Below are 72,089 nucleotides of genomic sequence, written 5' to 3'. Positions count from 1 at the left end.
TCAGGGTACGACGATACTTCATTAGGAGTCTCAGGGCACAGAACTATTGTTTTAGTATTCAAGATATATTTAATGCCATGTAGATTAATGCTATACTATGCGTTGTGTGGCCGGGAACTGCGTGAAAGATATTTTCCTTCTTATTTTTCCCATATTTGCATAGACTGTAGTGTTGCATAAAACTGATTTGCATATCTGTCGGCTTTATAACCAAAAGTTACCTATGTATGCATGAGAAAGAAATAAAGTATGAGAGAGAGAGAGAGAGAGAGAGAGAGAGAGAGAGAGAGAGAGAGAGAGAGAGAGAGAGAGAGAAATATGATGAATCCTTAAATGGAGGAACCTACACATCTCTTTACGGCAGGTGGTCCTCAGTGGGTGTGGAAGACTCCCAGAGAGAGAGAGTTTCCAGGAACACCTGCGAGTGACTACTGTTATTCGCCGTTTCATCTGCATCTGATTAAGTTTGTCTGTTCCTTGACTTGCGAAAAGAAAAAAAAACCTTAATTTTTTGTGGTTCGTTTCTATATATATATATCTCCAGTGAAAACGCGGGAATATAATAGAAGACGGCAGTTTTTGGAGACGGAACAATAGTTTTCGGAAGCCTGGCAAGCATACTCTCTGAAGACAGGAGAATTTTGCCAGCACTTTCAAAGCACTTGTACCATAAATATTCATTCGCAAGTTTTTTGCATTGCCTTTTCGTTAGGGTTTATCCTCTTCCGGTCTAAGTTAGCAACAGGAAAGCTGCTCTTCAGAATAAATCAATACATCATGAGAAGAAAATTGTTCTCCAATACCCATCATATATTTAGATAAAGACGAAGTATGCAAAACAGACCAAACGGATTGCATTTGATTCAGCAGTTGACAGTTATGAATTAAGGATTTCATTTGGGAAAAGCGGTACTGAGTTTGAAATTAATTTTTTTTACAAATAAAATAATAATAATAATAATAAAATCAATAATAATAATAATAATAATAATAATAATAATAATAAAATCCTTTATTAAAAGTAATGGCTACTTCAGCAGCGTTACACTTGTAGAGATTCATCTCTATTTTGCGAATAGCGGCATTTTCCGTGCTACTTAAACAGGCTAGTAGAGCGCCTATAGAGGTCATGGTCAAATACAGGGTCAAAATAGGTGTATATATTTGAATTTTACAGATAAACTATGATACCATAGTCATCAAAGTCATTAACGATTCTCTCTCTCTCTCTCTCTCTCCTTCTTAAAGCGAGCTTTCGTCTGTAGCTGCCAGACATCCTCGGGCTGGAAAGCTGAGGGTGGACTGATCTTGGTGTGGTGTCTGTTCTCCTTATATCTGTGGTTGACAGCAGGGGGTCTGCCCCATGCTTGTCTCCTATTGGCTGGTGGCGGTGAGTCTTCGTTTTCATTGGTTGCCTGAGCCAGGTCTCAAGCCCCTTTCTTCGAGCCGATGGTTGCGTTGCAGCATATCCTGCAGCCGCCTGGACCTCCTGAGCGGTGCTGTAACGTTGATGGGCGTTGCGCTACGCTGTGGGACGTCATGGCTAATTTGATTTCCATCGGCTGCAGGAGTACCTCGTTCAGGGGCGTTGTCTTCCGTGGAGTTTTCATGATCGGTGGTTTCCTTGTTGGTGGCAGGTCCTCTCATACTCGTAGGGAGGAGAAATTCTTCCTGCATCATATTCAGTGTAGGTTTTATTTGCTGGATGAGGAGCGCATCCAGCAGGCGCAACCGACGGGCATCAGGGGCCTTCCCGATGATTTTCGTGTTCTGTATGATGACATCCCGGGAGATGGCCTCCTGATGTTTGGTGTGGGCGTGATTCTTGATAGCCCCCTCTTGGGCGTGGCACGAGAGTCTCTTCGACAGTCGCATGGTAGTCATACCTACGTAGGCGCCACTGCATTCACGGACTGGGCATGTATACTGGTACACTACATGCGTCTGCTTCAGGGGTTCTTGTACCTGTGGAGAGGGGTTATTTTTCATAATAAGGTCGCTCGTCCTCTGATTCTGGTAATATATGGTTAAGTCGATATTCTTGGTGTCGTCAGTCGGGGATACATTTTCAGAAATAATTTTCTTATTGGAGTCCTCTTCTTCACAGTAATGGGAACTCATGAAGGCTTTGTAGTACAGCTTGATATTATCCTGAGGGCGGGGCTGCAGGCTCTCACTACTGTACCATTTCTCCAGGGCTGTGTGGACTTCCTTGCTGATTAATTTATTTGAGTACCCGTTATTCACAAGTACTTGGGAGGCGCGGTCGAGTTCCTGGTGAGTGTCCTGCCAGGTTGAGCAGTGGGAGAGGGCCCTCCTGACGAAGGCCCTGACGGTGGTGCTTTTGAATCTGGCGGGGAACTCGCTGTCTCTTTTGAGGCAAAGTCCTAAATTGGTCTTCTTTGTGTAGACTGAAGTACGGAGACTGTCTTCCGTCTTGCTTACAAGGACGTCGAGGAAGGGGAGCCAATCGTCGGAGCTGTGTTCAACTGTGTAATTCAGCTTGATGGAGGGCTTCTACCTCATCCTCGGCGTCGACTTGCACAAAGATGTCGTCAATATAACGTCCATATCTGCGGGGTTGCTGCATCCTGGCGAAGACCCGTTCCTCCACGGTGCCCATATAAAAGTTAGCGAAGAGGGACCCCCCAGGGGGTACGGGGACCCATCGCCACGCTGTCCTTTTGGTGGAACATCAGGCCACGGTGGGTGGAGAAAGGGGCCTTTTTCGTGCAGATCTCCAGCAGCGTACGGAGCGAGGCTTCCGGTATGTTGAGGGGCGCTGTCGACTGATTCCTGTAGACACGATCAAGGATTATATCTATGGTTTCGTCGACAGGCACATTCGTAAACAGGGACTCCACGTCCAGCGAGGCGATAATCCCGGTACCAGGGTCGTCCTTGATGGCTTCTAAGAACTCTGCCGAAGAATGCAGGCTGTACTGACTTGGGACTTAAGGGGTCAAAATTTGGTTGAGGCTTTTAGCCAAGGCGTACGTTGGGGCGGGCGTCTGGCTGCTGATCGGCCGGAGGATGTTTCCTTGTTTGTGGGTTTTTACATTACCATATAAATAACCCAGGCTGTAGTCTCCTTGTATGGGCGGGAAGTGCACAGCGTTTGTCGCAGCATTCACTGCGCTGATGACTTCGTTAGCCTCCCTCTTGATGTCGTCTGTCGGGTTCCTCGTCAGGCGCTTGAACTTCCTCTTGTCAGACAAAATAACTTCCAGCTTCTCGTGATATTCGGTAGTATCAATCAAGATGAAGGCTGCTGTCTTGTCCGCGCGTCGCACCGTGATGTTCATTTTCTCCTTCAGTTCCTTCGCTGCTTTCTTCATCTTGGTGAGGATCCCGCTGGAGTGCGAGCCCCTCTCTGTAAGAGCTTCAGCAAGTAGGAGGGGTTGAAGGGCGTCGGTAGTTCTCACGATGCTCCGGGCTTCGAGTTGCTGGATGGAGTCTAGGAGCAACTCGATTTCGAGTCTCTTGTCGTGAGGCCTGGGTCTCGAAATGAAGTGGCAATTAAGACCCAGCTTCAGAAGGGCGTCTTGATCAGAAGTGGGGTCGTAATCGGTAAGGTTAATGTATCCTTGGGTTCGTTCAGAGACGTGGAGTTTGCCGCCGTTCAGGGAGATGAGCTTGTGCTGGGCACCTCTCATCCGCTGCTTCATGTCGTCCTCCTGAAGGCGGACCAGGCATCTCTCGATGTTCTCAGGGTACGTTGGTTCCTCTCCTGCAGGGTAGGAGCCCTCCGTCAAGCATTTCAGGAGTGTTGTGTGCTGATTTACACAGTCGAACACAGCTCCGACGATCAGCTCCCCTTGCTCGACGTCCTTGTAAGCAAGACGGAAGACGGCCTCCGTACTTCAGTCTACATAAAGAAGACCAATTTAGGACTTTGCCTCAACTGAGACATCGAGTGCCCCGCCAGATTCAAAAGCACCACCGTCAGGGCCTTCGTCAGGAGGGCCCTCTCCCACTGCTCGACCTGGCAGAACACTCACCGGGAACTCAACTGCGCCTCCCAAGTACTTGTGAATAACGGGTACTCAAATAAATTAATCAGCAAGGAAGTTCGCACAGCCCTGGAGAAATGGTACGGTAGTGAGAGCCTGCAGCCCCGCCCTCAGGATAATATCAAGCTGTACTACAAAGCCTTCATGAGTTCCCATTACCGTGAAGAAGAGGACTCCATTGAGAAAATTATTTCTTAAAAAATATCCCCGACTGACAACACCAAGAATATCGACTTAATCATATATTACCAGAATCAGAGGACGTGCGACCTTATTATGAAAAATAACCCCTCTCCACAGGTATGAGAACCCCTGAAGCAGACGCATGTAGTGTACCAGTATACATGCCCAGTCCGCGAATGCAGAGGCGCCTACGTAGGTATGAATACCATGCGACTGTTGAAGAGACTCTCATGCCATGCCCAAGAGGGGGCTATCAAGAATCACGCCCGCACCAAACATCATGAGGCCATCTCCCGGGATGTCATCATACAGAACATGAAAATCATTGGGAAGGTCCCTGATGCCCGTTGGTTGCGCCTGCTGGATGCGCTCCTCATCCAGCAAATAAAACTACACTGAATACGACGCAGGAAGAATTTCTCCTCCCTACGAGTATGAGAAGACCTGCCACCAACATGACACCACCGAATCACGACAACTCGGAAGACAACGCCCCTGAACGAGGTATTCCTGCAGCCAATGGAAATCAAATTAGCCGTGACGTCCCACAGCGTAGCGCAACGCCCATCAACGTTACAGCACCGCTCAGGAGATCCAGGCGCCTGCAGGATAGACCTGGCTCAGGCAACCAATGAAAAAGAAGACTCACCGCCACCAGCCAATTGGAGACAAGCATGGGGCAGACCCCCTGCTGTCAACCACAGATATAAGGAGGACGGACACCGCACCAAGATCAGTCCACCCTCAGCTTCCCAGCCCGAGGATGTCTGGCAGCTCCAGACGAAAGCTTGCTTTAATAAAAAGAGAGAGAGAGAGAGAAAATCGTTAATGACCTTGATGACTACGGTATCATAGTTTATCTGTAAAATTCAAATATATACACCTATTTTGACCCTGTATTTGACCATGACCTCTATAGGCGCTCTACTAGCTTGTTTAAGTAGCACAGAAAAAGCCGCTATTCGCAAAATAGAGAAGAATATCTGCAAGTGTAACTGCTGAAGTAGCCATTACTTTTAATAAAGTATGCTTGAGAGAGGGTCTGCATCCTAATACATATAATAATAAAAGTAATAATTGGGAAAAACTCTCTATCGAGAGTATATATAATGTTCTAAAGGATCCACAATAATAAAAAGTGTTGTGAGTCCTTGTATAATTTTTAAAACTTTACAAAAAGCTTTCGAGCCCTTCCCTGGGTTCATCTTCAGTCCAAAAGAACAATTAGTTACACCATGGACTGAAGATGAACCCAGGGAAGGGTTCGAAAACTTTGTAAAGTTTTAAAAATTGTACACGGACTTGCAACACTTTTTATTGTTGTGGATCCTTTAGAACAACAACAATAATAATAATCATGCCTTGTTAAAGGTTATTGCTGCTTCAGCTACATTAATCTTGTAGAGGTTCTTCTCTATTTTTCTTATTGCGGCTTTTTCGTAGCTACTTAGACTGGTGAGTCACGCACCTATGTTGGTCATAATAGTTATAAGGACAAAATATCTATTATGACCAACATAAGTGTGTTACTCACCTGTCTAAGTAGCAAAAAAAAAAGTCGCAATAAGCAAAAAAGAAGAATAATAACAGCTGAAGCAGCAATATCCTTTAACAAGACTTACCTAAAAGAGGGTCTCTTACCCAATTGAATAATAATAATAATAATAATGATAATAATAACTCGGAAGAAGACCCTCTCTCAAACAAACTTCATCAAACAGAATAGCCATCTGGATTCTGTTGAGTTTATATTCCAGTTTCTCAATCCCTCGAATGAGTTTCTTAGTAGCAGTAGATAAATTGTGTAATACTTATCCAAACTTCATTTATTCCTTTATGTTTCAGTAGTACTCTCTACCATTTAATAATAGAAGAATGAAGCCAGGGTTACAATTATACCATTTTTATATTATCAGCAAGCCGGTTTACAGAAATTTTAGGCGATTTTAGTGGGGGCTTGATGACTCGTTGTGGAGAGTCTGGCTGACCAACGAAGGTGTTGACTGGTTGGCACTAAGTCCTGGGGGTTATGATTGTAAAGCATGGTGCCTGAAGTAGCAGACAGCTGAGGGGCTCTCCTAGGGGCATGCCTTGTCATTTTAGTGGCAGGCAGAAGAAGAGTACCAGGGGTTATGTTACAGTATGGTTTCCTTCAGATGATGGTGAGGGCCTCCTTATATCGGAGGCAGCGATGGTCGTTGTCACTGTTCAGGATTTTTGTGCTCCTCATGATCTGGTGACATTGGAAGGCACTGCCATGTTCCCTCATGTAGTGCACTTATGCCAACCGTTCTTGTAGGTGAACGGTGACCCTCATGGAGAAGAGTCATAGTTATCTCAATGTACGAATTTCAGCATCCATTTTTAGGGCACGGTATATGGTAAACCACTCCTCTCCTCTTCATGAGATCATTGCTAGTGACAGAGCCTTCTACATGAAGTATTAGGCAGTCTTCCGATCCTAATAGTAGATTGTAAGATCAACTATTTTGTCTGCGTTGGTGGGTTTTACATGGGCACCGATGATGTTCTTCTGGGCTGCCTCATCTTATTTATACTGTGTGTTCGTGTTCATGTAATCCCTGTAGAACAGTCTGATGGTCCTCTCTCACAGGGAGCGTGGCTCTGATGATACCATCTGTCAGTGGCATTTTTCATTCATGTAATTCCCTAAAAGACAAAAAAGAACAGTAGGCATGACGAACTAAGACATTCATGACCAATGATTTGAATTTTTTAGGCATTCACTACAGCTGTTGAGGTAGAGCCAGATGTCAGTTGACTTATGATGAACCTTTAGACCTACTACAAGGCTTTGAAGACTACCCACTACCTCATGAGGAACAGTTTCGTCGCCAGTGATGAAGTCATGAGGAGGAGAGGAATAGTTTACCAAATATCGTTGCCCTAAGCATGGATGCTGCCATTCGTACATTGGTATGGCCGTGACTGCCAATCACGTACATGAAAGGGCAGAATGCCAGCAGTACATGAGAGAACAAGGCAGTGGCCCCCACCACTAGCAGATTGTAAGAGTGCAAAAATCCTGAATTTCGACAATGTGACCCAGGAGACCCTTCTTCTCTCTACTGTACCACTATCATGAGAATGGCAATGCTTGCTCATGAGATAACCCTTCAGCCACTTGCTACTTCAAGCAGCACACCCTGCAATCAAAGCTCCTGGGGTTTGATACCAGCCAATTAGCACCTTCGTTGGTCAACCAAACCCCTGGATGAGTCATCCTGTTCCCAGTCAATAGAAGGAGAGACCCCCCCCACACCCCCCCCCCCCCACCCCCACCCCCACCCCACCCCTTTCCCTTCCCTCCTCCACTGGCTTTGATAGCCAAACAAAACCGCTTCAAACCTCTGTAAGCCCGCCTGCGGGTATAAATATAGCGGTACTGTGCCCCTGGGTTCTGAAACACTTTATCTCCCACTAAATTATTTCACTTCTGGCCCAGTGGTTAAATTGGAGCTGAATGATATGTTGCAGAGAAGAATCCTTCATCCATCACCAATTACAAGCTGCTGTGAGGCAAGAGCCCGTGCCAGTACTTACAAAGCTGGCTTAATCTGCCTGACCGACCGACCCCTGGCTTCATTTATTTTTTTGTAAATGGTAGAGAGTAGTACTGAAAAGTCAAGTGCTGCTAGAAAGAACCTCATGAAAGAAAGACTGAGAAACTGCAATATAAACTCAGCGGCATCCAGATGGCCATTCTGTTTAATAATAATAATAATAATAATAATAATAATAATAATAATAATAATAATAATAATAATAATAATATGAAGAACTAAGGAACCCATGTAACGAGGCTTTAATATTGAGAATTAAAAGCCACAGTAGTGTTGAAAATATGTCTGTACCAGGGTTACAGATTACAAGGAGAGAATTCCGGATACTGCTCCATATCTCTTTTCAGTTATACAGATGGTAAAACAATTGAGGGAGTGTTACGGCAACGCAAAAAACTAGTCCAAGGCGGATTCCTTTAACAGTGTTGGTCAGGTAACCCTGTTCGATTGTTTCTGTTGGTGAAATGGCTTGAACTCTCCATCGGTGCCATGACTTTCAACTATAGCAACATCATTCCTCTGGTATCACAGTCATCAGAAACATGAATCTTAAAATCGTCGACAAAGAGCTTATGTGATAATAAAACGCTGAAAAACTTGAATTCCAGACTGAAAACAGTTTTTGAATCCTGAAATATGTCACCAGCCAAAACATCCAGCTGTATCGTTCTGCTATGCCAACACCTCTTGCTTGTGCAGTGTGAAACAAGATGGCTCTAAATTATATATTTCCTCTATGGTTTGGATTAAGTAATAGGTTGAGTTGAATACAGAATTTAGGTCAAAGGCCAAGCACTGGGACCTGTGAGGTCAATCAGCGCTGAAATAGAAATTGACAGTAAAAGGTTTGACAGGTGTAACAGGAGGAAAACCTCGCAGTTGCACTATGAATCAAGTATTAGGAGAGGGTGGAAAGTAAGATGAAGAAAGAGAATATGAAAGGAGGTACAGTAAAAGGAACGAAAGTGGTTGCAGCTAGGGGCCAAAGGTACGCTGCAACGAACCTTAAGTAATGCCTACAGTGCACCGCATTAGGTCCACTAGCGGTGCTACCCCCCTACCGGGGATTAAGTAATAGGTAACATGTAGGAGTTATACCTTAACTGTGACACACACACATAGTATATATATGTGTTTATATATATGTATATTAACATAACATATACCTACAATCTCGTTCGCTGAGAACCGAAATATTTAAATGATTATATATATATATATATATATATATATATATATATATATATATATATATATATATATATATTAATGTATGTATTTATGTGTATAATCGAACAATTGAAAAAGGGTACAGATAACAGAGGCAGCATAGAAGTACAAAGGCATGACATCACTTGGTATCCCAGATGGAGGTGTTTGGTAATGCTTTTTACTGAGTAAGTAAGTCAGATGACAAAAGGATTAATGAAGGAAGAATGTGCGGTCTAGACAAGGAAGATGTGTATGCATTGTGTGTATGGTATTCAATTGTGAAAAGTTTGAAAGTGATTTAATACATAGACCTTTAAAATATTAATGATAGAATGCATGCCATAGAGAGTAAGCTGTTGAGGGCTATTAAGATTTCATACAATATGTGAAAAGGATAGTGACTTGGTCATTTAAAGGTGAGTCTCAGATGATGGTGCGAAGCGCCTCAGTGGCATGGTCGATATGGTGTTTGCGTACCACCTCGGTGGCCGCGAGTTCGATTCTCAGGCATTCCATTGAGGTATGAGAGATGTGTATTTCTACTGATAGAATTTCACTCTCGACGTGGTTCGGAAGTCTCGTAAAGCCGTTGGTCCCGTCGCTGAATAACCACTGGTCCTATGCAACGTAAAAAAAAGAACACCATACCATACATACAAGCTACAGATCAGCGAGGGGACAGTGTTCTTTGTGAAAAGATCTTGGGAACAGTAAGTTTAAATATGCCATCGTAATTGTACTCAGTAAACGTTTAATTTGCCGCATGGGAATCACAATGATCTTTTTATCTTAAGTTAGTGAAAACTTTCCGTATCCGAAAACCTAATATCTCCATATTATGATTAAAGAATATTCTTTGAAAATATGTGTGGTCCCGAATCGAAATAATGTAGGTGGTGCGTGTGTGAGTATATATATATATATATATATATATATTATATATATATATATATACTATATATCTATATATATATATATATATCAGAAGGCGTTTGAAGAAGACAACATTAAACATATGTCACTTTATTCACATTGCGACGTTTCGAGACCAATGTTCAACATCATCCAGGCTAAAATAAAAGATAAAAACTGATATACAATACAGCATTAAATTATTTTTGTTGATATTAAAAAAAACAACACATTGAATAAAGTAATACAAGGAAATTCACAACACTGAAATACAAGTTACTCTAAAAAATAAAATAAAATAAAGCAAAATATAAAAAAATAAATAAAAAGGCATTATTAAAATTAGGAATAGTTAAAAAAGACACCTTGTCTCAACGACGTTCGGTTGCTGTATGGGAAACGCATCGAAAGTAAACAAGAAGGGCCTGGTTTAAGCTATGTACAAGGGAACAGATGAAGAGTGGTTGTTCAAGGTTGGAACTAGTTTCTTTATAGCTAGAGATTCTAAAATTGGAAGGTGATGTGCGTATGGACTTGATAACAATATCTTAAAATCCTTATAGTTTATACTATTTTTTACAAAATTTCCCATGATTTCTAATATTAGATAGTTCTGGGTGGGTTGCACAGTTTACACCCTGTACGGAAACTAATGCCCATATGTGCATCACATCTCACCTTAAGCAAGCGGCGCGTGTTTCCAACGTAAGTCTCCCTTTTGCATCGGCAGCAAGTATAAATGTAGACAACGCCGGATTGCATTAAAGGAGGTAATCTCTCTTTATGACGCAACATATTACTGATTGTTCTAGGGTTCATTAAGATAAACTTAACATCAACAGCTGGAAAATGATTGATTAAAATTCTCCTTAAGTGAGGTAAAAAAGATGTGTCATGCATATAAGGAAATCGTATATAAAACTTGAGTTTCTGGGCCAAATGTTTTGCTGCTGGAGGATGAAATGAAATTTCCAGAGTTTTCCTGACATTTAATAAAGAGATCAGGAGGGTAACAATTTGATTTAAAATAATCGTAAAGGATTCCGATTTCTTTGTGGAAAAGACTCCAATCAGAAGTTAATATCATGGCTCTGTGGAGGAGGGTAGGCAACGAATTTAATTTAAAATTGAAAAAACAAAAACTATAAAAGTTAAGACCAAGGCCTGTGAACGTTGCCTTTCGAAATATACCTGTGTGAAAACGGTCGTCGTCACGGATAACAATCGTATCTAAGAAAGGCAGTTGGTTATTGTTTTCCAATTCATACGTAAATTTAATGTTGGGATGTAAAGAATTGGCATGTTGCAAGAACGAGTCACAGTGCAAATGGTCCTTAAAAGAAGAACAAAAGTGTCATCCACACAGGTATATTTCGAAAGGCAACGTTCACAGGCCTTGGTCTTAACTTTTATATGTTTTTGTTTTTTCAATTTTAAATTAAATTCGTTGCCTACCCTCCTCCACAGAGCCATGACATTAACTTCTGATTGGAGTCTTTTCCACAAAGAAATCGGAATCCTTTACGATTATTTTAAATCAAATTGTTACCCTCCTAATCTCTTTATTAAATGTCAGGAAAACTCTGGAAATTTCATTTCATCCTCCAGCAGCAATACATTTGGCCCAGAAACTCAAGTTTTATATACGATTTCCTTATATGCATGACACATCTTTTTTACCTCACTTAAGGAGAATTTTAATCAATCATTTTCCAGCTGTTGATGTTAAGTTTATCTTAATGAACCCTAGAACAATCAGTAATATGTTGCGCCATAAAGAGAGATTACCTCCTTTAATGCAATCCGGCGTTGTCTACATTTACACTTGCTGCCGATGCAAAAGGGAGACTTACATTGGAAACACGCGCCGCTTGCTTAAGGTGAGATGTGATGCACATATGGGCATTAGTTTCCGTACAGGGTGTAAACTGTGCAACCCAGAACTATCTAACATTAGAAATCATGGGAAATTTTGTAAAAATAGTATAAACTATAAGGATTTTAAGATATTGTTATCAAGTCCATACGCACATCACCTTCCAATTTTAGAATCTCTAGCTATAAAGAAACTAGTTCCAACCTTGAACAACCACTCTTCATCTGTTCCCTTGTACATAGCTTAACCAGGCCCCCTTCCTTTGTTTACTTTCGATGCGTTTCCCATACAGCACCGAACGTCGTTGAGACAAGGTGTCTTTTTTAACTATTCCTAATTTTAATAATGCCTTTTTATTTATTTTTTTATATTTTGCTTTATTTTATTTCATTTTTTAGAGTAACTTGTATTTCAGTGTTGTGAATTTCCTTGTATTACTTTATTCAATGTGTTGTTTTTTTTTGTCAACAAAAATAATTTAATGCTGTATTGTATATCAGTTTTTATCTTTTATCTTAGCCTGGATGATGAGACATTGGTCTCGAAACGTCGCAATGTGAATAAAGTGACATAGATTAATGCTGTCTTCTTCAACGCCTTCTGATTTGTACTGCCGAGGAATAGCCTAACCATCATGTTGAATGTTATATATATATATATATATATATATATATATATATATATATATATATATATATATATATATATATACCACACACACACACACACACACACACACACACACACACACACACATTCGGCCTTGGTGAGAGAGAGAACGCCATTCCTGGATTATGATTTGCATATTTTGAGAAAAGAAAAGTAACTCTCTCTCTCTCTCTCTCTGGTTGGAGGAGTACAATGGCCAGGTAGGCGGTAAGTTTCGTATTGACAGCCTTAAGTGGGAGGTATATTGAACAATTAATATACCTCATCCCTCCAACAATACTAATTAAAACCACGCCGGTTTATTAATTGCATCGACTCCCTAACATAAAAGGGAACAAGAGAGGCGTCTGTATTTCTAATCGAGACAAAAACACTTATCATTAAGGTAAAAAATGGATCTCTGTGGGTTCACGTGGAATTCCACGATTGTTAGACTTAATTGTCATTTTCAGTCATATACAACACAGGGTATTATCAAGTAATATTGGTCCGGTTTTCAGGTGCTCAAGAGATTAACCCTCTTTTCATAAATGCAGGCTTTCGCAATATATATATATATAATATATTATATATACCACTTATATATACATATACATACACACACACACACACACACACATATATATATATATGATATATATATATATAATATATATATATATATATATATATATATATTTATATATCAAGAGCCAGCAGGAAAAATGAAAAGCAGCAGTACCTAGCGCTTTCGTGTATTCTTGATACACCTCATCAGGGTACAATATATAAAAGAATGAAAAACAGCTTCGAAATATCTTTATATGTATAATTTTAATCACGCAATTAATTGGAAAAATTGAAAGGAAAATTTATCATGTAGAGATATTAATAAAAGAAGCATTATATAATCTAGTATAATAAAATATAAGTCAAGTAGTGTTTTTAATAATTTTAATATTAGCAACGGACAATATAAACTAGATAACTGGCTTACGAAATGTATTGTGGACAACTCCGTAACTTTGTAATTTACTGCTTGGCAGTTCCAGTTCCGTTAGTAGTTGTCCTTTAAGTGTAATTCTATGCTGTGGACCATTTGCTTCTTGACTAGGCTGTTTGATTGTTCTGTATTTACTTTCTTTTTTTGTTTTGTTTTTATGTTTACCTTTGATATTTCGAAGCTGTTTTTCATTCTTTTACATATTGTACCCTGATGAGGTGTATCAAGAATACACGAAATTGCTAGGTACTGCTGCTTTTCATTTTTCCTGCTGGCTCTTGATATACAATCTTCACGTCTTACTTTTATATATATATTATATATATATATATATATATATATATATATATATATATATATATATATTGTGGTAATCGTCATTCTGACGTGTGTTTTTTTTACTCATCGTTTATCCCTTTTGTTCCCTTATGCCATAACGACGTCTCAGAGATGAAAAACATGAACGTGAATATATATATAGGCTGGTGTGTCTTATCAAATCGCATTTTGCCCTAGCCAGTTATTGCTGCAGTTAGCCCAATGAAGCAGTATCATGCCTGAGCCCCACGATGTAGCAATCCGCTCTAGTATACTGAAGTCTTGGTGAAGATCTATTGCTAGTTCCTACTTCTACTGTACCTTATGGAATATGGACTCTGTCTTGACATCTGATCCCGACATCTCACTCAGAAGCTGTTACCTTTGAAGTACCTGAGCACAGCCTGACATGGAACGCTCTTCCATTTTGTTCCTTGGTGAGAAAATGCTAGTGAGGAAGTCCTTCCGCTGACTGAACTCTACATATGTCTTGTCCACAGACAAAGGTAACCAAGTTGGAAGTTGATTTGTCGGCCTTCACCCACTATACTTGAACTCATTCCCTTGTTCCAGCTGTTCTCCTGTTCCCATGATCCTATTATTCTGTCTCCTTCAGAGACTAGTGTTAATAGACTGTACAATTCTGATTTCTGTGAATTCATTGTGGAAGTGTTTTTAGATCTATGTTGGTCATTCTTACAGTAATTTCAACATATTAGCATTTCATTTGATATTTGATATCGCTCGTATTTTGCATAGTTTCATTTAAGCATTGATCAGTTATTTTTCATTAAATGTTTCATTATATTTTTCTTCATTACCCTTTCATACACTTTTATATGTGATGTTAGACTCATAGGCCTATAATTACTTGCCTCTAGTCTTGATCCACTTTTGAAAGTAGGGGTAATATATGCTAATTTATGTTCATCATAAATATTGCCTGTATCTACACTTTGTCTTAATAATATTGCGAGCGGCTTTGCGATAGAATAAATTACCTTCTTTAACCAAATGGGCTGGACGCCATCTGGTCCAGCTGCTGATACATTTTTAATTTCATTAATAGCCTGCACAATATCGGCTTCATTAATATCTATGTCCGATAAATATTCACTATTTTCATCTCTTATTTCTGTATCATTATCTTCATTATCAATTCTTGGCGTAAATTCTCTCTTATACCTTTCTGCTAATATTTTGCATATTTCCTTTTTTTCATTCTTCAATCGTCCTTCATTTCTTAGAGGGCCTATTTCTACTCTTCTTTTATTCATCTTTTTCACATATGAGTAAAATAGTTTGGGGTTTTGCTTGATATTTTCTCTTTTCTTTTCTTCTAAGTCCTGTTTTTAACTTTCTATTGATTGTATAATCTTTTTCCTGCATTTTCTATCTTAATTTTTAGTTCTATCACTTTCCATGCATTCTTTTGTATTGCAAGACCTTTTTTCCACTTTTTAATTTTCTGGAACAAGGTCCTTCTGTCTCTTGGTATGCCTGACTGATGTTTACTTTTCTTCTTTGGTATATACTTATCCACTATTTTCTCTAATATTTTATATACTATGTCCATATTTACCTGTATATTCTCACTTACGAATATGTTTTCCCAGTCTTCGTTTAATTCTCCATTATTTCTGACCATTTTATATTCTTACTATAGAAATTGTATTTTCCATATCCTTCCCATTTTTTCATCTCTTGCTTATCTCTGTTTTCTCTTACTTTGGAATGGACTGTTAATTCTAGGACATTATGATCTGAAATACTCGTATTACACACCATTATTTCTTCAACATAATTCACCTCGTTCACAAATACTAGGTCTAAAATATTATCCTTTCTTGTTGGCAGGTGATTTATTTGTTGAATGTTGTGTTCTAGTAGCATATCTAACAGCTTTTCAAATTGCCTTTTATCTTTTGTACTACTATTACTCTCTTTTTTATATTTATAAATACTACCACAATCTCCTATTCGTTCTTTCCAATCTACAAAAAAAGAACCCCTTTATCTGATCATCATTACCAGTGTCTTGGGAATACCAGGTTTCACTTATATCCATTATATCTATTTTTTCAGTTTGTGTTAGTTCTTCTAAGAACAATATTTTTTTTTGAGTTACTCGTAAGTAAACCCCGTGCATTCAGCACTATGATGGTTTGTGTGTTATGCCCATCATTTAATATGGGTAATAAGGATTTTCTCCATTTCTCTTTCCTGCTCTGATATGTTGTTCTATTCTTCATTTCCAGAAATTCTGACATTAAAGAAATCCAACTTTTCCAATACATTTGATCTTCCAACTTCATATTTATTCATTATGCGTATGTATCTGCATTTATCTCCGTATCTGCAGCATTCCCTGGCATCGTATATACAGTGCTTATTCCTTGCCTGAAATTTCGATGCTGACATTACATAACGTGGTGATGGCTTGTTCTTTTCCTTCACCTCATGTTCTTTGTTCCTTTCTTGATTTGCTTCATTTTTATTTTTATTATTTATTTGTTTTTGAATGATGGCTACAGGATGCATATATCTACATTTTTGTTGAACTTACATCCTTTTCTTTCTTTTAAGTTTTTGCATAGTTTTGGATGGATATCGCTGCATTCATCCTCATAGCCGTCTAGGTATGCATATTTGCCACAGAGCTCATTATAGTGACACATCTTGGGATACTTGTAGTGACACCTTTCACTGATTCTGCAATTCCCTCTTTTCAAAAGGGTTCAGACTGCATTACTTTTCTTTTTTTTTCTTGCTCTTTCACATTGGTATGAAGATATGGGTACAGCCTCTTTGGGTTTTTATTTTGTGTTTTCATGTTGTAATCTATTTCATTGTATGTAATGGTGCTGTAATGCCTCATATGTAGTATCTGTGAGTATCTCTGCATCCATACTCTTGTTCTGTTCTTTGTTTTCATTATTTGTTCCTATCACTTTAGTTTTATTTTCTTCTTTTCCGTTTTCCTCTTCTTCCTCTTCCTCGTCATCTTCATCCTATACAATTTGCACATTAATTCTTGATTTAATAACATTATCTACCCATGTTAGACATGTTGAGCAAAATACTCTTGTGTCATTATTTTTTATTTTGCTGGACTTCTGCACATTAAGGATGAGTAGGTACGTGGCATGCATACTATTTCCTGCTCACGTTTTATGGATTTACAATGCTATACCACACCTTACATAGATTACATGCTTTAGGCATTCGTTTTTCTATTGCATCAATCAGTATATTCAATATATTCACCTTATTCATTTTCTTTGTTGAAATGTGTTGATTGATGTAAATTTTCTTTATTAGTCTCTTGATGATTTGAATTTTATTTGGTGCTCCTTCAATTATTTTCATAATATTTTATGCAGACTGCTCCAGCTTGATGGATCATACATATCCTTCCAATATGTCAATGAATATTTTTGCATCTTTTTGGTAAGAGTTGTTACTGATCTCATAGATAAGAAATGCCAGTTCCCTTCTTTATCCTATTATTCTGACACTAATCTAATCACCGACAGTTCGCAAACACTTCTAGCTATAGTTCGTTTTCTAGTTGTATATTATACGCATCATATCGGTTGAATATTCACACCGTGAACAGGTACGTCTCACCAAGCGAAATGGCACTGAGAGAGAGAGAGAGAGTCAAAGTCAAAGTCAAAAACCTTTATTCCATTATAAAATGGTTATTCTGCTACATTACAATATAAATTATTTACATAAAATTCACAATAATTCAAGTAAAATTTAAGAAGTATTGCTTAAGTTTCCTTTTGAATAAATCAGAACTAACATCTATACATTTTCTTAATTCCAGAGGTAGTTTATTCCAGCAAGCTGGGCCCCTTATTGCCATCGAGCGTGAACCCAAATCTGTTCGATAGCTGTCTACATATAGATTTTCATTCTGTCTTGTTATTGCATTCCTACAATTACCAACTGTAGGAAATGTGTATAGCCAGTTGGGATATTCTTTTCTCAAACTTTTAAAAACAAAAACACAAACATCGTACATAACATTTTCTTTTAATTTTTATCCACTTTAATTGCTGGAGGGTTGGGGTGATGTGATCGTGTTTTTTTTTACCCCAATAACGGCTACTCTACCTGCAAAGTTTTGGATTTTTTGAGCTTTTTCCATGTGCATATCATTAGTTACCCCTCATATCTTAATACAGTAGTTTATTACACTCAGGACCAGGCTTTCCACAATCAAGGCTCGAGTAGTATCATCAAAGTAATCTTTTACTCTACTTAGATACATTAGAATGCCACTGACTTTTCTACTCAGTTCGTCAATGTGAGTACTGAATGTCATATACCTGTCCATGTGTAGACCTAGATTTTTCACATGTTGACTTATCTTTACTTTATCCCATCGCATTTATTACAATGTCATCTGGAATTTTGCTAATAGACTGTGAGCTACCCACAAACATGCACTGTGTTTTGGTGGCATTTAATAATAGCCCTTTCCTTAGAAAATATTTCTTAATTTTGAGCAATATTAGTTCAGGGCCTCCTTTTAATCAAGGCATCTAGATTTTCTATTTGATCAGCCAAAAGAACTTGGGTGTCATCAGGCAATATTGAATTAGCAGGCAGTTTTCTATGTATTAAATCATATCATTAACGTAGATTAAAAAACAAACTTGGGCCTAGGACAGATCCCTGTGGGACCCCAAATTCAACCTTTTCAATACAAGAATTTACGTCTCCTAATCTAACTACCTGAACTCCTATCTCCCACGTAATCTCGAAACCCAGAAAGTAATCAATGTGATGTTTCCTTAAGAGATTTACACATTTCATCATGTTGACACTATCGAATGCCTTTGATAGGTCGCATAAAATTAATATGGAAACTTTTTTTTCTATCAATATTTTTAAATAATTTCATCTGTTAATTTCATCAAAGCTGTTTCTGTTGATAAACCTTTACGGAATCCATGTTGAGTGTTAGAAATCAACTTATTTTTTTCTAGATGTTCCATTAACTGATTACACACAATCTTTTCCATTACCTTCGATAACACCGGAAGGACAGAAACAGGTCTGTAATTACCAGGGTCGTCCTTGTCCCCTTCCTTGTGAAGAGGGTTTACGAAGGGGTTGTTTCCAAATAGAAGGGTATTTCCCAGTTACAATCGATGTATTTATAATAACCGTGATATAATATGCAATAACTATAAGGGAATCTTTAGAAAGCTGGTAGGAATACCATCCGTCCCGTAAGCATTACTAATTATTCAAGCTCTTAACTGTTAATATCATTGTTTCTACTGTAACTGGTTGAGGTCTAAACAATCTTATATTATTACAAGATTAGTTTTGAGTGGTTCTATCATCTTCATTTTCGTACTTTTGTAGCATTTCCTGCGTTTTACCATAAGTTATTTTTCCTACATTAGCAAAGTATTGGTTAAATTGATCTGCTCTAGCTTTTGGGTTGTCGTATTCAATCTTTTTTATTTGATTTAGTAGATACAATATTATTCATAATTTTCCATGTTTCTTTACGAGATTTACTTTTCTTGATCTTGTCTTTGTTATAATAAGCTTTGGCAGTGACGCATCTAGAATTGGTGAGTTTTTTCATTTCATTATACTCATTGTTTAGATTTTCATCATGTCTAGTTTTGTTTAAGCCTTTCTTGCATTTTTGTCCCTTTCAATCATACTGTTTTTTGAGATCATCGTCTATCCAAGGCGCACTGGGTCTCCTTATTTCCCTCGTGGTTATTGGGCACATTTATCTAAAGCACTATTATATACTTCATTGAAAATTCCTGTTTGAATATCTGTGTCATCAGTATGCGTGATTGTATCTAGAATTAGTTTTTGGTCTAGCAATGTATTGCACAAGAAATCTGCAGGAATATTTTTTAAACACCTAGAGGTTACCGTGACTGGTTTTACGTTTGGCTTCTTAATATCTATGATAAATGAAATGTGTTCATGATCAGCTACATACTTAGGTTTACCTCCATGTTAATAACACTTTCCTGCTTGTTAGTTATTAAAACGTCTAGTAGTGTGGATGAGATGGGGCTAACTCTAGTAGGTTTAATTTTTAATCATTTGATTTAATTTGGTTGACTCTTATGATATTATGCATCTTTGCTGAACCTACCATCAAATCATCATTTAGATCACCTATTACATAAATCGTTTATTCTTTAAAGAAACCTCTCTCAGATATTCCAAAATATAGTTAAAAGTATCATTTGAAGCATGCGGATGTCTATACAAGCAACCAATGATAACAGAAGGTAGCTTACGAGATTGTACAGAGAGCCAAACCTCTTCTACCCCATCTACTCTTTGAACCTTAAGATTACAAATGTTAACAGAAAGATTATTTTTCACATAAATACACAACCTCCACCTCTTCCTTTGTCACATCATAAATATTGTATAATTAGGAAATTCAACGAGTGAATCGACAACATTCGGGGTTAACCAAGTCTCAGTTAAACATAATATATCAGTATTTCTATTTAAGAGCATTAATTCAATTTCACATATCTTACTAAGGAGAGACTGTACATTCAAATACTCTACACACAAAAGATCGTTTTTTGGAGTCACATGATTAGCTATCCCAGTACCAATGTCCGGGACGAGCACTTCTTGTGATAACTGCCTCTTGATGGAAGAGGCGGGAAGTCATATTCACACGCAGACGCTCGTGACCAGTAGTTGTCATGGGAGAGGTCATGGTAGTCATAAGGCTGAGCTGAGTGACCTCTATTTTGCCGACTGCCTATTGGGTGGTCTCCAATGGTATTCCTCAGTTTGGTATTGCGCGGGTGATCCTTGGGGTTGGGGGTACGTCCTATTATCTGGAGTGTAGGAGTGGGTATTTCCATCTAAAACCCCGTCCGAAATGTCCGCTTAGGTCTGCCTAAACTTTGTGTCGACGGCTTCTTGGCGGCTTCCAATTGTCTCTCCTAATGTGGGGCAGGAACGGTCGAGTAATTATACCGTCAGCCCACGGATGACCTCCCATCACTGTATTTTGCTTTTTCTCTGGTATCTCTGCTACAAATGATTGGCCTCGGTTAGAATGTCCAAGATGCCGTACTTTCACTTCTTGTTGTGAAAGCCCTCGGAAAATTAACTCATCAACCACATTCTTAATAGATGCATTGCTGCTGACACCTCCGATGTATATTTCTACTGACCTTTGGGGTTGTACTACGATGTTGTCTTCAGAAATTTGCTCTTGACGCGTTTTTCCATTTTTCTTTTTCTTGACCGGTGGTATGAGAGAGTGAGAAAGTCACTTCATCAATATACACACAGATATATATATATATATATATATTATATATATATATATATATATATATATATATATTACACATACATACATACATACACACATACATGCATACATGCATACATACATACATACATACAAACAAACATACATACAGAGAGAGAGAGACACTTCTTCATCAGTGAGAGGACCATTTTCGTTAATTTCCATATACTCCAGCTTTTCGACTGTTGTGGGTTGCAGTGTCCACGAGCCTCATCCCAAAATGCTTGTGGAAGTTAAAAGGGCAACAATAGAGCACAGGAAATCCACTCCTTTGAACATATATTTGTGTGTAGAATGTAAATATGATGAATAATGTCTATAGTATGTTAATGCAACAGTGTTCTTGATTCTAAATGGTAAGGTATGTACCTTACCATTTCAAGTACTAGAGATATGATTGCATTGTAGAGCATAGTGATGGATTATGAGGGTAGTGATTATGTAGGGACATGTAAGGGAGGTAAAAATGTTTAAGACAGTGACTGCAGGGCCATTATAGCACATAAGATACTCTCTCCTCTTTTGGGGAATACGGGAGGTTTAAAGGAGATATTTGGCTTGGTATTCACTAGTCCGCGCCTTTTCCACTGTATCCTTGAAATATTAGTTTTCTATTTTGCCAGTGATGGGAGAAGAAGACACAAATCTGACTTCATTTTGTCTATAGGAGACCTTATCTTTATCAGTTTTACCATCCTCTTCCGGCTCTGGATATGGTATTCTGACTGCCCGTATCTCATCATTATAATGTGGAATGAAAATTCTCAGTAATCATTGTCCGCCATTCTCTAATATTCTTATCTCTACCAGCATATTTTACCAAGCATTACACAGCTTTACGTCTTCTAAGAGAAAACCTCCGAAGTCATCACCTACCTCTCCTTGTTGCCGATTTCCTTCCTCTGGCCATAGATTTGTCTATGCCCCACTGTATTTGCACTCACCAAATCCGAAACTTTCTTGGCTGCCTTGATGTCTTCTTCAACTTCAGCTGTGAAACCTCTGTAATTGTGATTTGTGTGCATTTGTTTCCCAGTAACCATGGTCATGATATTGTGATTTGTGTGCATTTGTTTCCCAGTAACCATGGTCATGATATTGTGATTTGTGTGCATTTGTTTATTATACTAAGTTCCTAGTTGGACAAGTCGGTTATGTGCTCGACTACCGATCTCAAGGTCAGGGTTCGATTCCCCGCTCCGCCAATGTGAAATCAGAGGAATTTATTTCTGGTGATAGAAATTCATTTCTCGATGTGGTTTGGATCCCACAATAAGCTGTTGGTCCCGATGCTAAGTAACCAATTGCTTCCTAGCAACGTAAAAATATGCAATTCTTCGGGCCAGTCCTAGGAGAGCTGTTAATCAGCTCAATTGTCTAGTTAAACTAATATATAATTAACATGTTGGTGTATCCTAAACCAGGCACACCATCAATAACTGCCTTTAAACCCTGTTTACTCAACCAGTTTACGATTTTTTTATTGTATACTTTAATTCTGACCTGCTTATGGGTAATTCTGCAACATCTGTCAAGAGAAACATTTATATGGGATTCCTCAGACTTTCTCCCAGGCGTATAGCTTTCCCAATTTCCGACAGTGAATTAAGTTGGCAGCTTGATTTTTAATTTGATTATCATTCTTATTTCATTTTGCCTGTCTGCTTCAATGACATGGAATAGTTACCACAGTCTTATATTTGACCATAATACCAAGATTCGCGCTGTTGTTTAGCTGTTTCTGTGTTCATCATTGCTTAAATAAACTCGGTCATAATAGCAACAGTTTAGTTGCAAGTACAATAGAGTCAATTAGTCATAGATAATAATATGTTTAGCTTATATGTTTCATATAGCCTATATTATTACACTTTGAAAAGCAAAAATTTATTGCAGTGAATTAAAACTGAATTATGAAAGCTTGTAAACAGTTATGAAACAGCATAAAAAGCATTTATCAAGAGGTGCAGCATTTGCCTTAAAACTTTTATTCTGACACAAAAATGTGAGAGTAAATTTCACTTTGTAAGGTTCAGTATTAAATGTCACTTACGTTAATAGTTCATTTTTGTGTACTTCACCATAAGTCTATTAATACAAGACAGAATGGTTTGCATTGATGTAGCAGTATCTTTCTCCGGTGCATACCTGTACATCAGTTATTTTGCATTTATTTATGACAGTCCCGGAGTTATTTTACTTCGCTGATTTCCATATTAATATTGCCTTTACCAAATTGTGAATTCTAGTATATAATTATGATAACTTTCTTCTCTTAGGGACATGTGCTAATGCAGAGATTATGAATGAAAATTCCCATATTTTCTCTGTTCGAGTTGTGATTTAAGAGAATTTGCTGCAGGAATATGAAAACTGCATAGATAGTATGGGGATCTATAACAAAGGTCAGTAGATATAGAGGCAACCTGGAGACGGACGGAACGCACCTGGAGGCGAGGACCTCCTTTGTTGCAACCTGCCGCCATTGTCCCCCACCTCATTTTTGCAAATGAGCAGCGAAATAGTACTGAACGTAGATAAACCTTTGTACTTCTGTCCAAACTGCACTCGAAGACATTACCCTGTTCCACTTTCATTGTTTGTCGCTTATTTCTCTCAATAGTTATTGCCTTCGGTTTATTATTTACTAAGTAAGCCAAACTGAGAGTATTAATAATAGTTTTATCGTTACATTCTTAGGCAAATGGGCATAAGACAAGAAGCTCCCCCACGTGTTAAAGGGTCATTTTGCTCTACTAGTTAGAGGTGGGATTTGAGAGATTAAAAGGAACTTTGGTGGAGGCAGATCAAGATACATTAGAAATGTGATAGCAGCAATAAGCCTTTCCAGTGGCTGATTGGTTTTGCTCGTGCACCATTACCAATGTGCAGATTTCTTCACCATTTTTTTAAAGCCTAAAATTCTTTCACAAAATTATTTCTCACCTCATGTTTCGTTTTTGTAATGTTACTCAAGCCATGATCTCTTATTTGTTCTCTCGGGTAATGCTTGGGACAAAAAATATTTTGTACGACGTAGTTCTCTATCTTCTCACCGGATAGAGGCACAATTTGAAGAACTTTTTCCTTTAAACAACCAGTATTATTAGAACTTTTAGTTATATTTCTTCCTCCCAACGTGGCATAGTTTGAGGAACTTGCTGTTTAGGTAAGATTTAGAAGAACCATAAGGAACTCGAGCAAAGAAGTCACCACCTGAAATAATTCGTTAATTCCCAAAAGAATTTTCGATATTCGAGGGTTTCATTTCTCAGTTGAGAGGAATTATTGGGTTCCTTTGAAAAGTTTTCCTCGGTATCTATGATTTTACACTTTCAATCTAGATTAGGACAGTTGGAGAGACTTCAATCCCTTCATTGGGAGAACGTCAGATCTCAAAATTGTGCTCTAAATGAGGCATCTCTTAATATTTCCACCATCATAATAAGTTTGTTTCGAAACTTGTTCAGCTACTATATTACATTGTTATTGTGTTCTGTTTTTATTAAAATTTTTAGCTTTCTCCTATTAAAGTCGATGCCACACGACGAAATACGATGAAATATTGACGATACAATCGTAAGAAAAATTATCTATGACAGTGTTGTCTTCAGATTTAACTAGAGGATTTATGGAATACTTTTGCGTTACATCCATTTTGCTTTGCTCATAACTGTTGTGCTTCCATTTGTTGTTTACCTAAATGAAAAGTCGCAGAAGGTTGACAGATAAACAAATTTCATCATTACTAGATGGTGAAGATAATTTTGAAGATTACAGTGAAAGCAAGTGTATGACCAAAAGAAAATGCATGGCAAAATACCACTGCTATAGTGAATTTTTTTTTTATTTGATCAGAGGCGACACCGGACATGTTCGTTCCGTCCTCTAATAAAAAACCTGCACCGAAATAAAAATCAAAAGACACCGCTCAATGTAAATGTATCGTTTGTTTTAGCCACAGCCGGATTTGGCTCCCACGGGCACTTGCTTCTTTCTTATCCAGAACTAATATTGCTCTCTGAAACTGCAAATAATGAATGCATACAAACAGCCACGGAAAGAAATTAAAAGTTGAAATTAATTAGGTTTGACAATTACGATAGGAGATATACAATCATTGGCAGACGCACTGACGCAAGCGTAACTTGTGTGTGTGTGTGTGTGTGTATATATATATATATATATATATATATATATATATATATATATATATATATATATATATATATATTTGTCCGATGTTGCCACTACTCAAAGTAAAAGAAAAATAGTGGTATTTGTCCATGCATTTTCTGCTTGCCATACAATTGTTTTCACTGTAATCTAATTGCAGTAGTTTAAGAACGCTATCAAGCACCCGGTTCTGACTTCAGGCCGCTTCCTACAATCAGGCTAGGTATATGGAAAGGCAAGATTGCCCAACAAATACAGCAGTCATGTTGGAAACGATACTGATATTTAATCCAACAATCCGTTACTCGAGCTAAAGTGGTCTTTGGTGTCGAAACACCTTAATTAATAATTGGCCCCAGGAAACGGGTTTGATCTGTATTTTTTGTTGTAAGAAAAACATTCAGATACATTTTTAAACGCACGATAGATTGAAATATTCAACCATTCGACGTTGTTCATGAAATGAGAAACCGAAACGATCAATCAGGCCTCATTAAGTTACTTTCAACTTATATATCTAAGACTGAAGAATCTATTTTTTTTTTCAGTTTTTTCCTTTGCGTTAAATTTTAACATATTGATTTAACCATAAACGATGAGTATGCGGAATGAGTTTATTTTTGTTATAGCTACCGATAAAATATTCGTACATTTTCTGTGCAGTGTATGCGTAGAGTATGATCAATTTCATGGATAACGCAAGTATTTCATATTACGGCTTGCTCAGCTTGTATTTAATTTTGGGTTTGGATGATGAAGTTTACCTTGAAAAATATGATGTTTGCCATAATATATATATATATATATATATAATATAGATATATATATGAATATATATATATATATATATATATATATATATATAATATATATATATATATATAATATAATATATATATATATATATATATTTGTATATAAGTAAGATAAGAACATGCATGCATAGCTATGTATGTTCATAAAATACCTGTAAGCCCTAGTATTTAGCGCGTTTTACATTGAATTGATTGAATATGACACTTCTCGAGAAAAACGTACATTACGTTGCAATGTCAGCTTTTGACTCATAATGTCCTACTGGTATTAGAGGTAAATGTTGTAAACAGAAGAACATTTAAGGAATTTGTGAATTCATATTTATCAGCGCCTTGCCTCTTCAAGGCCGGAATTTTTATACTCTATATTAATGATTTCTTCGTTCGCTTGCAGCATGCGGGAATAAGGTTATGTATTGTTCTGTATATAATTTTAGTGTTTAATCAAAACACATAGAGCAAAGAGTATGTTTCAAGTAACACGTAGATCAATTGCCATAACGGTGGAAATTTAAGCAAATTAGTATAAGTAAGTAGTGGTAGTAAAGGTAACAAATTTTCAGTGTTATCACAGGTTATAAAACCATTTATTTAATAGTCTAATATATATATATATATATATATATATATATATATATATATATATATATATATATATATATATATATATATATATATATTATATATATATATATATATAATAGAATTGACATGACAGAAAATTACGTTGCTGGGAATTTGGTGGTATTGGAGTTATATTATTCAGTAGCAGTGAAAGTAAAGGACGTAGATTTGCTTTATTGTTATAGTGTATAGTATATATCTCTCTTAATGTGATATCCTTATGACTCATGTATTTACTATACTGCATATATACAGTACTGATGTGTCAATTGTCCTGACTTAGACATTCGGAGGCTACCATACATTTTAGGACAATTAACTCAGACTAGCCTATACAAAAACACTTCAAACCATAGGCTAATATAAAGGTACCTCATAGGCCTGGGCTACTATACTTCTTGGCCTATCCTTAGCTGCGGAACCGGTACTTGACGTCGGAACGGAGACGGTCGAATCTTCATTGTTGTAATAAGGGTTGAGGGAAAGGCTGGCCCGGGGTCCCAAATAATAATTTTCTTCTTAACAGTAGGTTGGAGACATTGTAAAAGTAGCTATTCCTAGCTTACTACTTTCCTTCAATACCAGTTAGAACCAACACCGATCCCTATTCTGGTTCTTACACAGGACCCCTATACTGGTTCCCTGTAATACAAACAGTTCATTTAGGATGGCAATCTCGTGCCAAAGAGCATGCATTCGTAGGCCCTTTAGCTATGCTACCCATGCCTAACTTTACTGTTACACATCACAGTTAGCCTGACTTTATATGCATAACATGGGTGGAATTTACTCTAGAATTGTCATTTTCATAAACATATGGAAGACTAATTCACATCTTAGCCTACATTTAATTGATGGTACAATTGCAACAACATGCAGACTCAACATGGTGCAACTTACGTAACAGTACCATTACAATTCTTGGCAATTGGCAGTTATATCAAAGTAAAAGTATAAAGAAACACTACCAAATGTATGGCAACATATACATTTATAAACTACGACAAGTGCATACCTTTTACAAGGGAGAATACGTCATTTCAAATGAATATAAGGGGAGAGACATTCGTTTCCCCTCAGCGTTGCCGTACTCGTCTCGAACAGAGAGATTTTAGCTTTTGCAACTGCGCACTTGGTTACAGTTACGTACTTACGTACATACACTCGATCATAGACAATCTCAACTTCGAGTGGCTAACTTAACATCTTGATAAGATGAAAAACCAATTCGGTTTTCCAGTCCACCAATTTCCATGAGTACTGTCATAAATGCTAAATGAATGATTTCCATCATTACATCACTTTACCCTACGGAAATTGGTTTTCATTTATCAAGGACAACCAATCCCTTAATTATAATATTTGGGTAGATAATAAATCTGACAACAACAATACAGGTCCTGACACAGTAAATACTTTCTATCTCTCAACCAGAGACATGACTGCTTATCTCTCAACCAGATATAAACTGGACTTTTAATCATTAAGGTCTGCTAACAGACGTACAGAGCAAGTTGTGGGACGCCACCCTTAAGGCGCGTTTCTACCTAACCATCCTAATAACTTTACCAAGTTAAACACTTATGTAAGAGTGATCTTAAATTCGTTAAGATCTAGTCACTCCTCATTAGGGGTATAACTTATGGTTATTTTTCTCACAAACCAATCGTTTACACCAACATTCAGGTTCATTCACTCAATAACCAAGAGCAGAAAACTTTTCTTTGAAGATAATATACCTCTTAAAAAGCATCCTAATGACTACCTTACACTCAGGTCACATAACTTGAGCACTCAAACCAGAGTCTGTAAAGCTTTTGGACGGGTAGCTTCTTCATACAAAACTCAACTAAGTTCAAACAAAACTCAATGAGTTATAAGTTCACTGTACACAAAACAGGTGGTGTCATCATCAGATCCATAATCTATGAAGATAACATATACATACAAGAATATATACTTGGAAATGGACATAATGGTTATATAGGTGTGAACTCTTCCAAAGTATGCAAATACAAAAAACATTCTTCACAGAAAATAAAAACACAGTACAAAAATTACAATGATCTCACAGTTCTTCTATTAACCTAGAGGGAGGAACAATATTATTAGCACCTCTGGTTTTGTACTCTTTCATTTCACTACTCAGGGAGTTATATCATCCATTTCCTGCATGTTTTTACTACCACTGTTCTTGTCCTATAAAGGGTTCACTTTGTCAGCAGCACGTTCAATGATGGTTTGGTCAAACATGTTTCTTAACTCATATTTAGCACCATCCCTAAAACACTTTGGTTACTACATTATGGACCGCACCATCTGGGGTTAGTTTCTTACTAGTGCTAGGAATTACATTTTCATTTTTAACCCAAACAAGAGAGTTTTCATCCACTTTCTCATTTTTCCTCTTTTTGGTTTAGCTATTGCACGATACTTACTGGCCATCTCTCTATGAGTTTTCTGAATTATTTCATGAGCCTTTGCAATGGCAGTGTCTTCTACATCATCCGTAATTGTGGGCAACACACTAGTCACTTGTCTAGGAGCTCTACGAGAGAAAAAATACATAGTGAGGTTGTTCACCAAGAGTGGTATGTACAGCAGAATTTAGCACACGCTGTGTTTCACCTAAGTATTTAGGCCACTGATAAGGATGTCCTTTACACATTACATTTAGTACTGTTTTCATAGTTCTATGCATTCTCTCACTTACACGTGTTTCCTTGTGGATGATATGGGGTAATATAACCAGCATTTATCTTATGTTCCTGGCATAATTGTCTAAACTGGTTTGAGGTGAATTCAGCACCATTATCAGAATGACTGTCAAAGGTACACCAAAGTCATTCAAATAGACCAAGAAGTTTTTGCTTACTTCCTCTGCAGACTTACTTCGCAAAGGATAGAACTTAACATATCGGCTGTAATGATCAATTACAGTCAAAACATATCTATAACCATTTGCACCAGATAGCATATCAGTTAAATCAAGACTGATTCGTCTAAAGGCTTAGTTACAGGAGGCAATTCTTGGAACTGTTGTTGTAAAGAACTACTGGCTTTATGTTTTTGACACATAATACATTCACTTATATATTTAGTAACATCTGTACGCAATGAAGGCCAATAGAACAAGTTTTCAATAGCATCAATTGTTTTGCGTATACCTAGGTGACCTGACATTGCTTCATGACCTAGCTTCAAAGCTGCCTTTGTTAAGTCCTTAGGAACTTACTAACTAATTTCAATTGAATTGAATTATCAACTTTATCTGCACTGAGATATAACAATCCTTCATACAACATGAATTGATTAATCAAAGCTCTTGGAAACCCTTTGCGCGGTAATTTTACCACCTTCTAGAAGTTATTAGGTTCCGCCCACCTTGGTCCTCTAACTGCTTTTCTTGAACTCTTCTTTACTCAGACCAAGATAATTGTCCCTATTCTGATGAAAGACTGCTCTGACTGGTCTCACTTAGCTGATCTGCCACCTGGTTATCTTTACCTGGCCTATATTCTACCTTGAAACGGTAAATCCTGCATCTCAATTACCCATCTGCTCATTCTAGGTGACTTTGTTTTTCTCTTGAACACTGAAAACTAGAGGCTGATGATCTGTGTGAATGGTAAAAGGAACACTGGACCCCACAGAAAATGATGGAATCTACGACAAGCTAAGACAATAGCAAGTGCTTCTCTGTCAGTGGTACTGTACCGCTGTTCAACTGGCTTCAGCTTCTTAGAGAAATATCCAATGGGTTTTAACTGACCATCTTGTCTCTGCATCAAAGCAGCACCTACATGATCTAAACTAGCATCAGTGAATAATTCAAAGGGTTTGGTCATCTGAGCCTTTACTAGCACTGGAGCAGTGATTAATGCTAGTTTCATCTGTTCAAAGCTGGATTGACAATCTTTTGTCCACAAAAAGGGTTTCTTTCTCTTTTAGAGATTAGTCAGGGGAACAGCAATTTTAGCATAATCCTTAATGTGTTTTCTGTAAAAACCACCCCACACATTCCTAGAAATCTCCTAGTTTCCTTGACATTATTAGGGGGTTTCATTTCTTGGATGGCAACTGATATTGTCTGGAGATGGTCTACAACCATCCTTGGAAATTATGTGACTAAGAATTTTGATTTCCTTTTGGCCTATCTGACATTTCTTTAGATTTAACTTCACTCCTCTTTCACTGAAAAGAAGTTTGAATAGTTGGTCTAATCTTTTCAACAAGATTGGAAAACTGGGAGCCCAAACCACAATATCATCTAAGTAATTCTTAACCCACCCTTTCCTAATAAGAGGAGCCAAGATATTAGACATGATACGTGAAAATATAGCTGGACTGCAACTTAATCCAAAAGGAAGGCGTTTGAACCTATACAGTGAAACTCCATCACGAAAAGTTGTTAAATCTCTACTCTCTTCATCTAATTCCACTTGATAGTATGCATCTTTCATATCTAAGGAGGCATAATAATGGTTTCCTGCAGCTGTTTTCTACCATTTTCTTCTAATCTAGGTAAAGGGTGAATATCAACCTGAAGGTTGTGTGTTGACTTTACGGTAATCAAGGCACATTCTCTGAGTATGATCTGGTTTCCTAACAAGTACAATAGGGCTAAGCCATGCAGCACTGGAGGGTTCTATTATTCCTCTTTCTTCCATATCTTCTAACATGGTGTCAATAAGGGTTTTGGCTTTTTCAGGGTATCGATATATGGGAGACCTAACTGGCTGAGGATCACTTACAGGCAATATGAGCTTGTACATCTTTGAACTTTCCCAATTCTTTTTCTTCAAGGATGAACACTGAATTATTAGCAACCAACATGTCACTTAATTCTGCTTGTTGATCAGCAGTAAGATGGGAATTATCTTGCTGAGAAAGCAAAATACTTAAGTTTCTTTTCTTCTCGTATTTCCTGACTTGATATTAACATTAATACTAGGAGGAACTAAATCATTCTGAATTCTAGTTTTCCTGCATTTTGGAACTGGCTGATCAATGTCTTCTTCACTGATTATCCTATAATACCCTAATAGAGTTCCAACCTTCATTGTCATCCTGGCTTTTAGTATTATTGACAAGTGGCAAAAACACTTCCTGAGCATCATTAACCTTAAGGCATAGTGCAGACTGAGTTTGACACTCCTTAACTTCAGGTACAAATTCTAACAACGAGTTAGGAGGTTTCATCTACAGGTAAGGGATAAACTACCCAGCTAGGTATTACGAGGTAGAATAAGTTTCCTTTTAAGTCTAACCTGAGCTTTATGAGGAACATTAGGTTGAAGTACTTTAATCTGCCTGACCCTTTTATTAGATGGTCTAGGTTTCAGATACCTTACTGGATAAATGTGTCTATCCCAAATAAATAATTTTATGTGCATCATCCCATGTCATTGGTGCAGACCTAATCAAATCGGCTCCTAACAATAAGTCTGTGTCCAGATAACCATCAGGCACAACAGAAAACAAATGGGTAACCACCCTGGAACCAATGTTGAACATCCAAATACACTGTACCAAGAACAGGGAGAACATGTTGAGTAACTCCAGTAAGTTTGTGGTATATTTCTCATTTGATTACACTGTAAACCTAAAGTTTCTATGAGTTTTTCTTCTGTGCTATACATACTTCACTACCCGTATCATTAAGGCACACACATTACATTGTTAATCATCAAATTGATAGAAGGAGACCTGACACTTGGGCTTAGTCATTCATTCTTAACCTGCCCTGGACATTTTTGCTGAACCTCTTTTACAATTTGGTTTGTGACAATCAAAACAAACACCTTTTTGGAGGGGGTTACGTGGACATTCAGAAAGTTTGTGATCTCTGACCTTACAGTAAGCACAGTACTGATTGTTTTCTTTATTCCTACTAAACTTCTTTAATTTGTTAGACAAATCACTAATTTGCTTGCTTCAGAATCTTGCAATTCTGTGGTTGTATTTGCATTACTATTTACTACAGGCTGTGGTTTGGGAAGTTGCAATTATTAACAGGAAAAACTTTACGTTGGGTAAACATCCCCACTTATGGTAGCTAGATGATACTATATTCCACAAATTCAGTGAATCTTTCTAAGGGTATCCTATCATCCAGGAAATCCTTGAGTCTTTCCTGGGATGTACTGCTAAGTCCTCTATACAGTTTCTTTTTCACAAGACTGTCAGCTTTGGGAAGGGAATCCTTAGGAAATTTCATTTCAAAAGCAGACAATTTACATTTCATTCTGTTAACAAATGCTCTAGGGGCTTCGTCTATACTGTAACGTTCCATCTCAATTTCCCTGCCAAGCCTGCGTAATATTGGCTGAACAAGCAAAGTGGTGATTCAGTATGTCCTTAAACTGACTCCAAGATATGTTATTTCCCCTTTTTACCATTTCAGCAGTTAATAGAGTTGCAATTTCTTGTTCCACTCTGGTAAGTGCTACTTGGATTCTATCAGTATCTGCAGAAACCACAGAATTCTACTTGACTAAAAAATCTAGCAAGTCTATTATCAGTTCCAACACCTTGTAATTCTGACAATTTCAAAACATCAAAATATCCTTAGGTTTCAATACAAATACCTTAGAATGATTATCAATAGGGTATTCAGGTTTCTCCTCCTATGGAACGAAGGGTTATTGACTGTGTTACTTCCCTGAATGGATTACTGGGTATTACTGGCTGTGTACTACTTATTTGATAAATTGTGTGTCAATAGTGAAGCTGGGTTATTGTGTGGTGTCATTGTTATGTCTGTTCTGTCTAATGTGACAAATGGGTTAATGTCTGAACTATTAGCCCTGTTAGGATTGGGTGGTGTGGAAGTGACAGGTGTAGAGTTTGATAATTAGCTATTTCCCTTTTCATGTCAATAAGCTGATCACACAACTGCTGCATTTGACAACCCTGATGTCCATGGCAGACAACAAATTATCATAAAAGTCTTCTCTCTCTATATCACCCTCCATTTTGCAGGCTATGTTATACAAGGAACACAGGTAAAATAATCAACTATAGGCTACAATACAATAGGCTAACAGTACCTAAGCAAGAGTGACATAGGCATACTCACAGGTTATGGCTATATACCTGAAAATAAGTACAGAAATAAGGGTTTCATGACCAACTTTAGGACGTGAGGTTGGATATACCTATCTATAACAGATAAATACATCCTTCACACGCTGTCACCATATGTTTATAAGTATATATCTCTCTTAATGTGATATCCTTATGACTCATGTATTTACTATACTGCATATGTATACAGTACTGATGTGTCAATTGTCCTGCTTAGGGACATTCGGAGGCTACCATACATTTTAGGACAATTAACTCAGACTAGCCTATACAAAACACTTCAAACCATAGGCTAATATAAAGGTACCTCATAGGCCTGGGCTACTATACTTCTTGGCCTATCCTTAGCTGGAACGGTACTTGACGTCGGAGACGGTCGAATCTTCATTGTTGTAATAAGGGTTGAGGGAAAGGCTGGCTCCCGGGTTTTTTGTTTTTTTTTTAATAATATTTCTTCTTAACAGTAGGTGGATACATTGTAAAAGTAGCTTATTCCTAGCTGTACTCCTTCAATACCAGTTAGAACCAACACCGATCCCTATTCTGGTTCTTACACAGGACCCCTATACTGGTTCCCTGTAATACAAACAGTTCATTTAGGATGGCAATCTCGTGCCAAAGAGCATGCATTCGTTAGGCCTTTAGGCTATGCTACCCATGCCTAACTTTACTGTTACACATCACAGTTAGCCTGACTTTATAGCATAACATGGGTGGAATTTACTCTAGAATTGACATTTTCATAAACATATGGAAGACTAATTCACATCTTAGCCTACATTTAATTGATGGTACAATTGCAACAACATGCAGACTCAACATGGTGCAACTTACGTAACAGTACCATTACAATTCTTGGCAATTGGCAGTTATATCAAAGTAAAAGTATAAAGAAACACTACCAAATGTTATGGCAACATATACATTATAAACTACGACAAGTGCATACCTTTTACAAGGGAGAAATACGTCATTTCAAATGAATATAAGGGGAGAGACATTCGTTCACCCTCAGCGTTGCCGTACTCGTCTCGAACAGAGAGATTTTAGCTTTTTGCAACTGCGCACTTGGTTACAGTTACGTACTTACGTACCATACACTCGATCATAGACAATCTCAACTTCGTGTGGCTAACTTAACATCTTGATAAGATGAAAACCAATTCGGTTTTACCAGTCCACCAATTTCATGATGTACTGTCATAAATGCTAAATGAAATGATTTCCATCATGTTACAATAGTACTATATTTTACTGATTTTACATTTAATTTATTTGCCCGCCTGTATCCATATTAATCTCTCTCTGATGAGGGTTTTTTTTTTCTTTACCCCTCAGAAGTAGGTGTTCTAGGTCAATAAAACCTTGTGAGGGCTAGAGAAAGATAGCTAACCTCTGAAGTTTTATTAGTCCAAACAGAGTTCAGGACAATACTGGATACAAGTGATCCTTACCAGCGGGAAGTTGCAACTGACTCTCCTTGCTGTGGCGTGCAAGGCACACCCTCCCCGTCTCACATACAGCACTCCCAAGAATGTGGCTAGCCCATACATGTCCCCACAAGATGGATAAATATATATAGGGCAATAGATATTTTTTATCTTCAAAATACAATAGTACAAGCACCCTGTTCTTTTGTGGTAGCTGTCCTAGCTAACCATGAATACAACAAAATACAAAAAGAGAAAATAACATAATAATTAATATAATCCTCCCAGCATCACTGAAATGCGACAGATTACTGAATTCAATACAATTACATCTTATAATCGTGCCACACAGGTGGCCTCCTGCATCTCTGTTGTCGAAGTTCCGGGATAGATTCTGGTTCCTGAGAATCCCGATCCGCAGGTACTGGCAACGCTGGTGCCACCGAGGCGCGAAGGTGGCGCCTGTTGTGTACTGACACCCGACCACTTTCATCCAACCGTACATGGTACTGATGGTACCTGGTTCCAATCACTTCTAGTACCACACCCAAGCGATCCCAAAGTTTGGATGTGGGGTCCTGAATGCGGACATTTTGTCCCACTTTGAGGGGTTTTAGAGTCTGCAAGTTTCTATCCTTTTTCACCAAGATCTTCTCATTCTTTTCTGCCATTTTCAATTCTCTAGACCCAAGAGATTTCTTCCAATACTTATTTACAAGGGAATACTGATGGGCAATGGGCACTGAGTCCCTCGGGCATCGACTGGTAGCCAACTGAGCTGGCAACACTTTTTCTCCATGCAATGGCGTATTGTGATACTGCAAGAGGGCTCTGGCAACCTGATGCGTATCTAGACTACCCCCAGGCCCTAAGTGGTCACTGATGGCACGTTTTGCTACTTTAATACCTGCCTCTGTGCACCCATTTAATTGGGGATATAAAGCTGATGATATCCTGGATGACACACCCCATCTCCTTAGGAAATTCCTCATCTCCTCACTCAACAAATTGGTTCCGCCATCGGTAGCCAGCTCCTCTGGGGTACCCCATCTGATAAAATACCCTCTGAATTTCTTGGTGAGATGTCCTGACGTGGCACCATTAGGCAGATGTGCCACCTCTACCCAACCAGTCAACCTATCAGCAAAAGCCAAGTATGTGCATCCGTGGACCTGGAAGAGGTCCACCACAACCTGTTGAAAGGGGTGCTCTGGTGGGGGCGTCATGATCAAACGTTCTTGCTACTGCGATAGGGTGTGCGTCTCACATACTTGACACTTTGCCCTTTGATACTCCAAGTCACCTGTTATGCCCAGCCAATACAACGACTGACGGGCCCTTCTTAACATAGAGTCGAGACCTTGGTGCCCGCTGTGCATGTTAGCCGGTACCTGCTGCCATAAACTTTCTGGAATGACCAAATATACACATCCTTGGTCATAGGTATATGTTATCAGTTCGCCTGATACCGCCAACCATTCTTGCACACCAAAGAAAGGTTTTAAACACTCAAGCTCATGACTCTTACTCTGAGGCCAATCACCGTTGTAAACTCTTGTCAGTAGTAACTGGTACAGCGGGTCATCTCAAGCGACACTGAGGACAGTCTCTTGATCTATTACGATGACGTCCTCCACCTCAAGTGCTGCCGCCAAGGACGTTACCATAGCAACCGTGAAGTCATCGCTGAGTTCCAAATCTTCGTCTTCTGGCTTGGCACGGAGGGAAGGATAGCGGGAGTGTGTCGGCCGCACAGTTTCTTTTTCCAGGCAAATATTTTATACTGAAATGATACTTCAATGTCTTTTCCTTTAACCTAAATAATCTGGGATTAGAAATATCCTTTAACTCCCTGTTACCAAACAGTTTCACTAAGGTACGATGGTCTGTAACCAATGTCAAATTTGGACAGCCTAACAAGAAAAGCCTGGCTTTTTTCAGACTCCACACTACCACTAGGGCCTCTCCCTCAACTGCAGCATACCCTGCTTCTATAGGGGTGAGATGTCTGCTGCCACATAACACCAAACGCCATCCTCCTTGGCAACAGAAAGGGGGTGTCCACCGTAACACTGTTGCAGTATTGTTGCATTACCACAAATCCAATGCCCTCTCTACACCAGTCTGTCACTGCAGCCGTCGGCTGTGATTTGTCATAGTGCATCATGCCTTCTTTGGCAAACTGACATATAGTACTCTTTCCCTTCTCAAATTCTCATCACAGCTGATCATCCCAATAAACTTTTCTTTTGATGGTTTCTTAAGCAGATCCCTAAATGGAGCCATCACAGGGGCCGTGGCCATGAATGGGGCCAGCTGATTCACTAATCCATGCCATGCACAAATGTCAGTTATAGACGGCTCTGACGGCATGGGGAAATCCTCGACAGCTGATAGCCTATCAGCTGTTGGCTGGTAGGCATCCCAACCCAACTGATAACCCTCAAATTCTACTTCACATTTACAAAACTTGAATCTAGACGGATTTAGTGTAATCCCATGTTTCTCACACACCTTAAAAAATCAAACACATGCCAAAACGCTTGTTCAACACTCGTGTCATATAATAGGGTATCATCAATGCACTTGTACTTTCTGGCAATGTTTGCTATGATATCATCAAAACGTTTTGTGTATGCGTCCGGAGCTGTACAATGGCCCATGGGGATATGTAGGTACTGATATCGTCCCCATGGTGTAATAAAGGTAGTCAACCTCCTACTCGCCTTGTCCAGTTCCACTTGATGAAAACCAGAATATGCATCAGCCACTGTTTTAAAAGTGTGAGGCGGGACATTTGAGACCATATCAAATGGGGCAGCTGTTTGGTGGGTTTCTCGTAAGCATACAGCATTTAGCGGTTGAAAATCCTCTGTCCGTCTAGACTGGCCATTTTTCTTGCCAGTAACTACCATCCTATAAAACCATTCGGTGGCCTCACCAGCTGGCACTTTGGGAATGATACCTTGGCTTACGTCTCTCTCTATCTGTTTCTTCACCTCATTTTCCCAATGCTTGGGAACAGGCAACAGTGTATGAAAATGCCACAGGCTTGCATTTGGTGCGACATGAATATGGTGTTGGGGTTGGGAACCTTACATCACCGGGGAGGGCGGGGGGTGGCTGGCCGTGTTAAATGTGGTGGGCCGAAAAACGTTGCAAGAGCCATTCCTGCATTCGGTCGACATTCATATCAACCAAGGAGAAAGGTGGGTTCATCTTGTTTGTACGTGGGGCCAGGACCGTTGGATACTGCCCGGACTGGCATGAGGTGACGGACCTATCCATCGGGGAACCCACTGATGCGACATTGCCAAAGGTACAAGCAATTTCACTGTTCTCACAGACACTAGACACCTTAGCATGCGGAAAATCTCTTGGCACTAAACATAACTCTTTACATGAATCTAGAGATAAGAAAACACATGATGATGATGTAGCAAAATAAACCATCTGCTCACACTTCACAGAACATATTTTAATGCAACACAAGGTCCCTCCCCATACCGGTACTGCCTTCCCCACAATGTCCACCAACTTCACCTTTGGTTTTTGCAACTGACCCTTGCTCAACCCCAATAAACTAAGATGCTGAGTGCCAGCCACACACACTTCTGCCCCAGTATTGGCCACTGCCATTGTCTGACACCATTTCCCATTGCTAGGGATGTGAATATCTATCTTCACCTCAGGCAGGTTACTAGAACTAGTACATGACACACTAACTGTCGCCAAAGTATTTTTATCCTCCTGACTTCTTCTTTCCTTTCAAGCAACACCTGGACAAATGCCCTTTACAATTAAATCACTCAACATCCCTTGCTGGACAGGCTTGGCGTCCCTGCCCATGATACCTGTTGCAGCTACTACACTTAGACCTATCCTTTGATGGGCCCCGCTACTGCTTACCTATACCTGCAGCCCTGACCTCTGCCGCAGATGGCTCCTCTTCGTCAGACAGTTCGACTGCCGCCCTAAAAACGTTGGGTTTACCCCCCAATGAGTCACGAGCTGCCGCCTCGAATGCTAAGCATTTCGTTTTCAAATCCTCCAATGACATAGAGCTGACTGATACAACTCTCTTTTCAGCATAGGGTTATGTAGGCCAACCATTATCCTCCTAACGAGGATATATTCTGCTTAGTCACTAAAACATGACGGGCACTTAAATCTGCAATCAATTGCCTGTTGAAGACACTTATTAAAGTAAACTTTAATGGATTCCTCTGCTGACTGATGGCTGCTAAAGAACTTGTCCCATTGCACAGCCTGTTTAGACGACGACGTTACTAGCTCCTGTATTGTATCCTGTATCGCAGAGGGTGTTATCACAAGTATTTCATCTGATGACACCTTTGCATCCAAAGCACTCTGCAATTCAGCCTCGCACCAGAGATGCAGGTGGATGACGGCTTCCATTCCCACCCATTTGTTCAGGAGAAGCCAACACTCTACCAACCTCCTCCAACTACAGAATGCAGACAGGGACATGTCTAACTTGCACTTCTTGGGCACCGCTGCTGCTGGGGCCCTGCCTGACATAGGAGACTGTGGAGGTACAGAAGTATTTCCTTGAAGTGCTGGTAACTGACGTGTCAATGCCTCAATCGCCGCTTGTTGAGACTGCAATGCACGTGAGATCCTGCCGGCTCCTTCTGCCGGGGCAGCTGGCAAGTTTGCAGACCTTTTTGCGGGCATGGCCCTTCGCACATGCCAACTCATCTTGATTCTTGATTGTCACTGCGCCATCTGAGGGCTAAAGAAAGATAGCTAACCTCTGAAGCTTTATTAGTCCAAACAGAGTTCAGGACAATACTAGATATAAGTGATCCTTACCAGCGAAAGCTACAACTGATTCTCCTTGCTGTGCCATGCAAGGCACACCCTCCCCATCTCACTTAAAGTACTGCCAAGAATACGGCTAGCCCATACAAACCTTGATGTATTTTCAAAGAATGTTAAAAAAAAAAGTGTCCACAAGATTACTGATCGTAGCTTTTACTCTAGTTTATCTTCATTTGTCTTTAAAAAAGAACACTGTGTATTTTGTTTGTGTCATTGTATGCACCATAAAGATGTTACCAGTAAAGAAAAGTCGATAGTATTGAACAACATAATGTAGCTTAAAGTAGACCTTTTGTTATAATTATACAAGTCATTTCTTGTGGTCATGGTCATCAGTATTACTTCTGCATACTTTCCAGGTTATCATTTATAATAAATTTATTATTATTATATTATTGTTATTATTATTAGGATGTCATTTTGTGTCTACTACTGTTAACCTGTTATTTATGCTGATTCATTGGATGATATGTCCTCTTTTCATGTGTCACAATTTTATTAGAGTTAAAAAAGCAACTATATTTCCCATATACTGAGTAAATCTGGTTCTATTGAAGTTTGGTATGTTATGTTGTTGAAACGCTAAACGTAGAGTCACACGAGAAGGAATTTACTTTCCGGGAAACTTAAAAATCTTCCTCTACTTGGCTAAAATCACTTTGCAAGAGCATTTAACAATGCTATTTTAAAGAGGAAAGCAATAAATGTAGTTTAACATTAGGTTGTCTCTCCTGGGAAAAATAGGACAGTGGTCACTGATACATTGATACTTGTTGAATTGTGGACGAACCATCTGTTAAGAAAAATCTGCAGTATTAGGTCTTCCTTTTGTTATGGAAGCTGTATTTTGTCATTATGCCATCACAACAATTGTTTCCTCTTACCTGTGTGAGAGAAAAAGATGATCTTTTAGTGTTGGTGGTGGAATCACATCTCTCGTTGCCGAGGTTCGAGGATGAAGGGCGTTAATACAGCGATATCTTCTTTGCTTGTGTTTATTGTGTTTTAGCTACATTGAAGAAGGTTGAAGAAGGCGCTTAGTAGAGTGTACAAAATAAAAAGCGTGTATAATCGAATCATAACAAACATGTGACAATCGGAGCTCAATACATAATCAGGATTCATATCCTAGATATGTACATGAGATGGAACTTACAGGATCGAAGCCTGTGCGTCAGACTCGATTCCAATTACAATAATAAGTGGTTACTCTTAGTATAACTTTTAGCATGATGCAATGCGAATGCAATAGCTATGAACTAAACATGTCTAATGATGACACTATATAACACGTGGTGCCATTGCTTAAAGGCATCATTCATGATGTTTTCCTCTACTCGTTCTGTTAGGGAGCACTGTAGGTGTGTTCATTGGATATCATGTCCTCTTTTCATGTGTCACAATTTTATTAGAGTTAAAAAAGCAACTATATTTCCCATATACTGAGTAAATCTGGTTCCATTGAAGTTTGGTATGTTATGTTGTTGAAACGCTAAACGTAGAGTCACACGAGAAGGAATTTACTTTCCGGGAAACTTAAAAATCTTCCTCTACTTGGCTAAAATCACTTTGCAAGAGGAATTAACAATGCTATTTTAAAGAGGAAAGCAATAAATGTAGTTTAACATTAGGTTGTCTCTCCTGGGAAAAATAGGACAGTGGTCACTGATACATTGATACTTGTTGAATTGTGGACGAACCATCTGTTAAGAAAAATCTGCAGTATTAGGTCTTCCTTTTGTTATGGAAGCTGTATTTTGTCATTATGCCATCACAACAATTGTTTCCTCTTACCTGTGTGAGAGAAAAAGATGATCTTTTAGTGTTGGTGGTGGAATCACATCTCTCGTTGCCGAGGTTCGAGGATGAAGGGCGTTAATACAGCGATATCTTCTTTGCTTGTGTTTATTGTGTTTTAGCTACATTGAAGAAGGTTGAAGAAGGCGCTTAGTAGAATGTACAAAATACAAAGCGTGTATAATCGAATCATAACAAACATGTGACAATCGGAGCTCAATACATAATCAGGATTCATATCCTAGATATGTACATGAGATGGAACTTACAGGATCGAAGCCTGTGCGTCAGACTCGATTCCAATTACAATAATAAGTGGTTACTCTTAGTATAACTTTTAGCATGATGCAATGCGAATGCAATAGCTATGAACTAAACATGTCTAATGATGACACTATATAACACGTGTTGCCATTGCTTAAAGGCATCTTTCATGATGTTTTCCTCTACACGTTCTGTTAGGGAGCACTGTAGGTGTGTTCTGAGCTGTTGCAAGATTTTTCTCTCTGTTTGCAGTTCCAATGTCTTAGTAAGCAGTTTGCACATCTGAGTTAATTAAGTCAGAGGTATTTGAAACGTGTACTTCTGTGTTATTTTTACCAAATGACTGCAGCTGATCAACATGACGTTTTACAATCTTTCCACCGACATTAGCACCATAATGTAAATTACTGATTTTTCTGACAATTTTTCCTTGTACCCATTTTTCTGGAATATTGTATGACTTGACCATGACATAACTTGTAGGAGTGAAATGTCATGACATTTCTCTTCTAGCTGACTCTGCAAGCTTGGATACATTAGATCTAACTTATTCTTGCTCCTCCTTTCCATCAACAAATATGACGGTGTTACACCCATAGCACTGTGTACGGTTGTTCTATAGCAGGGGTTTTCAATTTTTTCCTCCCCAAGTACCCTTTCGGGTATTTGTTATGGCAGTAATGTACCCCCTTCGTTTTATAACGTGGAAAACAAAGCAAAACTCAGAAAAACTGTTGAGGTGGGGAGTAAGTACATAACTCTCCTGACATAACCAATCATAATGTAAACAAAAAATTCCATAAAAAATAGGCAATTTTTTATAATTATTTATTTTTGGCTATGCAGTAAATGTTCAAGGTTATGGTACTGAGCTGCAAAAACAAAATGCATTATTGTTACATCAACGGCAAAGGTAGTTAATGAAGTGGCTGAAACTGTTTTCATTAACTATCCTAGTTGGCCGAGGAGTAGTTTTTGCTAAAGCGCATTGAAGGTCGGCATCTAACATTCATCCGAATAACCAAACAAAAACTTCTTTCAATTTTCTTCAGAGAAGATTGAAAAAGAATCCCACAAAATTACTGTGTATAAGACGTGTTTTACTTAAATAAGTATTTACATTTTATTTTACTCAACACTCGAGTACTTTGCGGCCCTATCTGTGGCCCTTTTTCAAGAGATGCGTAGGTTGTCAGCCTGGGTCAAGGCCCAGCAGTCAAAGTACTCGAGTGTTGAGTAAAATAAAATGTAGCCCCTGACAGACCCTTGCGTACCCCAGGTTAAAAACCCTTGTTCCATAGGACTTTGCAATATGAGATGCTACATTACCAGAGTTTGTTTGTCTAGACTTTATATTATGTTTGAAAGTTTGAAAAAAATCTCTCTGCTTCACCATTCGTTGATGGAGGGTATGTAGAATGTTGTATACCATTTATATACAGAAATTCTTTAAAATCCTGTGAAGTAAACTGTGAACCATATCTGTCACTATTCTTTCTGGTAAACCATGCGTTACGAAGATTTGCTTGAGTGATCTTATAGTTACTGCCGATGATGTTGTTTGCATTGGTATAACTTCTGGCCACTTATTATATGCATCTACTAATATCAGATACGAGTATCCTAAAAATGGACCTGTAAAATCTGTATGTAGGTACATGATTCCACAAGTATCTGGGTGATTCCCATGGATGTATCCTTGTTGCTTTTGGATTATTTTCTTGCAATTCACAATTCATGCACTTCGTAACCAAATTTTCTCAGTCCTTATTAACACCTGGCCACCAAACATAAGTTCTAGCAATTGACTTGGATCTGAATATACCTTGGTGATCTGCATGTATTTCTGATAGAATTCTACTTCTTAATGCATTTGTAGGAAGGGAACCTAAGGATCAAACTGGGAAAAAATATTTCCTTCACCAATGTGTTGTGATAGGTCCCTAGTATTACCCAAAAAAATGCTAACGTCCGGGGCCCCTAGGAAAATTTTTAGGGGGGCAAAAATCCCCCGAAATTGTGATTTATTTACTTTTTTTGCATTTTACTCATAACCAATGCATTTTCTCGAAAACATTGGTATATACGAGATTAAAGTAAATCAATTTACCTTCTTAATGATATATAACAATGTATACTTTGTAGTATTAGTATAGCCCCTATGATTCGACAAATGTTGATATTAAAACCTAAAACCAGCCTCGCTGCACTATTAATGCATATAATTACACACTAATAATGTATATAATAATGATGTAAGTAGGGGAAAAAACCCCATAGTCCCTCAACACCTAGGTGCTAATCCCCACTAGGTGCTAATCCCCAGGTAGTGATTTTTCTACCTGGTGATATGCACCGAGGTGTGAAATTTCACACCTTTTAACGAGGTGTTAATTACTTTTCACACCTTTAGGTGTAAAGAATGAGCATAAAGGTATGAATATAGCAAATAGGTGTGAAATTTCACAGGTTTCTCACGGCCGTGTCGGCGCCGCGCAAAACTCTTCGGAGATGAAACCCCTGATTTCAACCCTGACCCCAAGGTACCTCATACTCTACGGGAGGTAAAAAACCTGATTTCAACCCTGGCCCCAAAGCTCCTCAAAGTCTACAGAAGTTAAAAACCCTGACCCCCGTTTCAACCTTGATTAATCTGAGTTCCCCCTTACGTGACTCACCCTACAATTTGTGAGTTTTCGGGAAATTACTAAGTCCTTTATGCATAAAGAGGTTAAAAGGTAAAGCAGATTACATATGGAATTGTTATTATTTTTGTAACAAAAGTCACACATAAATACATGAGGGATGGTATACATGAATTAATATTCCATACAAAGTCATACAAGAATACACTGGAAAAGGAGTACAAAAGAATACACATACATGATATACATTCGTTTTACGAAAATAATACATCATCGAGACACATTGCTAGTATATACCACATAGTACATCCTCCCCAGTTTCCCGATCGTGTGTGAAGGACAATTCATACAATATATACTGTATGTGCATGTCACTAATGGTTGTATCCAACTTACCATTACCTTCAAGGTTAGTATAATTATTATCAATATTATCACAAAACTTCTTTCTATTCATTAACCACTTTCGAATCCCGCAGTCGAGCTTCCCTGCCCATCCCCCCCCCCCCCTCCCGCCCGCCCCCCTACCCCTGACACTGTGAGTCATTAAAGATGCTCCATTTTATCACAACCACTGATTAAACAAGTTGTATCATGCTACCTCCAAGACTCCCACCTGAGATATGAATCACGCTAAAGCCCCGACCCACTTTCGAACTCTCTCACTCTCTATTCTATCTCAGTTCTTCTATCATCTCTCTCTCTCGTCTCCTCTCTCTCTGTGTCTCCAGCTACGTTTCGTGACATTCAGCATCTCAAATTTCTTTCTTTTCGTCTGTTTCCCCGGCTCGCAGTACGTACGTCATCCCCTGACTTTGATAAGGTTCATTATTTGCTTCTTACTCAAGTATAGTGACACAGTCACGTGGTTTGTAGTCATATACCCATGCCTTTGATAAGATTTATTTTCGGTTTCGAGTAGGATACTACCCGTCACCAATATATATTTCTCTCCTTTTTTCCCGAAAGTCGCTTCCGAACTTATTGCATTAGAAGAATATTCGCAATCCCCTCTGCTTTAAACATTCGTTACAAGTTATGACTTCTTACTACCCGACTTCCAATTTGAACATTTCGTCTTTGAAATATTATAAAATAATATCTCGTTTACCGATCACTCTGTGTAAATGGTGAAGTGATAAAACCTCTTTCATTCCCGATAGTATATTCCTTATTATTCAACGGAGACTGGCGCAGTGTACGAAAAAACGGAACGCAAAGTCCGCACTTATACGAAATATCCGGTTGTATCTGTCTTTTAACTTCGTAAACGGTATATTCAGAATGATGACGCAGAAATATGAAAAATCCTTGTGAATAAAATTCAGGCTCGATAGCGTAACTGTCCAAGAAGATAATCAAATTTCTGGGTTACCTTTTCGTAGGAAATAAATACTAGGAGACCTATTTTATATATAACCGAAGATGACTCTAAAGGTTTATTTCTACTTACATAAACCCGCCTACATCATCTAAGGCGAATACTCCTAAATATCTTATTAACGGCCCTTACGTGTCATTTAAAGATATTTCTAATTCCCTATCCAGTGACCTATATTATTAATACCCGAAGATGACTCTAGAGTGTTAGATGTAAAGACTAAAGGTTCATTTCTACTTAACGGTAATATAAACCCTCCTACATCATCTGAGGCGAATATTCCTAAATATCTAATTAATCGCCCTAACGTGTCATTTAAAGATATTTCTGATTCTCTAGTATCTATTCATTTCGCCATGTAACGTCGCACTGAATTATCCTATCTGATTCAATTGATAGAATACCTTCCGTATCTCCAAAAAGCATTACTATGTGAGGCTTTGCCACTGGTCCTGCCAAGCTAATTGTTATTCTTGGAAATTTCGACCGGTAGCGAATCCTTCATATCCTCGGTCGTGAAGTTAAAACAGAAAATATATCTCCCACTTTAAGAGCATTGTAAATGATCATGTTTTCATGCCCGGCCCCGACTGCTTTCTGCGTTTTGTAAGATTACGTTATTCTCCAGAGGAATGTACTTTTGAATATTATATATAGTGTCCCCGTTAATAGTGATACGTATATTTACTTAACTCGCAGTATTCAAAATATAACCCGTTGCTGACATATTCTCCCGAAAAATTCTTCATATCAACCAAGGCGATTATTAACTTCTTAGGAATACACGCTCCAAAAGCCTGATCGATTAATATAGACGATTTATTCGTTACGATGATATACGTTTTATACTGATAAAGCCTCATTCAAAGCGGACATGGCGTTATAGTGCGGGGTAACCCTATTAATACATAATTTTGCCCTCAAATCTAACTGGTTCAACTCTCCATTTATATCTATACCCAAGAAGATTCCACCAACATCTCATTAAAAAATATGGACACGGATTTGAAAAGTGTTACTTATTCCGTTAACAAACGCTTCCCTATCTTCATCCGTATTCAAACGTGATATACTATACCCTTGAAAAAAGCTTCTGATTCGGGACCTTCCTTAACGTCCATTGCATAGTATTCCCATCCTTTTTCTTTAGAGGAATAACCTGTAAATACCTCGAAAACTGATCGAAGACTATTAAAAGATATTTATAACCGTCGTTATTAGGGGCGAGTTTAGACATGTCAGCCAGATCACTGCTAACGGTGACCAGAGGTTTCGGGGATATCACCTTTCTTCGAAGGAATTTCTTCTGTGTAACTTTATGTAAAGCATAAGAGGGTTGACTCTTTAGGTCATTTTTTGACACCATCTCTGAATAATATATTTATGTCGGTAAAACTGTCGGGGTATTCAACATTTTCGTATATCTTTTTCAATACCCGCAGCTGCTTCTTAGTCACCACTGTTGATAAATAATTTGATATTCGTTTTCACCCGTCATATTAGTCCTGAGCTGTAAGCTATGAACACAACGGAGATTGACGAATGCCGTCCAGCAGTAAACGCCTCTGTCATCGAGCGTGTATCACAGTCCCATGTCAGTCGTCCCTCGATCTATATATTCAAAGGGGTTTAATAATTCTTTACTAATCCTGATTTTGTTCCCTATAGACGAGTACCTCTGTAATGGATGTTCATTCGCCCCGCAGTATAGTACTATATTATAGAATTTCTTTTCATGCTCTTCAATTATTTTCTGGCAAATCACACTCTTTCCCGAGTTGCTGCTATGATAATTCGGGACGGATATATATGCGAATAGATCCATCGCTTCTGTGAAGAAAAGAGTTGCTTGCTTCTCAAAGGTTCCGATGATGACACTATTCATACGAAGAAGATATAATGTGTAAATAAAGGTAGCAAATATTTTATTCACTTAGAGTAGAAATTTTCGACGAATACATTTTTTATACACTGAATAGTCATATCGTAATAAATTTGTTATTTACATAGAACACACAGGTGCGGAGATAAAGGGTGTAAAAAGTAGTTAGTAGCAAATATTGTATTTCAAACAAGGTTCTCGAATCAGAAACCTTTTCGGGGGTGTCACGTTTGAATATGGATGAAGGTTTGGAATTCTATAACAAGCAGGTGAAGGAATACCTAAACGACGGAAATTTAAAATTATATAGTGTACATCCGAGAGAAATTAAAGCGGCGATAGCTGAAAGAGTTACTTAACTCACAACAATACAAATAGATACGTTAATGTGCTGCATGACATCGCTACCAGCTATAATTATACGCCACACCGCGGGTTCGATTCTCGGCCATTCCATTGAGGAGCGAGAGATGTGTATTTCTGACGATAGAAGTTCACTCTCGATGTGGTTCGGAAGTCACGTAAAGCCGTTGGTCCCGTTGCTGAATAACCACTGGTTCCATGCAACGTAAAAGCACCATACAAACAAAACAAACACACAGAGGATTAGGAGGTGGGCAGACCTCGAATCGCATTCACGTGTTATAGGCCAGTCGATAGAGGAGGAAAAAAGGACGAATAAGGAAAGCATTCATGGAAAGCTAGAACAAGCTTCATTATCTTTGTAATTGGGTACTTAATAACATATTAATTTTGCACCCCTCTACCGCCCCGGATTTGGCTGACATCTTGGAAATATGGCGGCGAAAAACAGTTTTTGGCAAATATCTCGCTTAGGCCTCAATTTAGCTGAAAGTTTGCTGATACATAAAATAATGGTCATAAAATTTCTTTTAAAATCTCATTCGTTCATTTTCTTTTTTTATTTTTTGCACCGTTTTGGTGCCAGGAGTTATTCGATAATATTGAATCTAATTTTTTCCTACCCTTTGCGCCTGAATAGCATGTGGTTATTTTTCTTGCATGCAATATTAAATAATGCCTCAAGTTTCTAAGCTAACTGTAGTTCTATTGTTTCAGGACTATGAAAGCAGACCCATAGCTTATCGTGATTGCTATATTATGGAAAAAATGTCTTATTAAAGAAATGCTTCATTTGTGAAGGGAGAACTTTCGAGGGTGAGACTCGAGAAGTGAAAGAAAAAGGTGGCAGACATTGATAGACTACAACGTTAAATGGAAAGATGGAAAACAATATCAATTAAAAGCCCTGAAATGTGTGAAAGTGGATGTAGGAAGGTGAACACAAAAGCAAGAAGTGCTGAAGCTTTCCGGTCAAGACAGGAACCCTCTCAAGTGCCTACAAAGTCTCGGAGAAGTCTAGTCCAGATTTTGACTTTCTTAATGATTGTGTTTTTTGTGGATAAGAAGCTTCATGTGATGGTCTGAAAAACAGAGCAAAAACTTTCAAGTGAGCGTGAATGTGTTCATCGTGTAGAGACTTCATGTTAGGGACGCTATTTTGAAAGCAGGTGCAATGAGAAATGATGAGCGGGGCCAAAACAGTATGTGCTCGCATATCTAATGTAGTTGATTTAGTTGCTGCTGAGACAAGGTGCCATTCAACCTGCATGAAAAATTCTACCAAGCATATCCTGGGATGAAACGTGGTCGTCCCAAAAGTGATACAGTTATAGAGGCAATGACACATACTTTTAGCTACCTGGAAGAAAATAGAGAAGAATGTCAATTTACTTTCAGTAAGATTTTTAGAGGCATATGAGGGTGAGCTACCAATAAAAAACAATAAATTCTGAACTGAAAGAAAGATACGGAGAAGACATTATTGTTTCAGTGAACAAAATCAGAAAGCCTGTGGTGTGCTTCCGCAACATAGGGAACAAAATTCTGACTGATGCTTGGTATGAAAAACAAAGAAGTAAGGACGAGAAAGAAGAGCGACTTCTAGTAGTAAATGCAGCCGCCAAAATAATTGCTGAAGATATAAGGACCCAGATATATAAAACTGATCTGTATCCATGTCCAGAAAATTTCTCAACTGACATGGATTCTCCTATACTACCAGATACCCTCAGCTGTCTTTTTAAAACTGTTGTACTAAGAAAAAGAAATTGTTTCGGGTACCCCGCTCCACTTAACATAGTGCTGCGTCCTATTACCTCTCTTCCTCCTTTTTAAGCTATTGATGTAGAACTCCTGTAGGTTAGCGGGGATTAACCCTTATTTATAAAACAGTCTTTTAATAGTCCCCCCCTCCTTCCAAGTCCTCTAAATAATATACTGTAGGACTCTGTTTCCCGAGAACTTTCCCTATTTTTAAGTCAATCGTAAGTGTAAGTGTTCTGCACGCTATATCCCTTCCTGAAGAATACAATCCTGCCCTCATCTACTATATGGACCATATTACCAACCTTCAAAAAGGGAACTGACGGGTTCTTTCTGCGGTGATCCGTTTTTTTTTTTTTTGTTTTTTTTTTTTTTTTATATGTCCTGAAAAAACTGACGGCTTATATCCTCTCTGTCTATTAACGCGTGAATGCGATTCGAGGTCTGCCCACCATAATCCTCTGTGTGGCGTATTATTATAGCTGGTAGCGATGTCATGCAGCACATTAACGTATTTATAATAATAATAATAATAATAATAATAATATGTTTTTATTTCAGCTCGGGGCCATATACATTGAGTATACAAGATACAGACAGTAACATACACAATCTAGATACATGAGATATGATAAAATAGAAAAAAAAAAGAAAATGAATAATCGGCAACTTATCCATAATATAGCTGAGGTAGCATAAAAGCTAGTAATCATCATACTGGTAATAACAGTAATAATATTGGTGAGAAAAAAAAAAATGCATTGCGAGTAATAACAGTTGGTGCACATATTATATAACTCAAATTTCAACTAGAGACCTTAGGTGGTTACAGTAGTCAGGTCCAGAGGGCTTAATACATAAATTAAATGTAAATAAAACTTTAACTTGATAGGAATCACAGTAATAATGAAAAATTAAAATATCAGCTATAAATGTAATAATGACAAAAACTGCAGATGACATATTGCCAATACAGAGATTAAGTCCTTTAGGGGACAAAGCCTCATTTTCCCATCTTTCCCACAATTTAGATCTTCTTCTTGCTTCACTCCTTAGGATGCTTTGTATGAGCGAGTGCTGCTGTTTCTCACTCGGGTTACCAGACTGGACATTGTTCGCCTAACAATGATTTTTAAATTGTCCAGGTGGTTTTCAATGAACATCTGTGTGGCGGAGTGGTAGCGGGGAGTGTTTGTGAGGCGTCTCAGAATGTCATTGTGCACAACAGTGATGCGTTCAAGGTCTCTTGGGTATAGTTCGTCCAGAGGGAACACCCATAGATACTGTAGCAGTACGAGCGGAATAGAACAAAGCAGTTTCACGTCTCGGTGACAGAAGGCAAACCTCCTTGCAATCATGTTGCCAGCTGCACATAGTTTACGACGCCTCTGTTCAATGTCTGCCGTATCTTTTAGGTCGTCGGTGATAATGTGCACCCAAATACGGAAATTCGTGCACAAATTCCAGCCGATGGTTTCCGAGGAAAATTTGAGGTTCTGCAATATGCTTAAGCGATCTCGGGGAGCAGCGCATACACTGGGTCTTGGTTTCGTTGTAGATTATATCAAATTCCTCTGCATATTGGCGGCAGGTGTCGATGAGTCGTTGGAGACCTTGCACTGATGGGGAAATCAGAACCATATCGTCGGCGTAACAGAGGTTGTTTATAGTTGTTTCATTGACGGTGCATCCGATTGGGAGCGAGTTCAGTTTGACATTCAAGTCATCTGTGTACGTATTAAACAGGTAAGGAGAGAGAATGCCCCCTTGCCGGAGCCCGTTTAGGGAGCCGAAGGGTGTAAGATAACACGTTACCCCATTTGACACAGAATTGCTGTGTGGAGAACCAGCAATGTAAAATGCCAATTAGGTACAGGGGTGTGCCCCTTTTATGCAGCTTCAGGAAGAGCTTCAGGTAGTTTTACTCTGTCAAATGCTTTTCTCACATCTACAAAGCAAAGGAAAATAGGAGAGGCTGATGATAGGTAGTAATTAAGCAATTCTTTCAGTATGTAGATGCAGGTGTCGGTTGAGTGGTTTGCTTTAAACCCGAACTGGTTGTCAGTGGTGTGTAAAAAGGGGAGAAGTCTAACTAGAAGAACAGACTCAAGTATCTTCGATGCGATCGTTGTGATTGCAATCGGCCGGTAGTTGCCAGGGTCAGCTGCATCCTTTAGCTTTTGTTGTTTTGATTAATGGTATCAAGTGAAACTAAGAGTAGGGAGTCTGGAGGAAACGAACCGGTGAATTATGCACGCATTGAATAGGGCAGCTAGCAAAAATGTAAATTATCGGATGGCAGAGTTTGAAGGCCTCTGCAGGAAGACCATCACAGCCGGGCGATTTATTATTAGGTAGGCTGTTTATGGGCATCGCTGATGTTTACCCTGGCGTAATACGGTCTGCAAAATGAAATTGAATGTTGTCAGTAAGGAGGTTATCTCATCCCTTCGGGAATCTTGATCATTTATGCAATTCAGGATATTGTTGAAGTGATCGCCCCACATACTTTGCAATAGCTTCGTCTCCGACTGCTTCCCCTACTCTCTGTGATAGCTTTTTAGTTTTGGGATTTAAAGACTTAGAATCTGGTGATTATCCTCGTCTTTGGAAAGATATCCAGTTCTAGACATTGCATCGGCTCTTAGTTGTTTTCATTTAGCCTGCAGTGCTAGAGCAAGTTTGAACTGCGCTCTCGCCTGTCTCATTAGCAAGGCAGTGTGCCCTTCCCTGGGGCTACCATTTTGCCTCCACAGTAAAAACATTTCTCTGTGAGTAGTATACAGATCTTTAACCAAGTCATTCATCCAGGTATATTTACGAGAATTACCTTGACGAAATCTGTAGGCAGTCCTGCCCGAAGCAAGCAAAGCGGAGATTATGTTCGAATAGAATTCATTCAGATCCTCCTTGTGGTGGTCATTTCTACAATTTGTGTTAGTACAAAGTAAGGCGTCTGCCTTGGTTGAAACTATTGACCGCAACCTGGTTTCCGTGGTCGCCTAAAGTCTGGTCTGGTTTCTGTGTTTTTAAAATCCCAGTTTACCGCTGGTGGTCGATCAGTTAGGGGGTTCACGGTAGGGAGGGTTGGGGTACTGAATGACACCTGTAATGGGATGTGATCGTAGCCCGTTGCAAGATCATAGCGAATATTGCAGGTCATAATAGAATCATGAAGTTGTGGAGATGTGATGCAGTGTTCCAGCCAGGAAGTTGTAATAGCGTCCGCTCTATTATGTACATATGAATAGGAGGAGGGAGGGAGGAGCATTACATCGCTAATTTGGAGAGCATGATTTTGACAGAAGCGAGTAAGTTCATTATAGAATTGTTTTGTGGGGTGAGAATTAAGGTCCCGATTATAACAAATATGATCAGCAGGAGAATCATGAATAATACTGTGTATTCCCCTAGGATCATGCAGTAATGATCAAAATTATTGTTATTTTCCCATGGCATATAAACATTAATAATTAGGATAATCGAGTTCCCTACTGTCACTTGAAACCCCAGCAATCTGTCACTCCTGTAGGTCATCACCTTTATCGTATTGTAATACGATTTGTGCCACAGGAAAGAAAGGCCTCCTTTCGGGCGACCCGGCTAGGATTTGATCTGTAACTTGCATCGATGAAGTCGAGAAGGTTCTGTAGTCTTGCATGAATTGAATCGCATATGGCAAGGTCTTTGTATTGTAAGTTAAGTAACGTATATTTAATTTTAAGTGTCCTGATAACTCTTCCAGCTATCACCGCTTTAATTTCTCTCGGATGTACACTATATAATTTTATATTTCCGTCGTTTAGGTATTCCCAACCTTCATCCGTATTCGAACGTGATACCCCCGAAAAAGTTTCTGATTCAAGAACCTTTTTTGAAATACAATATTTGCTAGCTACTTTTTACACCCTTTATCTCCGCACCTGGGTGTTCTATGTAAATAAGAATTTATTACGCTATGACTATTCAGTGTATTGTAAAATATATTCGTTTGTAATGTCTTCTCTAAGTGAATAAAATATTTGCTACCTTTATTTTACATATTTAATCTCACTTCGTTTGAATAGTCATCATCGGAACCTTTGAGAAGCAAGCAAAACTCTTTTCTTTCACAGAAGCGATGGATCTATTCGCATATCGTCCCGAATCATCATAGCAGCACTCGGGATAGAGTGTAATTTGCTAGAAAATAATTGAAGAGTATGAAAAGAAATTCTATAATATAGTACTATACTGCGGGGGGAATGAACATCCATTACAGAGGTACTCGTCTATAGGGAACAAGATCAGATTAGTAAAGAAATTATTAAACCCCTTTGAATATATAGATCGAGGGACGACTGACATGGGACTGTGATACACGCTCGATGACAGAGGCGTTTACTGCTGGACGGCATTCTTCAATCTCCCTCCCCCCTGATCCCAACTCCTTGACGAGGTGGGGGGGCTCTTAGGGATCCACTGCAGAGAGAGTATGCCCCTTTACGCCTACACTCTCTGCTGTGGATCCAACTGAACATTGGGACCTTTAACTCCTTACTCCTCCTCCTTATAAATTTTCACCTTTCCCTTCTCTTCTTTTGTTTGACGACCCTGGCATGGTTTTGGAATATTGTATTGACTGCTCTTTTAACCTGATGGAGGGTGAGTTGGACGGCATGCCACTCCACCGTAAAACTAGAGTACCTGACGTGGTCGAGCGAGGGAAATTTTTATGTTAAGCCATGCCCACAGTGCTGGGTCCGATCTCTTGGGACTGACGCCACCCTTAAGGCACTGTGGGTTATGGCCGTATATCCAGTGAGTGTCCCAGGGCAGTTTACCATAGCATCAACAGTATTGCTCCTCCCCCGAGTTGGGCCTCCTTGGTGAGAGGGATCTCATCCTGGACGAAATATGTAAACTTTATATATATGGAAACTAAAACAAAAACCCTTACGACTTTCTGGCATGGTAATGGACTGTTCCTAAGGAAAACCCAGGTAATGAAGAACAGGCTGGTATTAAAACTTTAATACCATACAAGCCACAAAGAAAAAGCAAATTTAGAATTGACCCAACCTTGACTCACTTCGACTCCCTCTTTGGGAGTGGAAGTTGGTCAAGGTTCTTGACCTTGGAAAACTGACAGAAAAATATCGCATTAAGATTGGAAAAATTATTTGTTAAGTAGGCACCCAACCTCAGAAAAATGTCATTTAGACAAATAAAAGAACAGGGAGTGGTTATAGAAACCACTACAAAAATCAATCTGAAAATTATTTAACCATAAAGAACATCGACAATATAAAAGTACGATAAGAAAGCACGACAATATGAACAGTGTAACAGGGTACTGTAGTACTTACCTAAAAGTGAAGAGCCAATAGAGAAAAATATTTTGCTGGATTCCCTTAAAAAAAAGGTACAACAATGTACAAGATTGTGAAGTATACAGTATAACCAGTAGACAAAGTAATGAAAATACATTGAAAATAGCAAAAATAAAATTTGAAGGCCAAGAATTGCCTTTCAAAATTAAAATCATGGGCCAAAATAGAGAACTGAGACCTTATGTTCCAAAACCTCTACAGTGCCAAAACTGCAGTAAATATGGGCATAACATGGAAAAATTGCAGAAATATCGATCTGTGCGTATGTGGATCTGACAAACATACCACGCAGTGGAAGTGTGGTGAACCAAAAATGTGTAAAACTGTGGCCAAAATCACCATGCTAGGTCTAAGGAGTGTATGTACTATATATACAATACAGAACTGAAATTACTTCAAGAGAGATCAGGAATGCCAATAAGAGAAGCCAAACTAGAGTTGAGAGTTAGAGGAATACATGATCCCGCTAGGAAGCAAATGTTCTCTGCTGCAACGAGCTCAAAGAATGAAACAAAAATTGAAGCAAATAACAAACCCCTAATAGATAAATCAGAAGAAAAAATAACTTTACAAGAAACTAATATAGCAAGAAATCAAGATACTTGTGCAACTGTGTGTTCAAATTCATTTGAGATATTGGAGGAAATGGAAACACAAGAGAATAATACATGTATAACTGAAATATTACAAGATAATAATGAGCTGGAAGCTAAAGATAAAAAGAGGCCTTTAGAGAGAACTCCACAAAACCAAAACAAAAAGCCAACAATTATTAGAGAGGTATCAGTTAAAGTAAAGACCAAAGATCCACAAAAAGTGCAAGACAAGAAAAATAAAAAAACATACCCTTGTCTCCTAAAGTAATAATAAAGAAATGGATGGAAATACCCAGAACAATAAAGAAATAATAGAGGAGAACACCATAGACAAAAAGAGTATGTGAAGGGAGAAGAGATTACTCCCTCAACAGTAATGGTGCACTAAAAAGTGAATGAAAAAAGGACACATAAGAACACATGTGGATCGTAATGAATGTTTCATCGAATTATGCAACAAAAACAAAAATATAACAAAAGACAGTTTAACAACACTATACGAAAGTTATAAAATTAGAAGTAAAGAAACCACTAGTCTTAGAGGACTCCACAAAAAAAGGCTGTATGTGCATTGGACACCTAATTTCCTATAAGGAAAAGCAAATAAATGTCGTAACTAAAATTTTAGAAAAAATGCAACTAGATAAACCACAACAAGAAAGTAATGCTTGAACACTCTTAACATAGTATTTTCAATAATTATATAATACAATGGAACATAAATGGTCTTCAGACCAGATTACATTTGGAGAATTACAACGCTTACTGAAAGAATACGAACCAATGATGTATGTTTACAACATGTCAATTAAAACAGTATCAACAATTGGTAAATATACCTTAGTATCTACATCTAGAGAAGAAGAAGGAAATTTAGGTACTGCCTAGATATGTACATAACAAAGTATGTTATGACAAGGTACCTGTAAACTTTGCTGACTTGCAAATATCGAGCATCAAAATACGAATAAAAAACTATAATTAGTAATTTATAACATATACAACCAACCTAACAAAAATTACGACATAGAAAAACTTAAGGATTTGTTTGGCAATGCCAGAGAACCTACATTGATAGTAGGGGATTTTAATGCTCACAACCCGATATGGGACTGTAATTGTACAATCTCAAATAGAAGCAGGGAGTAAAATTGAAGAGTTCATGGAGTCAAACGACATGTGCTGTATAAATGATGACGAAATTAGTACATATTTTTCAAAAAACACATGGAACATTTTCTTCAGTAGACCTAACTCTTTGTACAACAAATATAATTGACAGAATAGATTGGAATATAGTTGATGATTTGCACACCAGTGATCATTTCCCAATATTAATATCATTATTACATATAATCCTACAAAACATGTTCCTCACTATAACATTAATAAAGCAGATTGGGAAAAATATGAAAATGCACACAAGGAATATCCAACATTTTGAATATTAAAAGACCATAATGAAACTAACAAAATTCTTGTTGACTTCATTAAAAAGGCTTGCTGATCAAGCATACCAAAGTCAAACCGGCCCCATCCAACAAAGCACAAAGTCCCATGGTGGTCTGATAAACTGACAGACTTAATTAAAGTAAAACACTCAATAGGGAGACGACTAGATAATTTAAATAGAACGTTCAGTAAAAAAATAAAAAAAAAAATTACCAATATTAGAAGAACTTTACAAAAATTACTATATTTTACTACAGAAATGATACATTAAAGCCTATAATAACAAAAAAATATGTGCAAAAATTTTAAAAAAGGAAGTAATTCAAGGAAGAATAATTTCATGGAGGAAATAGTTTTTCAGATCTCTCTAATAATACTCCCATACAAAAAATATGGGAAAAATTCAGAAAAATAAATGGTACCCAAGTTAAACCACCTAGACATGCCATATTGAAAATGGAAAAAGAAATACTTGATCCAAAAGAAATAAGTAATATAATAGGAGAAAACTTAGCGAATGTAAGTAGCGATAAAAAATTTAGATGAACACTTCCGCACAAAGAAAAATAATGAAGAACTAATAACAATAAATTTTCGAAACACAAGAAGATATATATTATAATAGAAAATTTAATATGGAAGAGTTGGAATATGCTCTCTTGAATAGCAATAAATCTGCTCCTGGAGGTGACAATATTTGCTTTGAGATGATCGACCACTTAGCACCTCTGGCAAAGTCATACTTATTACAATTTTATAATCATTTTATGGCGTTCAGAATCTATTTCCTGATGAATGGCGTAAAGCTATAATAATTCCTATCCCCAAACCTGGAAAGGATCCAAGCAATGTTAATAATTACAGACCAATATCTCTAACAAGTTGCTTATGCAAATAATTACTTGAAAAAATGGTAAATGCTAGACTAACATGGCACATTCGAGAAAACAAAATTTTAACTTCCACTCAATTTGGGTCACCCAGTGTAACAGGTCTACATTAGATTCTCTCTCTATCCTAGAAGACCATATACGCAGAGGATTTGAACGAAAACAGATAACTGTAGCAGTCTTTTTTGACATAGAAAAGGCTTATGACACTACATGGAGGTATCCTATATTGAAGACATTACAAAACCATAACGTCCGTGGACATTTACCCATGTTTCATCCAAAGTTTTCTAACAAATCGAAGTTTTCAGGTTGAAAATTGATGATGCGTTGTCCAGAACATTCCCACTTGAAAATGGTGTTCCACAGGGAAGTGTCCTTAGTGGCACACTATTTACCTTAGCAATTAATGAAATTAGTAAAAAATCTGCCCACCGGAATTAAAAGCAACCTTTATATGGATGATTTTGCCATATATCATTCAGCATCTCGCATTAAACATGCAGAGCGCATCATTAACAAATCTATAGTAAAAATAGATGAAATGGACCTCATCTGTAGGATTAGATGTCCATTAATAAGACTCAGGCAATTTTATTTTATAAAGATAAAAAGATGGAAGAAAGGTGAAGAAATAGATTTGAAATCAGAAATCAAAGTATACAAATTGGCCAAACTGCAAAATTTTTAGGATTAGTATTTGATACTCACTTGAACTGGAACGCCCACATAACATATGTGAAATCAAAATGTAAAAGAGCATTGAATCTAATTAGAAAATTATCAAACACTAATTGGGGAGCTGATAGACAAACCCTTACATTACTATATAAAGCAACAGTGCTGTCTATCATTGACTACGGAAGTGAAATATACGGCTCGGCTTCGAACGCAGTACTGAAAAATGTTGGACCCAGTTCATAATGAAGGACTCAGAATATGTACAGGAGCTTTTATCGTCACCAACCTCTTCTTTACAGGTTGAATGTGGTGAACTACCTCTCTCTCTCCATAGAGAGTTAGTAACAATGAAAAGTGCCGTAAGAATTCAGTCAAGTGATTCACCAACCAAAAAATTATTTGAACTAAGGGATGTATTTATTAACAATCATTCACCACCTTTTCCAATTAGATCAAGAAGATTGTTTGAGTCACTGAATATAAATATCCAACTACCTCCAATAGTAAAATTACCTCCTCCTTGGATTATGAATAAAATAAAAGTTTGCACAAAATTAAAATGTCTATCAAAAAAGCATTCCTATACCCCAGAACATCAGAGACAACATACAATAGAGCACATAAGCCGAAAAAAATCCACATTATGCAATATATACAGATGGATCCAAATCAAAATATGGAGTGGGATATGCTGCAGTGTCCCAAGATAAAACAAGCCAGTTCTCGCTTCCCAATAATGCCTCAGTATTTACAGCAGAGTTATGTGCAATAACATTGGCCATAAAAATAATCAAAGAACACTACTTTAATAATTTCGTGATTTATAGCGACTCTAGAAGTGCTATAGAAGCCATTAATAGTTATAATCCCAAAAATAATATTGTGCAGCAGATAAAGTTTTTACTCTATAAATTATATAAAAAAGGAAAAAATATTGAAATATGTTGGATCCCTGCCATTGTCGGAATAAAAGGAAATGAAGAAGCTGATAAAGCAGCCAAGGAAGCAATCCACAAGGTGAGAACAAATGTAAACATCCCTATTAGTGACACTGTAGCTTATATAAAAACAATAATTGTAAATAAATGGCCAAAAATATATGGAAACGAAGAACCTGAAAGTAATAAACTAAAACAAATAAAACCTGACGTTACAAAATGGAGCTCCATATACCAGAGAGAAAGACATGCGCAAGTAATATCCTGACACGTCTACGTATAGGCCACACTCGTCTAACACATGGGCAATTAATGAGCACCCACATGACCCTGCTCCGGAGTGCTCAGAGTGCAAGGTATTGATAACTGTTAGACATGTATTGTGTGATTGTCCAAAGTTTGACCAGCAGAGAATGTCAACTTTTGGAAGTAAACCAATAAAAGAAATTTTGTCAGAATCTTTCACATTTTCAGTCGTTCCGATTATGACGTTTCTAAGAAACTCTGATTTAATTAATAAAATATAAAAATAACTATATTTACAAAAAACCTCAGAGCAATTAATGAATTTTAAATAAATTTTAATTTTCTTGACTATTTGTTAATTTTATAACCTTTTTAGTATGTATGGAACCGTGAGTAAATGTATTTATTGCCTGTTTGTGTTTCTAGTATGAAAGTCTAAGCCTCTGTGCAGGTTTTTTTTTTTTTTTAATTTATTGAGTAGTATATATATGACTTATTTGGGTCCCAGTTCCTGGCCTTTGGCCTAGACCTGGCATTTTATCAAATCCTTCGGGCAGCCCTATGAGAGCTGAAAATCAGCTCAGTGGTCTGGTTAAACTATTCTTATAATAATAATAATTCAATCTCCCTCGTGTTCATAATGCAGAATGTATTCCATTCAGGTAAATTCAGTAGAAATATCAGTCTCAACTGCTCCCATCACATTCTAATGAAGAATAGAGACAGTTCAAATTGAAACTTTGGTCCGTCAGTTAATTGGACATCAGAAGGGTGGCGAATTCTCCGAGATATATAAGAAGGCATTATCTCTTATCTAGTAGTACGGTTATCTACTGGTTGACCTCGCACCTGATAGCTTACAGCTCAGGACTTTTATGACGGGTGAAACCGAATATCAAATTATTTATCAACAGTGATGACTAAGAAGCGGCTGCGGGTATTGAAGAAGATATACGAAAATGTTGAATACCATATAGCCATATAAATATATTATTTAGAGATGGTGTAAAAAAATTATCTAAAGACTCAACCCTCTTATGCTTTACATAAAGTTCCACTGAAGAAATTCCTTCGAAGAAAGGTGATATCCAAAGGCCGCTGACCAACCTTATGTGGAGAGAACAAAAGACAGAATGCTTACAAAGACAGTTAACTTAGTTAAAGTTCCCCTGAAGAAATTCCTTCGAAGAAAGGTGATATCCCCGAAACCTCTGGTCACCGTTAGCAGTGATCTGGCTGACATGTCTAAAACTCCGCCCCTTATTTAACGAAGGTTATAAATATCTTTTTAATTAGTCATCGAATCAGTTTTTCGAGGTATTTACAGGTTATTCCTCTAAAGAAAAACGATGGGAATACTATGCAATGGACGAATCAGAAGCTTTTTTCAGGGGTATAGTATATCACGTTTGAATACGGATGAAGATAGGGAAGCGTTTGTTAACGGAATAAGTAACACTTTTCAAATCGGTGTCCATATTTTTTAATGAGATGTTGGTGGAATCTTGTTGGATCTAGATATAAATGGAGAGTTGAACCAGTTAACGTGGAGAAGGCAAAATTATGGATTAATAGGGTTACCCCGACCTAAAACGCCATGTCCTCTTTGAGTGAGGCTTTATCAGTATAAAACGTATATCATCGGAACAAATGAATCATCTATATTAATCGATCAGGCATTTGGAGCGTGTATTTCCAAGAAGTTAACAATCGCCTTGGTTGATATGAAGAATTTTTCAGGCGAATATTCCAGGAACGTTTTATATTTCGAATACTGCGAGTTAAGTAGATATACGTATCACTATTAACGGGGACCTATATATAACAAGATGGAATAACATATGTTATTCCATCTTGATAAATAATATTCAAAAGTACATTCCTCTGGAGAATAACGTAATTATCTTACAAAACGCAGAAAGCAGTCGGGGCCGGGCATGAAAACATGATCATTTACAATGCTCTTAAAGTGGGAGATATATTTTCTGTTTTAGTTTCACGACCGAGGATATGAAGGATTCGCTACCGGTCGAAATTTCCAAGAATAACAATTAGCTTGGCAGGACCAGTGGCAAAGCCTCACATAGTAATGCTTTTTGGAGATACGGAAGGTATTCTATCAATTGATTCAGATAGGATAATTCAGTGCGACGTTACAGGGTGAAATGAATAGATACTAGAGAATCAGAAATAACTTTAAATGACACGTAAGGGCCGTTAATTAGATATTTAGGAATATTCGCCTTAGATGATGAAAGCAGGTTTATATAAGTAGAAATAACCCTTTAGAGTCATCTTCAGGTATTAATAATATAGATCTCCGGGTATATTTCTGCGTGGAAAGGTAACCCAGAAATTTGATTATCTTCTTGAACAGTTACGCTATCGAGCCTGAATTTTATTCACAAGGATTTATCAGATTTCTGCGTAATCATTCTGAATATACCGTTTACGAAGTTCCGTTTTTTCGTACACTGCGCCAGTCTCCGTGGAATAATAAGGAATATACTATCGGGAATGAAAGAGGTTTTATCAGTTCACCATTTACACAGGAGTGATCGGTGGGTAACGAGATATTATTTATAATATTTCAAAAGACGAAATGTTCAAATTGGAAGTCGAGTAGTAAGAAGAGACATAACTTGTAACGAATGTTTAAAGCAGAGGGGATTGCGAATATTCTTCTAATGCAATAAGTTCGGAAGCGACTTTCGGGGAAAAAGGAGAGAAATATATATTGGTGACGGGTAGTATCCTACTCGAAACCGAAAATAAATCTTATCAAAGGTATGGGTATATGACTACAAACCACGTGACTGTGAGTCACTATACTGAGTAAGAAGCAAATAATGAACTATATCAAAGTCAGGGATTACGTACGTACTGCGAACCGGGGAAACACGAAAAGAAAGAAATTTGAGATGCTGAATGTCATGAAACGTAGCTGGAGAGAGAGAGAGAGAGAGAGAGAGAGAGAGAGAATAGTTCGAAAGTGGGTCGGGCTTTAGCATGATTCATATCTTCAGGTGGGATTCTTGGAGGGTAGCATGATACAACTTGTTTAATCATTGTTTGTGATAAAGGGGAACATCTTTAATGACTCACAGTGTCAGGGATGGGGGGTAGGGGGGCGGGGAAGCTCGACTGCGGGATAAGGTGGCTCCTTAACTCTTGAACCATTGGAATATTAAGACGCATACTCTCGCCATGGCTTTGAAAGTGGTTAATGGATAGAAAATATGTTTGTGATAATATTGGTAATAATTATACTAACCTTGAGGATAATGGTAAGTTGGATACAACCGTTAGTGACAAGCACATACAGGATGTATTAGCTGAATTGTCTTTCACACACGATCGGGAAACTGGGGAGGATGTATGTGGTATATACTAGCAATGTGTCTCGATGATGTATTATTTTCATAAAACGAATGTATATCATGTCTGTGTATTCTTTTGTACTCCTTTTCCAGTGTATTCTTGTATGACTTTGTATGGAATATTAATTCATGTATACCATCCCCCATGTATTTCTGTATGACTTTTGTTACAAAAATAATAACAATGCTATATGTAATCTGATTTACCATTTAACCTCTTTATGCATGGAATATTATGCATCTACGTATATACACATTTCATAAAGGACTTGAGTAATTTCCCGAAAACTCACGAATTATTTGGTGAGTCACAAAAGGGGAACTCGGATTAGTGAAGGTTGAAAGGGGGCAGGGTTTTATACCTCTGTAGACTATAAGGAGCTTTGGGATCAGGGTTGAAATCTTTTTACCTCCTGTACAGTATGAGGTACTTTGAGGTCACGGTTGAAATCTGGGGTTTCATCTTCGTAGGGTTTTGCTTGGCGCCGACACGACCATTGGAAGCCTGTGAAATTTCACACCTATTTGTTATATTCACACTTTATGGTCAATTTTCACACCTAAAGGTGTGAAAAGTAATTAACACCCCATTAAAGGGTGTGAAAAGTAATTAACACCTAATTAAATGGTGTGATATTTCACATCTAAATGTGTGAAATTTCATACCTAGGTGCTAATCCCCTGGTAGAAAAATCGACTACCTGGGGATTAGTACCTAGGTGTTGAGGGATAATGAGGGTTTTTCCCCTACTCCCACTTCTCAACCCCCATTCCTCTAGGGGTTAAATTTGGACTTTAAGGGCATCGGGAGTGGCTTTATTCATCCCAGCAACCTCGATCTATGAATTAGACTCTAATATTTGTCATTTCTGACATTTTATGCATAATATGTGTGTATACTTATATACATAATGGATACATACACACACACACACACACACCACACACACACACGAAACGTCGGAAATAGAGAAATATGTTGGAATTAATTGGTTTCCCTGGTCCACCCTCGCACTGATGTGTCTTGCTGGCTGTCGCCTAGCCCTGCTTTTGTTTTGATATTATATATATATATATATATATATATATATATATATATATATATATATATATATATATATATATATATATATATATATATATGTAAGTGTTTACATAATAATAATATGGAATGTTAGTCCATATATGTAAAAGATTGCTTGCAGGAATGTGATCAGACTAGAGACGCTAAAGATGACGTATACAATAAGTATGTAGGCTAAGATAACATGCCGTCACCTGTAGTCATTCAATTGTTTATAAACATTAGTCCAAGCTCCCTGCTTGAGACAACTACCCCGACCTATAATTCAAACGGCCTACTGATCTGTAGCGTGTCTCATTTGATTGTGTGTTCGTATGTAACTATGTCAATCTGATTGTATGTTTCATATGTTCGAACTACTGTCTGTTCCTTCATAACTTGTAACAGAGATGGTAGACAAGCAGAACCAGAGTTAGCTATCGTTATTAGAAGACCTATATCTCTTTACCTAAGCTTTATCATGTAGAGAGAACAGAAGTAGCCATCATCATTGGCAGAAGCGATCAAGCTATCGTTATTAGAAGACTTGTACAATCATATCTGATCTTCAGCATGTAAAACTTCAGAAGAATATATCTATTTTTATACTTCGTGTTTTTCTACAAGAACCTCCTCACCATGAGTTTAACACATCATCGTCATAAACAAAAGAAGATAATCCCGACTTCGTAAGTGATCTACAAACCCCAAAACACTCCATTGAAGATGGAAGTGCAATACCAACCGACTTAGCGTATAGATTATCGCAAGTCTAACATTACCTCATAGGGCGCCTTATCATACAAGGCACAAGCCCTAATATTGGTGGCAGTGGACCAGAAGAACTCTACAACTTCTCCGAAGAAACAATCAGAATAATGAAGTATCATATAAGAACTCGTTCAACGACGACGAAAGCAGCAGATTCTTCAAGCAACTTATTTTCATCGTTTAGTGAGCGACTTAGAAAACACAAGAACTTCTTTAACGACGACGAAAGCAAGAGATTCTTCAAGCAACTTATATCATCGTTAGTGAACAAAACTTCAAGAACAAAAACCGACGTGTCCTTTTTCCTATCGGCAACGGAAGCTTCGTCTCTCATTAGAATCATTCAAGAAAACATCGTTAGTGAGCGTTTCCGGCACTTCAAGAAACAAACCGAACGCGTCTGCAGCATCGGATTTTCCAGGGCTCGAATCATCGAAACAACGCACGGGGAAAACTCAAGCCAAACCAGGTCATCCGTACAAATAGAGGAGGAGGACCAAGGCCGTGTGTCGTTATTGGAACACCGTGACTTCCCACAAAAGCAAGCTAGTACAATTTTTTATTCATTTGGAGTAACTTTGAGTGTTTCCTTTGGCAGGTCGAATTCGTTATTCCTGTGGCTGAAGTTACGAGACATTCTTAATCTTACTTTTTTACAGAAATTATCTACATCATTGAGATTTCGCTACTGCGAGTTTTTATCTTTGAGTGTCTGTTTCCAGAAGTTCTACTGAAATATCATAATCATATACTATGTTAATTTTATCATTTTGGGTGATTATTAATCCCTTACGTAACAAATCATATTAAACAGTGTATATGCGTTTACGCAGTGGACGTCCTGTATTTATACAGATGCATGGATTAGGGTCGTTAAGCACCGTAGTGATTAGAAAACACACAAAAACAAGTGGACCCACACCCGACAAATCTATATAAAATTAGAGGTAACACTATTTCGGGTCATGACAATAAATGCTACCTTTGCAAGTCCCGATCGCGTTTTAGCCTTGAGTTTTTTGAGTTATATAAAATATCGAACCTCAATGACTCAACTTAACTTTAAAAATATGGCTGGATTGCAAAGGAATAACATGTCTGTAAAAAACTTTAATCAGGCTAAATGCGCTGACCAGATCCCTCACTATTTCAAATTTTAGCAAAGAATGAAGTACAAACAGTTAATATTGAATGCAGTAGTGATAACTTGTCTTATTAGTAATCGCTCAGTTCCTAATAGTTCGTCATTCATTGCTTTATACGTAACCAGCAACCATAATGCTAAAAAACACAATACGTTGCCGATGGAAATAAAGAGAAGGATCCTAATTATTACAAAAAGAAACGTTTAGAAAACCGTAGCCCGTTCAGAATCAAACAAGCAAACTCGGTTACTGTGTCACCTAGTCAAGCGGTCAAGGTTAGTTAAATCTGCGAGTGTTCAACGCATAGCAAATTCCACACAATAGGCGACTCTAGCAGAGTGGGAAAAAGCGATTTGTTGGTTCATACCATGCCAATATTCTTTTTTGAATTAAAAAGGATTTTTCCTATGAAACACACGACCGTATAAGGTAATCAGAGACAGGTTTTCGTTTTTTTTTAATACGTAAGTTATATAAGTAGTGGTGGATAAAGCCCGCTGTACGCGCCGTAAAAATTAGAATATCTTGATTTATTTCTTAGTACACGTAATATCCTGTATTTACGGGACTCACCGTCTGTTGTTCGAACTTCCCTAATGAGAAGTCCGGATAAGCGAGCGCTTACAGATACCTCTATAGTTATAAAAAACATTGATCTGTATCTAGTGTAATTGTAAGATTCATCTAGGGGTATACAAAATATTATCTTACATCCTGCAAAATAAGGCGTGTTTATCAAATGAAAATCCTATAAACCTTCAAACATATTAAAATCCGTTTGAAACAAAAAGAGACAGTTAATCAAATAATAACTTATATAGAGGAACTATACATTTGTCTCATAAATCGTAACATTGTTCAAATGACCCAACAGAATTCTCCCACAACCGCAGTCGTAGTTTGCACGCAAAACTCCTCGAGAAGCATGCAACCCTCGAATGTCTTAGTGCGTGTAAAAAGACTTTGCTGGGAAATGAAATTTTAATCATTCCTGACACTCTGAAATATAAACGATTTCCGCGAACAAAGCCCTAGACACGGTTGAACTAGTAGGCAAAACAAGTTATTAGTAATCCACGAAAACCTATACATATAAATATCGCATTTTTATTTTATTGTTGCTAATGTTAATCACGCCCAATCAGTCGTAGAACGGAATCTCCCCCTTATACTCTATCTAAAGTAATATCCCTAAAGTCATTCAAGCAGAGGTGATTCAGCAGAAACTTTTTTTATCTTTTATCTGAATACCAAGAAGTTTCTCCACTAGCGAGTGATCTCTGAAAAAAAACAAAAAAAAAAAAAAACAAAAAAAAAAACTGATGTAATTTAACACACAAAACACGGTCTAAGGAAACAAAGCTATTTACGTACCTTCGTATAGATTCTCAATGAAATTTCAAAATAGAGATAAATGACGCAGTGGAAAAATGTTAGTAATAGGAGTCATTAGGAAATCAAATAAGCCCATATAATTTTCCCTCAAACATCATGCCATAAAAGATCGGACTTGGCGTATCTGCGCAGATTACTGTCGCTTAAACAAGGAAACGACTCCCGATAGTTTCCAGTGCCATGTACCGACGACATCTTATCTCTGTTAGGTTAGAATAAAATTTTTTTTTTTTTTCACCAACCTGGACTTACTTAAAAGCTTTTACCAGTATCCATTCCTAAGAGATTGTACCTCAATACAACCCGTTTTCCAGCACACTCAGGGACATTATCAATTTTTACGTATGCCTCCGGCTTACGTTGCACCCCAATTACAATATAGTGTTTGGAGACTTTTAAGGGATACCCCTACATGCTTATATGGTTGGTCTTGTAATCTTTTCTAATACACTTAGAAGTACATTCACATAAAGTAGAGCTAGTGCTACAGAGACAAAGACAAATAATCTCAGAGTAAAATATCTAAATGTGAGTTTTTAAAAAACCGAACATGTTTATCTAGGTTTTATGTGTCTAGTCAAGGTCTTAAAGTAGTTCCATGGTAAGGAGTCGGCTATTCATAACTTTCCGGTACCTATTAACGTAAAAGTGGGGGATACAGCACTTTCGCGCTTTAGTGGTATTACAATCGTATGTAAATATGTAACTCTTCAATCATGACAGCTCCTTTAACAGATCTTACGAAGAAGAGCGTTAGATTTATTATGGTCAGAAAAGCATCAACAGGCGTTCGATATCTTAAAAGCAAGGAATAATGCAGCTTACCTAACTTAAAAATCCCTGATTTAAATAAAGGAATTTTTTTATTGCAACAGACGCCTCAGACCAAGGGGTAAGAGGGATACTACTTCAGTAAAATGATAAACAGTTCTTCCTATAGCTTTTTATTCACGTAAACTAAAGCCCTCTGAATGTATATATGCAGTAATAGGCAAGGAAGGGCTAGGTATCTTTAACACTAGTACATTTTAAGTTCATAATCTATGGCTATCCTGATAAAGTCCTTACTGGAAACATGAGTCCTTTACCGAGTTTTTCAAAGGCTTTAATCACAGTCCAAAAGGAACTCGGTGACAAATGATCATCAGGTCTTTGGAGCCAAGATAAGATATACTACCTGGGAAAGCAAATATCATAGCTGACGCATTATCCCGCAATCCCGCACCATACAGCAAAGAACCATAATTAGACTAAAAGATATAGAACATCCGTGCCTATTGTTAAAACCGTATCTAAACAAGAAAATTCCTTAAACCCAAGAGATCCGCGACCATTGAATATCTGGGTTGGTAGCGCAGAACTGTTACAAACTGAACAAAGCAAGTGTCAACAGTGATAAGATAACAAAACAATAAACACCAAACAATAAACACTTCGACGGAAACAAGGTCAGCAGCTAAGCAAACCTATAAACACTTCGAACGGAAACAGGGTCAGCGGCTAAGCAAACCAATAAACACTTCGAGCAGAAACCCTAAAGCAAAAATATATTTAAAAGTATGTGTATCAGAATAATGTAATCAAATGTAATATTATATGTAGGTCCGTGACGAGGAAAAAACCGAAGAACACAGCAGATGACTAACGACCAGGTAGTAATAATAATCTCTTTCATACCAGTCGTCATAAACTGGTTGCATTCCGTCATCCAGGGTTTCCCTACTATGTCACAGAAAGCCAAATCACTGTTTTACTGGCCTACAATGCTTACAGATATAAAAAGCACATAACTAATTGTAACCCGTGTCATGAAAACAAGGGATCACTAAGACACCTGTCAGTTAAGGGACCTATCCTGTGCCAAATCAATCCTTGAAAGAATATACGTAGAATTATTAACAGAATTACGAGTCTGACAGAGGGAATAAACACTTCTTAGTGTTAATAGTTTCCTTGACACGTTATATAGAATTAATGGCACTAAAAACAAACACCGCAATTGAGTGCGTTAGGAATATTTATGAGTGCTAAATCAGTAAATATGGAATTCAACACATAATAATCTGTGACTCGGGTGGTGTAAATCAATAATAATCTCCTTAACACGTTGTGTGAATTCCTTTCCATTAAGAAAACCAATAATATATTTCATCACCCAGAGTCAATCGGTTTGGTAGAATAACGGATAAGTAAATAGGAAGTGTCAATGTCTTACGAGTTACAACTCGTGATATTGGATCCGAACTGGATTATAGCGGTTCTCGCGGTTTTAAATACCTTTATCATTTATATCTTGTATCTATAGAATTGATGCCACAAGTAGCCTTATACGGTACGCCGCTAGAACACTTTTCCACATATTCAAGCCAATCATTAATTTATCAAATATATATAAAAAAATATATAAATAAATAAATATAAAAAATAAAAAAAAAAAATAAATATGGATACAAGTGGAGTCAATATAATACACTCCGTAAGAAGTCGGAAGGGTTACAAATTATAATAAAAAAGGAATCCACGATAAAATCAATAACGCTTTAGTAATGACAAATAAGCTAAAAGTTCAAACACATATCCAAAACCTACTGACATATGTCTGTCACCCCGGTGATTTATATTCGTAGTCAATGAAAAAAAAAAAAAAAATAATAATAATAAATAAATAAATAAATAAATAAAATAAAATAAAAGAGATTTTAAAGTCAGGAAGTCTAGAAGTGAAAATGTTATCTATGAAATAATCCTATATGAAATCTTATTACAGGCACAATATCAGGGCTAATAATATGTATAGGGAAATTTGTATGGAAACCTTTTTTTTCATATAGTTTGAATAAGGAATATTTAATTTAACATAATTACAATTATGCAAGATTTCCAACATGAAACTAATATATGTTCAATTTTGGTACTGTTTTTTTTTTCAGACATTCTTTTCGTGTGGGTCGAGTATTAAAAGATAATAAATTTATCCTAAAGTCGTATTTATTACAGCAAGTAACGTAACTCTTAGCTGGCTGAGAGCAATCTCCTGCCAAGTGACGACGTCATCATTGCCGTATCAGTATTTGTTCCTTTTAACCTCAATAATCTGCTTACACAGGCTTCATCTCGCGCTTGCAAAAGCAGATTGACTGGAGAAAGGAATGCCTAGCCCGAACATCTCATGGGCGAGGCAGACGTGTCTAAATTAATAACAAAAATAAGCAAATAGGATTTCTATAACAACAAAATGGATTAATTTTTTCTGAACCTCATAGACATTTAGAAAGTATCAAGATATGTATATGATATATTTACTTGCAACATTAGCCTATTGCAATTCAAGTAAAACATTCATGGGAAAATGTCACATTTTCTTGAAAAACCCAAAGTTTATTTAGAAATTAGTTACATAGTGGGGTTTTCGTTGCATCTCCTACCTATTAATAATGTTTTAAAAGTTAACCTCAGAGGATGCGCACGAGAAAATTGAATATGAAACTTTTGTTAGGGCACATAGAATCATGATTAATCTTCTCTTTGACTCTTATGTTGCCTGGCAATCTTACAATTAGCTCCGTTTTCCACTTCTTTGTCTAGTAAACTTTACTACCAGTAATATCGAATTTTCTTTGAGATTCGTAATGATATCTGTTTATTTTTTATAATTATGGATATTTTTACAAGTCATCATAGACCTGGATAGTTTCACTCATTGTTAATGCCATGGATAAAAAAGTTTGTACAGCGGACTCTTTTGAATTCCAAAATATCAGCGAATTCATGTGGGTTAAGTCTGGTCTAAATGGCTCTCTTCCCTCCCCTGTATTTGGATGTCGTCTGAATTTACTTTGCCCTTGTGACAAGTATAAATTTCACTTGCAGGCTGATTAATGGAACCTGGTTTACAGTATCCTGCAGTACGAGAGTTTCACATCGCAACGTTCAAAAAATCGTTCGTCGCAGCGGACTACTACAGTCAAGTAACAACCGCCTACAATGT

Source organism: Macrobrachium nipponense, chromosome 1, assembly GCF_015104395.2.
Source record: "Macrobrachium nipponense isolate FS-2020 chromosome 1, ASM1510439v2, whole genome shotgun sequence".
In the NCBI taxonomy this organism is placed as follows: domain Eukaryota; kingdom Metazoa; phylum Arthropoda; class Malacostraca; order Decapoda; family Palaemonidae; genus Macrobrachium; species Macrobrachium nipponense.
The sequence above is the reverse complement of the archived record's forward strand: the minus strand, read 5'-3'. Positions refer to the sequence as shown.